The sequence below is a fragment of the Lycium barbarum genome, chromosome 2 (genome assembly GCF_019175385.1).
Source record: "Lycium barbarum isolate Lr01 chromosome 2, ASM1917538v2, whole genome shotgun sequence".
In the NCBI taxonomy this organism is placed as follows: Eukaryota; Viridiplantae; Streptophyta; class Magnoliopsida; order Solanales; family Solanaceae; genus Lycium; species Lycium barbarum.
In genome coordinates, this window is record NC_083338.1 from 124,769,703 (window position 1) to 124,824,724 (window position 55,022).

The 55,022-nt window shown below is 35.2% G+C and overlaps 4 protein-coding genes across 9 annotated transcripts in view; 1 reads left to right on the forward strand and 3 right to left on the reverse strand.

Annotated features, from left to right (window-relative positions):
- Positions 1 to 14,476: 14,476 nt before the first annotated feature.
- LOC132627069 (disease resistance protein RPV1-like) lies at positions 14,477 to 22,608 on the reverse strand. Of its 5 annotated transcripts, none has more exons than XR_009577767.1 (5): positions 19,352 to 20,272; positions 17,048 to 17,304; positions 16,039 to 16,963; positions 15,400 to 15,727; positions 14,477 to 14,736 (listed from the first exon to the last, which is right to left on the reverse strand). XR_009577767.1 is itself a non-coding variant. In XM_060342152.1 (4 exons), the coding sequence occupies exons 2-4, from the start codon at positions 17,135 to 17,137 to the stop codon at positions 15,692 to 15,694; spliced, it is 1,032 nt and encodes a 343-aa protein (XP_060198135.1). In that variant the 5' UTR covers positions 17,138 to 17,304; positions 19,352 to 20,272; the 3' UTR covers positions 14,756 to 15,691. The 5 variants fall into 5 exon arrangements, 3 of the variants coding, with proteins under 3 accessions (XP_060198135.1, XP_060198133.1, XP_060198134.1); XR_009577768.1 differs by lacking the exon at positions 14,477 to 14,736 and adding an exon at positions 21,983 to 22,608 and having other exon boundaries at positions 14,757 to 15,968; positions 16,058 to 16,963; positions 19,352 to 20,450; XM_060342152.1 differs by lacking the exon at positions 14,477 to 14,736 and having other exon boundaries at positions 14,756 to 15,727; positions 16,058 to 16,963.
- On the reverse strand, positions 19,268 to 20,161 carry LOC132628862 (TMV resistance protein N-like). The gene has a single exon (XM_060344619.1). The coding sequence runs from the start codon at positions 20,159 to 20,161 to the stop codon at positions 19,268 to 19,270; it is 894 nt and encodes a 297-aa protein (XP_060200602.1).
- Positions 22,609 to 37,408: 14,800 nt separating the features above from the next.
- On the forward strand, positions 37,409 to 41,306 carry LOC132627070 (dephospho-CoA kinase). 2 transcript variants are annotated; one of them, XM_060342153.1, is made up of 4 exons: positions 37,409 to 37,563; positions 38,135 to 38,359; positions 38,532 to 38,677; positions 40,676 to 41,306. In XM_060342153.1, the coding sequence occupies exons 2-4, from the start codon at positions 38,252 to 38,254 to the stop codon at positions 41,115 to 41,117; spliced, it is 696 nt and encodes a 231-aa protein (XP_060198136.1). In that variant the 5' UTR covers positions 37,409 to 37,563; positions 38,135 to 38,251; the 3' UTR covers positions 41,118 to 41,306. The 2 variants fall into 2 exon arrangements, with proteins under 2 accessions (XP_060198136.1, XP_060198137.1); XM_060342154.1 differs by lacking the exon at positions 37,409 to 37,563 and having other exon boundaries at positions 37,765 to 38,359.
- A 3,781-nt stretch (positions 41,307 to 45,087) lies between these two features.
- The window catches only part of LOC132627072 (auxin response factor 17), a 14,700-nt gene continuing 4,765 nt past the window's right edge, over positions 45,088 to 55,022 (reverse strand). Inside the window, exons 2-3 of the mRNA XM_060342155.1 lie at positions 46,367 to 47,127; positions 45,088 to 45,398 (exon numbers count right to left, since the gene is read on the reverse strand). Coding sequence (XP_060198138.1) covers positions 46,393 to 47,127 — 735 coding nt within the window. The 3' untranslated portion in view covers positions 45,088 to 45,398; positions 46,367 to 46,392. The remainder of the gene's footprint in view (positions 45,399 to 46,366; positions 47,128 to 55,022) is intronic.

The following is a 55,022-nucleotide window of genomic DNA, read 5'->3' on the forward strand; positions in this document are numbered from 1 at the left end:
GTAAGACGAAGCTAAATTCTTATTAATACTGTCAACAACCATTACATTTAGTTTGAAAAGGCCCTCGGTGAGGTAGCCCTTTCCTATGAACATATCATTCTTACTTATTACAATTTTCTCACTAACCAGCATGCACTTAAACCCATTTTTGACGAGTAGTCCTGCTAAAACTAAATTCTTCCTAATTGTTGGAACGTGCAGAACGTTGTTGAGAGTCAGCACCTTGCCAGAAGTCATCTTCAGAAGTATCTTCTCATATCCTTCAACCTTGGCTGTTGCAGTATTTCCCATAAACAGCTCCTCTTCGGGTCCAGCGGAAGCGTAGGTTGCAAATGCTTCTTTTACAGCGCAAACATGTCGAGTGGCACCAGAATCAAGCTACCACTACTTTGGGTTTCCAACCAAATTGCACTCCGATAGCATTGCACACAGATCATCCATGTCATCATTCTTCTCTACCATATTGGCTTGTCCCTTTTTATTGTCCTTTTTCGGGAGACGACAATCTCGGGCTTTGTGGCCAGCTTTCCCACAATTATAGCAGTTGCCCTTGAATTTTTTCTTGTTCTGCTCCTTACTCTTTCCAAAAATTTTCTTCCTTTTCTTATTCTTTGGAGCAGCTTCTTCAACGATGTTCGCTCCCACAATCGTTGAATTTCCACGCGACTTCTTTTCAGCAACTTTATTATCTTCCTCAATCTTCAAGCAAATCACAAGATCTTTCAGCGACATTTCCTTACGCTTGTGTTTCAGATAGTCGTTGAAGTCTCTCCATGAAGGAGGCAACTTCTCAATCACAACAACCACTTGAAATGCCTCGTTGATCACCATACCTTCAACAATAAGGTCATGGATAAGGACTTGGAGTTCTTGAACTTAGGTTCCAACAATTTTACTATCTGTCATCTTGTAGTCAAGAAACTTGGCAACCACGAATTTTTTCAAGCATGCATCTTCAGTTTTATACTTCTTTTCGAGTGCAAGCCATAATTATTTTGAAGTTTTGGCAGAACTGTAGACATTATATAGATCATCATCTAATGCACTAAGGATGTATCCTTTGCACAAAAAATCTGCATGCTTCCAAGCCTCAATAATCATAAAATGCTGGTTTTCAGGCATTCCTTCTTCAGTAACAGGAGGATTTTCGTTTGTGAACTTCTGCATGCCTAGAGTGGTCAGCCAGGAGAACATTCTTTGTTGCCATCCTTTGAAGTTGATACCAAAAAACTTCCCCGGTTTCTCTGCCAGTGCCATCGCGTGTGCAACATTTGGACGGCTTGACGACGCAACATTTGTCGCCCCAACAGTAGTACCAACAGTCGCAGTTCCATTAGGAGCATTAACATCACTTTCTGTTTTCATTCCTCACTGTCAATAATTGACAAACTGTTTAATAAATGGCAAATGAAACAGAACAGTAAACAGAGAAGATATATCTTTTTTCAGAATCTGTTTCACGATGAAGTTTTTATGTTCTTCAAATCGCGTCACTGTTATGAATTTTAATAATCCAACGAAGTTTTTATGTTCTTCAAGTTGGACTAGAAAAAATCCAACGGAGTAGAAAACCAGAAGGTTTTAGTCTCCAAAACGTAATACAGATTAATATAAATATATAAACAGTAATTTCCTTAATATTGTTATTAAATATGTATTGCAAAAAATACTTTGAACCAGTAAGTTAGACTAATTCCTGAAACAGAAAACAGAATCTGTCCAGTTTCTGGAAAACTGTAGAAAACAAAATTAACAAAAATTGAAAAATAATATGAACAGTATGTTAAATTATATGGAAAATCAAATCGAGCCCACTGAATTCACAATGTGTCCTTAAGGAAATTATTCCCCTCAATGTACTCGAAGCATTGGAATCTTTCCTCCCAAGATAGAACGATTTACGCACCAAAATAGCGATACAACAAATTCTGGTGACTATATGAACCACTCGAAGGTAGTATATCACACGAGAGTAAATAATAATTAATTAAATAATTAAAACTAAAAGAAAATTTGGTCCAAAAAGATTATCAATCAGATCATTTGACCGAATCCGAAGCCGAGCCGAGCGACGACGACGGCGCGAGGGGAGACCCTCTTCTTGATCCTTTGGCAACAAGAAGGAGTGCTTCTACTTTTAAGTAGGAGAACTTTTCTTTCCACCACCTATGAGGAACAAATGCTTATTTCATAAAGCAAGAGGGAACAACTAATTTTCCCTCCACTTCTTTTCCCTCCATTTCCCATTCAAACTATCAATTAAACCCAACACAACGAAGAGTACATGCAAAGAAAAAGAAAAAAAAAAAAAGCTATACATGCATAACATATAAAGCGCATGCATAAGTAGAACAAACACAAAACATTATGTAGCATAGATGGCTAAGAAACATATGGTAAAATTTCAATCACAATAAGTTTATCAATACACAGGGTGTTCTCCACTATATATATTATTGGCTTCCAGGATTCTAGGGTTTTGCTGTGTTCATGTGCAAGCAAACTGTTTCCGAATCTCTTTTGATATCTGTAATGCTTTTCTTGTTGGACCATACTTTAAAAAGTTTCATTCAATTATGGCATCCTGAGAACATTGAAGAACAATTACTGGTGTCCTTCACGCGTTCCTTTTTTTTTTTTTTGTTTTTTTCTGGGATCACTCTGGTTTAAAACTTGGATTCTTGGGTCAGAATTTTATGGATACTTATTACTGTACTAGGCTTTTGAAGATGAATGGAGTAACGTTTGCAAAAAAAAAAAATTAGCATTTGAAGTTAATTAAGTTGAAAAAGGCTATTTAGAAGTTAAAGTTGTGTTTGAACATGGATTTCACTTGAAAAAATGTTAAAAAATTTGTGAGAGATTCTTAATTTTCTTTTAACTTTTGAAATCTTTTTTTCAAGTTTGGAGTGAAATATTGACACAATGTATCACCAAAGAGGTTTTTGACGGAAAAAAAAAACTTGAAAAAAAGCAAAAACAAAATCTATGTCTAAACGATCTTACTTTACTTATGGCCTTCACATATTCCTATTTCCATTTAGAAACAATTTTTATTAGTTTCATTTTAGTTGTTACTCTCATATTTAATCTTATTCCATTGTTCCAGTATGTATATGTAAAGCAATACAATCTCTGACTCTCAACATTATTGCTTTCCCGTTAATTAACTTCTCTCAAGTATTAATTCCCTAATAATATCACTGTGCAATTGCTTTTCTAAGTTAAAAATGTTGAATAAAGAGAAGAAAATAGACGGACGTAGCTACTTTTATTTTACAAAAATTAAAGAGAGAGAGAGGTGCAAGTGTGCAACTGGCATTCTCTTTGGGAATTGTTTTTATTAATTTCTCGTTGTGCTTTTCTCAATTGAGTTTCGTTTGTCGTCTTTTCCTAAAAGAAAAGAAAGAAAAAGACTAACCATATGATGCTGGAATTATTGTCTATAGGAAATGCAAATTACAAAGAAAGACTCTTTCAAAGTTAACGGACTCGAATTTTTTTCCCCCAAGCTAATGGATGGTTATTAATATTAAAAGTAAATAGTAACGTGTCGTAAAGATTACCAACTAATCCGTCTAAAGTGTAGTAACTAAAAATATGTCTTTTCTTTCTTTTTAATCGGGGCGGCAACAAATGATAAATTGATAAAAAGTTGAATATTCTCTTCTAAAAGTATCATTAAGAAAACTTTATGAATGGTGCAAGCAATAAGATGAGTCATTGAAATGTTCCATTAAAATTTAAGATTTAAGGAACAAGAACCGTTCTAAAAAGTTTCATTAAAAATGAGTCAGTAACGAAAAGCTGGCTTCTAATCTTGCAAGTGATGACTCTAAAATTATATATCGTGCACTGATTCATTGAAATGATGAAGAAGCAAAAAACACGTTTCTCTCTAAATTGAAATTAGTAATTCCTCCGTCTCAATTTAAGTGTCTCAGTTTGACTGGACATAAATTATGAGAAACAAAGGTTATGGAGACTTTTGAATCTTGTGATCTTAAATTAAAGATGTGTGTAGTCCTTTAATGTAGTCTTAAACTTGTCATGTAAAGTGTTGGAATTGGAAAACTTACGTTACTATTTACTTTTAATAACCATGGCGCAGTTACAGCTTACCGAGGACATGACCTTAGATAGGAGGGTTTGGAGGACCCATATTAGGGTAGAAGGCTAGTAGATAGTCTCATTACCCTGCCTTATTAATAGTCGCATTATCGTAGTATAATTTCTTGTGCTCTAATTTATGCTATTATGCTATTATCTGTTATTTCCTGTGCTTTGATTATTCTATGTTATCTGTGTCGCTTGCGTTACTTCATTTCCATATCGCTTTGAATCTCTTAGCCGTATCTGACCTCTTTTTATGTTTTTATTGAGTCGAGGGTCTCTCGGAAACAGCCATCCTACCTTGGTAGGAGTAAGGTCTGCGTACACTCTACCCTCCCCAGACCCACGTTGTGGGATTTCACTGGGTTGTTGTTGTTGTTGTTGTTGTAACCATCCATAAAAAGAATGTATTATACACCTTTCATCCATAAAAAGAATGTATTATACACCTTTCATAAAAAGAATTTTTTTCCCCCAAGCTAATGGATGGTTATTAATATTAAAAGTAAATAGTAACTTTTCAATTTTCATAATGTATTATACACCTTTCATCTCAATTTGCGTTACATAAAAAGAAACACTCTTTTCGAGACAGATAAAAAAAGAAAGTAAGATACCTAAATTGAGATGAAAGGTGTATAATACATTATGAAAATTGAAAAGTTTCTTCAACATGATGATTATTGGTCTAGAAAACCAAGTTCCCCAATATAGTGGTTGGTAAAATGAAAGGTGCAGTTGATCATAAGCTCAACACAAAGTTCAAAGTTATGCTCAAGAAAATATTTGAAAAACTATCATCTAGATCTGCTAAAATATTTACTAGCATTCGTCAATTTTTTTACTTGGCACAGCTAACACGGTTAGTTAATATACTTTTTTTTTTTTTTTTTTGCTTTTAAACGTAACAGAAACTCTTTAGTAGTAATACAATATCACATGTGACATAGAAAAATAAACAGAAATGAGGTGGTAAAAAAGGAAAGCCGACAAATCTGAAAACTGAAAAGAAAAAAAAAGAATTCATTCTCTCTTTTTTTTTTTTGGCTTAAAAAAAAAAAAAAAAAACCAATCGTTCTCAATCAGATAAGCTTATTGATGTTTTTTCTTTTTTCTTTTGTAATACTAACTAGACTAGATAAACATGTTAAGTCTACGGGCAGAAGGTGATATATTTGTTTTTGCCCTTTTCTATCTAATAAAATTAATAACAGTGGCCGAAAGTAACATTTAAGAATAATTAAATAATTTTTTAAAAAAAATGCTAAGAAAGGCTCACGCTATGTGTGGAATCTAGGGACGGATCGGACCTCACTGGATCCAGAAGGACCAAACACGCACATTGGATCTATTTTACATGCTTTTACCTTACGTGTTGTTTCCATGGCTTGAAGTCGTGTATCTTTAAATCACACGATAACCACTCTTACCCCAAAACTCCCTTCAGACATGATAATTTGTACAGGACTAAAGTCAAATTACATCTGTGATTAAGTATATATCTTGAGGAATATTTTCACCCTTCTCTTTTTTCGCCGCTGCACCTCATAACTACTAGAAAATTTCAATTTCCCATCGATTTTTTCACTGAAAATGTTCAGTGACTATTTCTCACTAAATCGGTTAGAAAAACTTTCTCACTAAATGTCGGTTAGAAAAACTTACACAGTAATAATTTCACACGGAAAAATTAGAAAGTTTCCCAACGTTTCAATGGAAACTTATTTCCACCATGTGTTTTCCGACTGAGCTGGTTCGATGGGAATGAGATGGAAAAATCATATTTTGTAGTATAAATTTATCACTGAATGTCGGTGAAAAAACCTCCATTTCTACCGTGCATTTTTTACTAAATTTTCAAAGGAATTTCTCAGAAGTTTTGTCTATTTTGGAGAGAAAAGCACTGAATCAAAATACAGGAACTAGCCTTTTAAAAAAAGAAAAAAGTACAATGTTACGTTAGCCAATAAAGATACTTTTGCAGGCTCAAGTCAAACAACTCTTTTAGAAGGCATATCGTTTTCTATCCAAACTTGATGAACTGTGCTGCTTGTAAAAGGCAATTTATTGGAATTTCCTATCAATAGGGTCTTTAGATAACATAGTAGGCCTATTGATATACGTACCTTTTTAGATATGTTTTCTATTTTTCTCTAGCTATATCTTTCTTCCTTTTTACTTCAAAATGGACAAGTCCACATGACTTGATTCTTGTAGACGGTGGTTGATGATTGAAGAGGATCTTTCTTCTCTAATACTGTCGCCTTAGCCCATCCTCTATTCACACACACACATCTATGTCTACAAAGTTAGTGTGCCCTTGGATCTACCTCTAGTATTTCCTTTTTATTGTTATGTTTTACATTATCTTATGTCTTTTGGTGATATTATTGTCGGAAAAAAACAAGTTAAACAATTGCAATAAAGGTAGAAGCAGGGATAAATACCTCAACTAACCAACCCAAAAAAAAAAAAAAAAAGGCAAGGCAAAATAAACAATCGCGCAGGAGAAACCTAACTATACGTGGAAAACCTCTTTAATGTGAAGAGTAAAAATCATTGGACCTCCCGTACTTAAAGCTCCACTAAATCAATCCAAGAGTTACAAAAGTTCTCCGAAAAAATAACACATTAAGTGCCAAACAAGGAGCAAACGCCTAGAAGATTCACGCCAAATATGTGAAGAAAATGAGAGAAATCAATCAAAAACACACTGCACCGTTCCTGGATGAAAATCTGGAGCTACAAGACTATTGAGCTTAATGTTCCTGATATTCCTGGGCCTTTTTGATATTAATCATAAATGTAAAGTTTTATGTATGGACCTATATAATACCTAGTGTAACATCCCGTAATTCCAGATTAGGTGTGAAGTGTTACGGGATGTTACACTAGGTATTATATAGGTTCATACATAAAACTCGTATTGCGCTCTATCGAATCTTACCCTTAGTTTTATGTACTAATGTAATATTTTAGACATGTGAAGTATTATGGGATGAGTATGGGTGGAAATAGTTGTTTTGGAATCAAGACAAATAGTGAGGTGCTTAAGATTTGATAGAATCGGCTAAGTTTTCAATATGTCTATCTTGAGATTTGAGAAAACTTACATAAAAGTTGTAGATCTTTGAAAAAACTTTCCAACGATATATTGTGGAGCCAAAACGGAGCTTTGTGCTGGGAGTTATGACCATTTAATCGAGCACTGCGCTCCGACGCAGGCCCAACTCACAAAAATGTCCTCTCTGAATTTTGACCTGCAGGGGGTCCCGCGGTGGCCTGGCATCACTGGCCCATCGCTAATGGATCGGGTTTCGGGTCAAAAGTTTAGATTTCTGCGTTTTTCTTATATTTAAGATTGGGGTTTATTTCCCTAACACCCCAAATCACGAAAAATCATCCTAAGGCTAGAGAGAACAAGTCTCAAGCCTCAAGAACCATCCAAGAATTGCAATTGAAACGTCACTGTTGGACAGGGAACCCTAGCTTTCGAATTCAAAGGGATAGAACTTCAAAAGACTAAAGTTAAAAGGGTTGATGAACGTTGTATTGCGCTCAAGAGCAGGAAATTAAGGTATATAGGGCTTCTATCCATGTGTGGAAACATCATTGTTCTCCCCCCATGCCACATTTAAATTCATGAAACACGTTTTCTCCTTAGTTATGTCTCAATTCATGATAGAGCTTAGATATATGTCAATAATTCTATATTACCTTGCTCAATCATGTTTCCATTATTTGTATTCATGAATATCTATTCGATTACCATGAATCTGTCTGTAATCCATGGATACTTATGTTTTGAATTTCATGGGTTCTCAGTTACAAGTCATGAATCAAGATTACTCTACTCCATGCATTTTACATGTTTCTATGCTTTACACATCTATATACATGTAATATTATACTTACAAGTCATGTTTACAAGTTATGTTTACAAATCATGCTTACAAGCCATGTTATAAAAACCATGGACTCAGATGTGTAACATCCCGTAAACCTCTAGGTGTGTATGTGTAAAAACTAGTTTTAAGATGATATTTTAGCTGTATGAATCCATTCGGGATGAATTTGGGGGATAAGCGGTCATTTAATTTTGAAGTCAAACCAAATAGTGAAGTTCGTAAGAGTTCGCAAGCTGATCTAAATTTCGGTAGGTCTCACTTCTAAGCTAGTTTTGTGAAAATAGGTTGGGAATTTTGAAAACTTCCTCCATGAAACTTGTCGAACTTCGAAATACCTTTCCAACGATAGGTCGCCCAGCTCTAACGAAGCTCTGTGCTAGGAGTTATGCCCATTTTACTGAATATCGTCTGTGCAGTGATTAGGCGGGTGCGGCGACTTGGGCGGTGCCCTAGGCCAAATTTTCAGGAAATTCAAAATTTTGACATCGTCGAAATAGATACACTATGTGCGCCACCCTGGGCGACGCCCCAGGCCATTTTATGCCTGAAGCGATTTTTTCCAAACTTTATAAAAGCCTAACTTCGTTATATTCATTCCCACTTCGTTTTGGCCAACTTTTTTAGAAGAAACAACCCTAGGGTTTCCCCAAAACATATAAGGTAAGTTCTTGATCAATTCTCATCATTACTTCATCAATCTAATATCAAATTAACCTTAGTTCATCTCTCTAAACCCTAAATTCTTGAAAACTCTAGAGAGAAGAAGAAGGGGCGTGTAGAACTTCATCTAAAAGGTATGAACTTTGGTTTCCATAATTTAATTAATGACTTTTAGGCTAGTATAGATTATACTACACGATTGGAATCCGCTAATGATTCACATGAGGTTCAAGAACACTTTTATCGGCTTAGAAAAGCCCTAGTTTTTGAAACATAAAGAGAGTTCATAGAAACGAATAAAGCTTTAATATTTCTCATCTAAATCCCATTGTAGATTTGTTATTGAACCTTGGGAATTCCATTTTTCTAGCTTTTAGCGGGATTTGAAGTATGTCTCTTTTGAACATACTCTTTCGAACGGTTTTATGAACTTTTTGGTTGTGGTTTGCGTGCATGAGGGACAAGCCCACATTAAACCTTGTTTGTATTATATTATAACGTATTCATGATTGTTTGCCTCTCTAAAGGATGATTAAAAATTGAGATATAAAGCTTTGATATTCGAACTCAAATTAACCCATAAGGGATGTTTAAACTTGATAATTGAAAAGCTTGACTATCTCACGTGAATGCTCTATAATAGACCGTGTTGAACTTGAAACTTGTTTAAAGAAGTGAACCCGGTTTCAAAGATTGAATTGATTTGATGTACCCCTATAATGGGATGATGAACATAATCCTTAACGAATAATGAGGCTATTATGATATGAATTGTGATTCGGCTCCCATGCCATGATTTGAGATTTGGCTTCTATGCTATCATTGTGGTTCGACTGCTTTACTATGATTCTCTGTTGTTTGTGTTTGGCCCAGCTACTTGGGAGGAAGGGTAGTCACTATGGATCCTATTGGGGTTTTTCTAGCCATTCGGGAGAAAGAGTGACCATCGATGGTCGATAGCCCCAGTGCAGTTCATACCTAGCCATTCGGGAGGAAGAGTGGTCATCAAGGGTCTATAACCTTGATGTGGTTTAGCCTAGCTATTCAGGACGAGGGATAGCCTTCGAGAATGACAACCCCGATGTGGTGCTACTAAGCTGGTTTAGGGAACCTTAAGTGGCCACCCCTTCGTTATATTGATTTGGGCCTATATTGGCATATGTTACTTCGATTTGTTGTGAATGGCTTGATGATAATGAACTCGTTCACCTGTGAGTGGATTTTTGGTGATATTGATCTCGAGTTGAAAAGGCTCAAATGGTAATAAACGGTATACTAAATTGAAAAAGATATATACCTGTCTTGATGGTTTTCTATTGATGATTTTGAGTTGTACTATTGATTTTGTCTTTGATTTCAAATTATTCTATTGGAATTGTTCTCACTAATCATTATTGTATTATTTTGTTATATTACTTATTGTCCCCGAGACACTCACTGAGTACTCAGTACTCAGGCGTACCATTGTTGGTTTTGATGGTATGTTAGGTAACAAAGAAGAGCGGGTACAAACAGATCTCGCGAATTAGAAGTACTTACTGCTTTCCAGACTTCTGGTGAGCCCACGCCTTCATTCGTGGGACATCCTCTATTTTACTTATTTCTTTTAGTTTCCGGGCTGCGTCCCGAAGTTAGAATATTATTTATGTCTCTTATAAGCTCCATAGATAGTTGTCAAATTATGGGTAGTGTGTTGGAGTCACTATAAACCATGAGCACCCCACTTACAGCTTATTCATTCCGTTGTTATACATACAAGTGCAATTCAAATGTACTTACGTCCCTTTTGCCCGGGGCCTGAATTTCACGATGCAAGCATTGATTTACAGGACGACAAATCTGCTCGCTAGGATCCTCTCCTAACAGCTATTGGTGAGTCCCACTTCATTCGGGGTGTCATTTTTATTTCTTTTTATGTCATGCCATACAGTAAAGGTATGCTAGGGGCCTTGTCCCGATAAACAGTATAGCATTCTGATTCATGTTCAGAGGTTTCATAGACTAGTCTAGCATGTCATGTCAGATACTCAGTCATATTTAGCCTTGTCGGATACATCAGGTTTTTTTATACTTATGTTTAAAACAGTATTTTCATACTATTGATTACTTACTAATCTCATGTTATACTCAGATTTTCATGTTTAATTCATATTCCGCATCAATACATGTTGGTTCAGCAAGTCATGTGGTTCGTTCAGTCACATGCAATAAGGCACCGAGTGCCCTGTTACGCCCAAGCCACAGTTCAGGGCGTGACACCTAACCTCGTCTTTAGTAGGATATCTTGGATTTGGAGCGGCTTTTGGAGAGGAAGAACGCTTGAGAACAGTGAGGAGTTAATTGACGGATTCCATCAACTTTTAATCAATACGATAGTTTGGGTTGAGAATTTAGTTGTAATATCTTCAGGTGTTTATTCTTTATTGTGATATACTTCTCCTCATCCATGGAGTAACATTCTCCTAGGGCGTAGACATACATAGTGTATTAATTGTTAATTCCCGTTCTGATTCATGTTGAATGCTTAGAACTTTTCAATGGATGAGATTGTGGAGAGTTAAATCTTAATGTCATTTTAATCCAGAGAGAAGTGTTTTGGCGAATATCTTTGCATCTTACGGTTTGGGTTTTATTTATCAATTCTCCGAAGTGACCAAAGGAACTTAGGATAATTGATTTTAACTGAAGTTAAAATATTTGCAAAATGTTTTTCGTGAATTAATCTTACCGGCATTTTGTCGTATAAGTTCACTAAGTTCTTCATTGTTTTATGTAGTGAAAATTGTGTTCGTTAAAGAAGATTCTCAATTGTGAATTGGTCCATTATATTCAGACGTGAACCTTGAAAAAGAGCAAGACCTTTAAGATAACAATCGCACACCTATCTTGTCCATTGCCTTAGTTTATCTCATTGCTAATTACCGCCCATTCCTCTATCCTCAAATATCTCATGATTTACTTGTTTATCTATCATTGCAATACTCATGGTTTATAGTCATTTCATCTCTAAAATTATTTTCTTGAATAGTATTAAATCGAATTTAATTAGGTACATTTATACCATTCTTGTGGAACCAACAACTTTTTCATACAATCTTTAACGCATCATGAACTTTAATTTGTTACTGTATTTTGCGCTTGTCAAGGACCCCAAAACTCACTTTGTCAGATTCATAACAAAGATCGAGATGAAAGGAACACTCAATTCACATTTCAGCTCGACCGGACAATGGTCGAAGTGGGAATAGCCAAATGAAGTTGACTAGCTGCTGAAATTTCTACAGAAAAAAATTATGGACTCTACCTGTTTTCTCTCTTCGAAAACAAAGTGGCTGATGTTTCTCTCCATTTTGTGTGTTTAAAACTGAAGACCTAAAAGTAAGATCTTTCAAAGGCTTTTAAACCACAGTGAGCTTGGTCCAAAGGGTACTTATTTATCCACACATGAAGAGAAAAATACTTAAGACACCCAACAATTCACACCCTCTCGGTTATATGGAGGGAAACCATCATCCAGGCGACCAAATAACAGTCTTCAAATTTTCCTCTTGGCAAAGATTTGTCAGCATGACGGAACCATTGTCATCTGTGTAAATCTTCTCAAGCTCAATTAACTTAGATACAACACATCTATAAACCGGTGGTATCTTATTATGCTTTGACCTACTATGTAATGTAGAATTCTTACCAAGAAGAATAACGCTTTGACTGTCATACCTCTCTTGAGCAAATCCTATTCCCTTAAAAATCTCTTCATATGGAGAAACTCTTCATAAGCTTCAATAGTTGCAATAAGCTCAGGTTATACGGTAGAAATCGCAACACATCTTTGCAACCTAGATTGCCAAGACAAAATAATTATTTATAAGGTGTTGGGTACAAACTCTTAGTGGTGTGAGGCCCCTTTGAGAAAAATCGTTTAAACTTGACCCAAAGCAAACACTATCACATCAAATTACAAATCTTTGGGCTAAAAGTTTAAACATGCACGGTTCCTGAGTTTTGCTTGGTTCTCGAGATAAATTTGACGAAAATTGACATAATATAGACTAATTTTGGTTAATCGTGATGAATAGAACTTTTTGGTAGCAGATAGATAAAAACCATGCCAAAAAAATGTATTTGACGGATAATATGAAGAAAGAATCGCATTAGAGGTTCAAGCCCGGAATACGTGGATCATCCAAAAAGTAAAACACGAAGGCCTTTCACGCCTTCATATGAAATCCATCATGTTATGTGCCCATGCTTCTCCATTAGATGGTTGAAACAAAATCCCCTTCTATTTTCTTAAATCAAAAAGTAATGCTTTGACTTAACCAGCATCATTTTCTTCCCTTTGGATTTTGCATCATCTTTAAACCGAGGATGTCCACAAAATTTGGATTCTTCTAAACCTGTATACTCCTAAAAATATAACATACAATCGCTGATACAACAATGAATCCTCTTCTAGAAAAGTCCTAATTTGAAAACCAATATCTTTGCCTTATAATAAGAGTCAGTCGGATAGCCTATCTCTCGAATGGAATTAACCTCCCAGAAGCCTAATCATAAAGTCCATGTAAGCCTGAGCAGCATTCAAATCCGACTTAATGCTCATTAATCTAACTGTAATGGACAACTAATAAGAATGACTTGAGCCTTCCCAAAGTGGACAACTAGCATTCTCTAACAGATCATGAAAATGATTTGCCTCTTCACTTTGAGGCCTACCAACACTTCGATGGGAGTGAACCCAGAGATTTCAATCCAAGAGCATGCACTAGAATATTTTGAGTACTATTATCCATTAGCATACTAGTTTCATGGCCAATAAGATTTGGAAAATTTCAATCACCATCAATGGTATCAACCTCTCTATGATCAGTTCAACAGGAATACCTAAAGCTTAAACCCTGATGAAACCTAACCTTGTTGGAAACAACAACTTTCCAAATTTGCAATTGGCACAAAAATGTTAACTGTTTCTTGAGAAATTTGAGGAAGAGACCTTTCACAAGCAACACATTCTGCAATCCCTTGGACATTCTTCCCTCAAACCACAGAATTACGATAAAGCCTTCTATATATATCTATCGATGATCTCCAAACTCCATCGACATAAATAATCAAACAAGACTGTTTCATACCTACAGGAACATAATGTATATCTACACAAATTTTAAACTGAATTACTGTCTTCATCTTATCTGGAAAAACACCTCATACTACCAAATAAGATGAGAATTTCAAAGCAAAAACAATTACATACCAAAAGCAACTGAACAAAATATTAACACTAATGAAGCCCATAACCCATAGCTAACTCAATTAAAAGAAATCAAAACACAACAGCACACATCGTCACCAAAAATTCAATAACTAACTTAATTTTCACATTCAAGTCAAACCTCAATAGCACATTTAAATCACAATCTCTGACTTAAATGAATAAGATACTCAGTTGAAAATTAACCCAAAAAAGATTTACTAAAGAGACAAACAATTACTAGGATATATCCTTTCGCGTTCAATGGTTGGTATTTCACGAAGTATATCTATTACAATAAGGTCCTCGTTTTTCCTCAATGTATTTTATTACTCCAACATCTATCTCAAAAACAATGGCTTAGATACTCTTTATAGAGTGACATAAGCTTTCTTACTCAAATATTTTTTTTTTCTTATCATTTTGAACCTCTAACAACTGCAAGTTACTATAACTTTAGATCTGAGAGTAAGAGAAACATCGAGAAAATGAGAGCGGAGTGCTGCAATAGAGACAGCTGAGCATGGTGAAAATGGAGAGGAAATAGTGTATTAGAGTACTAGATTCAGCCTTCTTTTCTCAATCTCCACATTAGTCAATTCATCATATAAATAGAGTACAAAAATAAGTACTTTGAAATCTCATCTTAAGAAAATCTGTGAAGCTAAATGTGGATTTCCAGTTTTTATTGAAAGGGGAAGAAAAGTAGAGTACATTTTGCCCCACACTTCTTCGATAAAAGGACTCTCATATTAATTGGTCCCACTATTCAATCTCCACACCAATAAACATACTGAAAGGGTCCTGATAAAGAAAAAATAGCAAATAAGAAATAATAATAATAATAATACTAATACATTTTAAAAGATGAACTGTAAAATGCCACATATTCATTGAGACGAAGTATGACATTAAGTGAAGGAAAGGGTAATTTTAGGAAAAAGATGTTTTTTTAGATCTTTTTCCCCTTACTCTTTAATATTATCGTAATTTTTTTACTATCACTCTAGATCGTATATAACATAGTTGTATATTTAGATTCTCAATTCTATTCCCTAAGTTAAGTAATTCTCTTGAGTCACCCTTTTGGCCTACGGCATAGGTCCTACGCACTACAAGAAGAATTCATTCATTCTCCATGCCATTTGGCACTGCAGGGGTTTTATAGATAGGAAATGTTATAGCTCTGAGGATAACAACAATACAAGGTGGTTTTAGATAAGAAATGTTATAGTTTCAGGGGTAATAACAACTCATAGTTTAAATATTAAACTAATAAAACGTGCATAATTTAGAGGAGATTTTAGGCATTAACTCTTTATGTAATGCATAAATAATATATCTTAAAAAACTAGACATTTTAAACATTTAATTTTAAAAGAACCTATCATTCAACTGCTACCACAATATCCACCGTAAAAAACTAGAAGCTCCACATATAATCAGAATGAAGTAGGGAAGCCTTACAGAGTTCATACACACAACAATTGTTCTCTGGTTGAATTTTTGTTAAAACCCCAGCATCCCAAGAAAAGTTGGAAAAATATTGAACCTGAACCAAAAGCAAGGCCTCAACTCCATCATCTCTGTCACAATCTGCTAAAAGGAAATGACTTTCCTTTTGGGCTGGTTGCAAACAAAAGATGAACCCCAAACTTCTTTGCTAAACCTTCCTTTGATGAATGACGCTCTTTGATAGAAACCATCATTTTCTCACCGCCTTTTATTGGGCGTTTGAAATGTCGTTTTGGCATATAGCTCACCCACGCATAACTCTCATACCGTACTGAAATATCTACACCAAAAAGAGGATATTCAATCTCATTTGTCTGGTCAGTGATTATAGCAATGGGGGTTCCAACAAAATGTTCTCCTTGAGGTTCACAAATAGCCCAAACAACCATGCCAAGGAATTCTTGTTCCCCATATCGTGGAACAATCAAAGATATTGAAGATCCTACAACCTGATAGCTAAACCAACTAGGAATCTCATTTCAGTGAAGAAAAACATTTACGCCTTCAGGTGCATAATTTGCCTAAACATGGATAAGAGAAAAGGCATTACATAGAGAAATGTACAAGGGAGCAATAGTGTTTGATTTATACCAGTGACAGAGCAACCAACCTTGAAGAAGCCTTCAGCTAGAGCATTTTTTGTGAGAATACAACCTATTGCATTCATATACTTCAAGTATTTAAGTTTCTCAAGGCCCCGAATTTCAACCAATTTCCTGCAATCATGGAAATCCAACTGTTGCAATCTGTTTGCGCTTGACAAATCTGGAAGCCTTTCTAGTGACATGCAATTCCTTGTGGATAGTGCTTCTAGGTTACAAGGAAGATTTGAGAGCATAAGGAGATTCGGGCATCCATAGAGGCTAAGGGTTTTTAACTTGGATAGGTGACAAAGAGTGAAGGGTAGGCTGTGAAAGTTATTTCCACTTAAATCTAGGACTTTCAGTGAGAATAATCGGTCAAGACAATTGGGAATATCTCTTTGGTACAGATTGAAGAAAGAAACTTTTAGAACTTCCAAATACGGTAAATTTGTAATAGAAGACGGAAGAATATCACGATCTTTCGATACTAGAAAGGATGAAATGATAGAAAGACGAGATTTAGGTTGTAAAAGTTTGCAGCCATTTCCCACTTCCAAGAGTTGAAGATTCTTCAGAAGTCCACAAGACACTGGTAGTTGTGTAATAGCTGTTCTCATTGCATAAAGTGCCGTCAAGCGCTTCAGATTCCCCAAGTCAGCAGGCAATTGTTGTAGATTTGTACAATCACTCAGATATAGCTTCTCAAGCGATTTCAGCTTGCAGATGCTTTCTGGTAGTCTCCGAACATTCTTACACCCCGTGAAATCTAATTCTACAAGAACCTCCAAATATCCAATTGATGAGTCCACCTTAGTCAAACTCGAACCACCTCTAAACGATAGTTTCTTAAGCATTGGTGAACCAGTGAAGTTTGAAGTTCTCGTTAGGCTCTCACAATAGCTCAGATCCAAAATCTCCAAACACCTTAAGTGCTGAACAAATGAAGCAACGTATTAACTCTGGAATAGCATATGTAATTGTTTAAAATCAAGGAGTAAAGTTGTAGAACATCAGACCTTTGTACAAGGGGACACTTTGAGGCTGCTGTGGCTCATATCCAAACTAACAAGTTTGTCCGGGTGCAAATCCGATGGAAAGGATTCCATTTTAACACTCTAAGCTCCTTAAACATGTCCTTGAAGCTTCCTTGAAGATTAAGATGATCAATCTGGAGGAGTCTCAGGTTCTTCATTTTTGAAAATACTTTTGTACTCACACGCATGTCCTTAAACACTGGTTGTTCTAGCTTCAATGCCTCAACTTTTTCCCCTCCCTGGGTTCATGATGAGAAATAATCAGCTCCATCAAGACATACAGGATCATGTGTTCGAAATAAATTGATCTAGATTTAGAATAGAGAGCTCATATGATAATCAAACAAAAGTGAAGCACCTCATTAGCTAATGGCTCAATTCAAAGCTTAAAATTGCATTGGCTATGTTTATGGGCTTCTCACGCCCAATGATAAAATTCCTTGAGGAAAAGACTAAAAAAAGAAACAAAAAGGAAAATAGGAAGAATAATAAGCAAAAACTACTCTACAAGGATTGCGACCCGCATCTGGTATAGGGCCAATCATGAAATTTACAATGCATGCAGAGCTTCTAAAATACTATGTCAAATTAATATTTATACGTCTAAGACAAATATATTGCTTATATTACTACTATATTTAAGGGAGGATTCTCATTTTTTTAGTCCTCACGTGAATTTTTTATCCTTTTAATCCCTACTTGAAATTTTATGACTTTATAAATTGTCACACATTTTGATAAATTTCAAGAATTTTTAGATCTTTTTTATGCCACTTAAAAAGATGATGTCATGGAAAATGTTATAGTGACCCCCACAAAGCATACTCATACACATTTTGAGTTTCTTATGTGAAAATATTATTAAATTTGTTAAAATATATCATTGTTAAATACTTTTAAAATTTATCAAAAATGTAATAATAGCCTTTCGGTCTCAATCGAAAAATGAATTCTGAAGTATGGTAGTTAATTTTAATCAAATTTTACGTGCGCGCTTTTTTAACATAAAATTATCTAATAAATTACTATATTAAAAGAGGACTATAAGTCTAAAAATGTTTGATAAACATTGTATTTAAAGAAATATAATGATCGAACTACAGTAATAATACCAGACAATTGCAAGAAGTATATTTTTTTACTATTAAAATATTTTGTAAAAAACGGGATAATATATTTTATATAATTTAGGAGTAATAATTTCTTCATATTAAACTTACCAGTTTTGTCCTAAATCATATAACATATTAATAATTCAGTATTTTGCAAAATATTTTTTGGTAAAAAAATAAGATAGCCAATATGAGTTCAATTCAAAGAACTCAAATGAAATTAATTTAAAATATGAAAAGCTCAATTTGGATCATCGGGGACTTAATCTCAAAAAATTAAATTAGAAGAGATTTCAATTATTGATTTTTTCCCCTAAAAAAATATAATATATAAACTAAGAAATATGTTTTCCTTTAACATACGTTTTTATACTTTAATATTTTAGAAGTCTATCGAAAATGTCAAACTGATGTTACAAGAATAAAGAACCAAGAGCGGGAAAAATTTTAAAAATATCTACAAATTGAATTTTTAATGTCGGTTTGGGCCCGGACTTAGCACGGGCCAAGTGACACTAGAGAGAGTGTGTGTGTATATATCAATATATGTATATGTATGTTGAACCAAAGGTAATAGTGTGGTAGCACATGCTGCTCTTACAATAGATCCTTCCTTGTGTTAAAAGCAGAGAAGGGGATATGTGTAACCAAAAAAAGAAAGTTGCGGTTTATACTTTGTTTAACTAATTTTTGGCAGTGTTGCTGTTGTTCCTATTGTTGTTATTGTTTTCTAAAAAGGTTTTAGCAGAATTTTCGTGGAGGTGAAATGAAAACTGGTCACTTCAAAGGTGCAAATCTTTGAACGAAAAAGCCCATTTGATCTTTCAATACATAAGGAATGTCTCTAAAATTGAATAAAGCACATAGGATGCCTTATAATGATGAGGTTAAAATTTTCAATATTGTAGAAGGGGACTCCCATAATACACTTCTCTCTGGCTTTCAACTGTTTTTCAGATATTTGTAATCCTTAGAAGAAGTAACTTTAATATGAATAAAGACTTCTGAAGATGCAAGAGACCGAGTTATGTGTGTCACATTGACTAGCTATAAAAAGAAGCAACTTTCCATTGGTAAGCTGCTTATTAAGTTAGTGTTTGGGAATTTTAAGAAGACCTTGTTTTCTAATCTTGGGAAAGTATATTTCAGGCGTTAAAGTAGAATGAATCGTTACCTTGTGTCCAGTAAGCACATCACGAATATCTTCGGGAAGCCACAATCTGCTACGCTCAGCTGGATCTTTGCATACTCTAAGAACAATTTCTCTTCCCATGTCTCTAATCAGATTTTGCACGCTCAGTCGATTAGATTCATTTATTGTTACTAAACACTTATCGATCAATACATTAAATACTATTTCAGCGAAGAAACCGCAACTGCTAAGGACTTTAGAAGCATCTTCCTTGTCCCATCCTTCGAAGAAACATACGATATCGAGGAATGCTTCCTTGATTGTATGATCAGGGAGCCCATTATAGCTTATTATAAGTTTCTCTAGTATCGAATCATGAGGGATTTGCTTCAATTCCTCAAGGGCACTTCTCCACTCAACCATGCTTCTTTTATATAACATGGATCCCCAAACCACAAGTGCTAAAGGAAGCCCCTCTGCATACGTTACAAAGCTTTCAGAGAGCTCCACAAAGTCTTCCGGAGGGTAATGATTTTGAAAAGCATGCCTACAGAAAAGCTGTAGACTTTCACTTTTGGTCATACACTTGACCTCGTGTTTTACATCACCTGTAGAAAAATTCAGCAAGTGTTGGTCCCTAGTGGTAATGATAATTCTACTTCCAGGACCAAACCAGTGCCTCCCTCCCGCTAATGAGTATATTTGTCCAACATGATCGACGTCATCGAGGACAATGAGAACTCTTTTTGATTGAAGCCTTTGTTTAATCAATTGTATTCCATGATCGACACAGCTGACTTCAATATTTTTCCTGAGAGTACCCTTGAGAAGCTTCTTTTGCAAAGCAACCATACCGCTATCCCCATTTGAAACTTGTGATCGAACATGAAGAAAGGTGCTACCTTCAAAATTTTGATAACATTCATTGAAGATGGTTTTTGCTAAGGTAGTTTTACCAACACCTCACATGCCCCAGATTCCAACATATTGGGCATCGGTTGACACTGTCCATGACATCTTATTTATAAGTTCGCTGGCACGAGAACTAATTCCTACTGGATGCCTTGCGACATCCATATATCTGTGGTTTAATTTACCCAATACCTCCTGGATAATCATTTCGATGAACTTTGCTTCATGACTGCAGAAAAGAAAAATAGAAGTAAATAAATATGTGTCTATAATAGTAGTAGTATTTTGTAAGGGAGGACAAAAAGGTATTCTGTAGGAAATTAAACGAGATCAAGTTATAAAATTCTATAGGAATGTAAGGAAAAAATATTGTTATTCTCTTAGCTTTTCAAAAAGGAGAACATAAAAATTAATAAATAAAAGACAGGAATATTTCAGAAAAACGTCAGGAAGTATTAAACCAATGCGGATGGCCCAAATTTCCTTTACCTTTTTTGAGTTTTTCTTAGATCAACAAGCTAATTGGTTTATGTTGTCATCAAATTTCGCATAACACCTAAAGTATAATCCTACACGGAATGTCTTTGGGATATTACTTAAATATGACATACTTCTGCCTCCATCCCAATATATGTACGGCTGGAATTTCAAGAGTCAATCAAGTCTTTTTTTTTATCGAATTTCTTTATATGTCTTTTAAATATTTTAAGTTATTAATTATTATGATTTATAATATTTTTTACGTAACTTCCAAATATATGAATTTTATTTTGAAAAAACTTAAAGCTTCTACGTTTGAATTCATGGTCAAAGTTTAGAAATTTGAATCTCGAAATTCTAACTGTGCCACATAAATTGGAACAGAGGGAGTAATAGTTTAATGATTATAAGATCTGTTATTAGGTAAAATTTAATAATTTCCAAATACAGATAGATTGCATCCCTTCTAAGAAAAAAAAGAGTGTCATATAAAATGAAAAATTGAAAGAGTATTTTTTTCCCCGATGATAATGATAATATTTGTGTCAACTTGCTCACCTCGAATAATCCACCGAATACTACCTCACCAGCACATGTATTAATTACGTTTGCCTACTAAGCTTTAGGCAGGTGAGAAGAAATCACTTATTCCCCTCAATTAAAAAATAAGTTGTTCTTTAGGTAACTACAGCCAATTAATTTTTTTTCCTTCAAATTTACCCTTAGTCTAAGAAGTAAGAACAGATCTAAGAAGTCTTGAGGAGAAATAAAGGGTAATTTCAAATAACTTTTATGATCAATGTTATTAAGTAGGTTTTTTAATAGGGGTATCTGAAATCCTAATGGACAACTGTTTTGGATAAGAAGGACGTAGGGGTCTCTAATGCATTTCCTGCATGATTAGTCAGTAGGACACCTCTTCGAACAACAGATTTTCTGCTATCATTTACCGAACACTACTGAGCAACCATCGATCTATCAATAAATCATCATGGTACAACATTGACTAAAGGTTGAATAGTACCGTCATGTAAAAATAGTGAAAAGAATGACATCGATTGCAGAAATGAGCTAATTATTTTGCAGCAATGAATGAGATCTGTTCCAGAAAAGATCGAATTAATTTGGAGAACTGAATTTTTACATTAAAAAAAGAACCTAGCAAATGTGTATGCAGAACAGTAAACAGAAAATGCAAAAGAAAAGGAACTGTATGCTTCATGAAAATAGGGAATAGATATCTTTCTTAGAGAAATAAATACAGATGGCAAGAACTATTACCCGCTGAAAAAATTTGGAAGATGGAATCCGGAAAAACTTGCAACCTGAGTAAGTGCATCTCTCCACTTCCTCAACTGTTCTGGACTCGAATTTGATTCATGTTTGGCAAGGGATTCACCAATTTTCCCAGTTTGATGACGTACTTCAGCAGGATCAACATCATAAAAAATAGGTAAAATGAACTGGCCAAGTTTTTTTTTACATTCAAGAATTTTGACCAGCTCATTAAGACACCATTTAGATGAGGCATAACTCTTGGAGAAAACAACAAGAGAAATCGTCGACTCTTCAATTGCTTCCAGTAAACTCCGTGAAATGTCCTCACCTCTTGGAAGTTCATCATCATCTCTAAATACATTAATTCCAGCATCAGCTAATGCTTTATAGAGATGATCTAAAAAAGTTTTGCGTATGTCTTTGCCCCTAAAATTTAAGAAAACTTCATAACATGGTGAATACATATTAGCCATGGGTGAAGGGTTAGATCTAAAAATGTTCAGGCTACTTTTGTACCAAATGACTACTTATAGGCGTACACATTAGTCTTATAAGAACTTGCAAGGCAATTTCCTCAAGACCTTTTTGAAGAAAAGGTCCGCAAGTCAAAAGAACCTTTATTTCATTTCACGTTCTGCCAGCTCTTGAACTTCGTGTCAAAATGCAAGGTGCACTAAATTCTCGCTATACGTAAAATTCGGGAAAGAGCCGAAGCTGCACTAAATTCTCGCTATACGTAAAATTCGGGAAAGAGCCGCATCACATTGTACCAAATGACTACTTATATAGGTGTGCACATTAGTCCTATAAGAACTTGCAAGGCAATATCCTCAAGACTCTTCTGAAGACAAGGTCGGCAAGTCAAAAGAACCTTTATTTCATTTCACATTCTGCCAGCTCTTGAACTTCGTGTCAAAATGTCAGGTGCACTAACCTCTCGCTATGCGCGAAATTTGGAAAAGAGTCAGACCATAAGGGTCTATTGTATGCAGTCTTATCTTGCATTTCTGCAAGAGGCTGTTTTCACGGCTCGAACCCGTGACCTCTTGATCACATGACAGCAACTTTACTAGTTACGCCAAGACTTCCTTCAACTTCATGTCAAAATGCATTTATTTTTCGGAAAAGGTCCAAAAATACCCCTGAACTATTGAAAAAGGCTCATAAATACCATCCTTCCACCTTTTGGTCTAAAAATACCCTTAAGGTTTGTTTTTGGCTCAAATATACCCCTCAAACTAACAAAGTTAAAGTTAACTCTTTTAAAAAGCCAAATGGCATTTTGTGATTGGACACATATATTATTTAATTTAAAAATTAAAAAATATGAACAAAACTGATTTTTTTTTTACATTTTGTGAATTAATCAACGAAATATGTTTTTTTTTTGCATTTCGTGAATAAAAAAACGAAATAGGAAATTATAATTTTTTTTGCATTTCGTGTATTGAAAAATGAAATAGGATAAAAAAATTAATTTTGTTCATATAAAAACAAAATTGGAAAATATATTTTGTCCAATTTTCCAATTTCGTTTTTATATGAACGAAAATAAATTTTTTTTATCCTATTTCGTTTTTTAATACACGAAATGCAAAAAAATATTATAATTTCCTATTTCGTTTTTTTATTCACGAAATGCAAAAAACAAAACATATTTCGTTGATTAATTCACGAAATGCAAAAAAAAAAAAAAAACAGTTTCGTTCATATTTTTAAATTTTTTAGTTTTTAATTTTTAAGTTTCCACACAATTTTTTTTAAAAAAAATATGTAAATTACGGAATTTTATTATTGGCAATTTCTTTTTTAAATCTGGAATTTTAAATTACTGGAAATTTATTATTGGCAATTTTTTTTTAAAAATTTGGATTTTTTTTTTAAATTACGGAATTTTATTATTGACCAATTACAAATTGCCATTTGGCTTTTTAAAAGAGTTAATTTTAACTTGTTAGTTTGAGGGGTATATTTGAGCCAAAAACAAACCTTAAGGGTATTTTTAGACCTAAAAGGTGGATGGAAGGGTATTTTTAGACCAAAAGGTGGAAGAAGGGTATTTATGAGCCTTTTTCAATAGTTCAGGAGTATTTTTGTACCTTTTCCGTTTATTTTTTATTCCCTATCTAAACTATAACCAATACTCCTTACTTCCCATAATAAGTATCACCTTAATCAATAAAAAATTTCCCATAATAAGTGTTACTTTAAAAAATTAAGACATAAATTGATTAGTTTTTTTTAACTCCACCCTTAAACAAAAAGTGGCAAGTTTATATATTCAAGACAAAAAGCCACATAGTAACTTGAGAAGATTTGTGAAAAAGATCACTTCTAAGTTTTAATTAATTTGCACTGTGGCCACTCATTTTCTTTTTGATTTAATTTTTGTTGCTAGGGTTTAGAAAAAGCAAAATGGGATCAGTTTTACCATTTTAAAAAGATTGGGAGTTTTAACTTCTACACTTTAGTCCATCTGATTTCTTTTAAAATATATATATATATACAAAGACCCACTGTCTCTCCTCACTCCCTTTCACTTTTCTAAATTAAAAAACTCTCAAGCTTCCAAGCTACTCTTTCTCTCATCCGAACTTTGATATTATTCCATCGTCTTCCCCAAGAATTTTCTTTAATTTTGCTTCTTTATTTGAGCATTTTGAGTTCTATATTGTCTTGAAAACGTTAATTTTTTTTTCCGTTCTTGAAAAAATCCTTTTGTTCATAAAGTGTTCATAAAGCTCTTTTTTTTTTTTCATAACCTTTAAAATTTTGCCTTTTTTTTTCATTGAAATGTGTGTTATTTATACTTAGTTTGCTTGTTTTGATCTTTGATTTAGTGTTTTTGCTCTGTAAATAATGGTCTATTAATAGAATTTTGGTCGATCATTCTTATTTCAACAATGTTACAACTCTGTTAGAGTATTTTGAGCTCCATATTGCCTTGAAAGTTGTTAACTTTTTCTTACTCATGGTGTTCATAATATTCTGATTTTTATTCAAAATTTTGGAAGTTTAGCTGTTTGTTTCGATCATTCTTTTTCTATTTTTGCTTATGTATTATCTATACTTATTTTGCTTGTTTCAATCTTCCGACGTTTGTTTTTTTTTATTTTTTTTACTTTTGCAAATGCATTGTGGTCTATTACTAGATTTTTGATCAATTATTCTTGTTTTTATATCGTGGTTGATCAATGCCACTCTATTGTTTGTGTATAGATCGATGATTGTCTTATTCACTTTCATTTCTGGGAGTTTGCTGAAATTTTCAAGCAGAGGCGTGCACATATCAACGGTTCAATCAATTTATTTGTGTCGTCGGCTGAAAAGATGATAAGAGAAAAAATGAATGAGGGAAACTCCTTGTTTGTCAATAATAGATGAGTTCACCGTACTCGGCAGTGGACCAATTGTCAAAGTCAATCTACTGAACAAAACATGTTCTTGTGGGAGTATGACTTGGTGAAACTACTGCGCACTCACGCGATGGCAGCATTGAGATTGAAGTACAGTGTTGATTATGGTTCAAACATCTACGAGTATTCTTCGCCTATGTATAAAGTTCAATCTTACATTCTTGCATTTGCTGAAACTAGTTATGTAGTCCCTTCAGAGTCAGAAAAGCAAGTGCCAGAGAAGTATACAAACATTTACATTCCTAATTTTAATGTACTTTTATTGTATTAGTTCTGAAAACTGAATGCAAGTTCAATATTAATCAACTTTGTATCAGTTTATCATGGACTCTAAGTGTTGTTATAATATACCGTTCAGTTGGTCTATGACATTTCACCGTTAGGATATTAGTCTTTCTTTTGGAGTTGTATATTCCTCAATTAAAACTCTTATTATGGGGAACTGAGTAGCATAATGAGTACCTTTCTTAATTTTGCAGTTTCCACGTCTAATCAAACTGATCAAATTTAGCCATTGGGTGACGTTTCACTTAACCGATGTCACTTGTTTCATTTTATTATAAGTATTTTGCAAAGCTTTCATTGGTGAAAGTTGATGATGGAAGCTTTTGGGCTTTCATATTGCAATGAAACGAATTATATCGTTGTTGTTCATATTTCTTGTGTTGTGTTTTATTTATGCCCTTTTTTATATTTGCATTTGTTTTCTTACCGTCAAAATAAAGCTAAGTGTGGTAGCTCTATTAATAGAGTTAATTGATGATAAACGGCTATGATCTATAATATCTCATTGACATAATCTATGATGGACCTTTGAGATTGATTATAAATCACGGGAATAAAGGTGACTATTGGAACGAGAAGCCTGCTAAATTTGCACGTCCAACAGAGAGAGAAAAAAATGAACACCCTAATCCCAAATCTAAAAAAAGCCAAAAATAAATTAAATTAAATAAATAAAAAGACTTGATATTATTTAAACATTATAATAACACTTTAATATATCATATGAGAGTCTCCATCCATTAGGCACATGATCCGAAGAGTTTTAGGAAACCTAATGGTCCCTAAATCACTAATATTAGTATAAAAAGAGAAAAATAAATAAAATAAATAGAAAACTTGATATTGTTTAAACATTATAATAACACTTTAATACATCATATGAGAGTCCCCATTCATTAGACACATAATCCAAAGAATTTTAGGAGACCTAATGGTCCTTACATCACTAGTATTAGTCTAAAAAGCCAAAAAAAAATTAAAAAAAAAAATTGATACTATTTAAATATTATAATAACACTTTAATACATCATACGAGAGTTCTCATCCATGAGACACATGATCCAAAGATTTTAAGCACAAGTAATGGTAATCATATCACTGCTATCCAATTAGTCTGATAATAAGTTATTGTTCTCAAAGCACAGCATTATTCTAAGGACGACATTACTTGTGATTCTTTGGATCATGTGTTTAATGGATGGGGTGTAAGAAGCACTTATCAAATTTGAAACATAAGTACGTTGAGTTAAGGTTAAGTAAAACCACTTTAGAATATAAGCAAGCATTATTAAGTATATTTAATGAGTGAAGGATGTATATAAGGTATACCGGAAGGTTTTGATAAGGAAATGAGTGGAAGAAATGGAGTAGTACGACTTTGGAGAAAGGACGGGTAAAATTTCGTGCGAAAATTTTGGTCCAAATTGAGGGAAGAATATCTCTTAGCATATGAAGTGTTTTGAAGTGAAACAAAAGCCTAAAATGAAGTTCGTCGAGTCTAGTTTCCAACGCAACAAACTGCTCGTCTATAGGACATCGGAGTAGAGAATTATGGACGTTACAAGTTCAGCTTACAAAGTAGAAATGCGTGCTACAGTAACTATTACAGTACTGCTACAGCGACCCGACCCGAATTCAGACCTTATAAAAGGGTCAAAACCCCATTTTTTTCACCAAAAAAAAAAAATCAGATTGAGAGCAGCAACACAAAGGGCAATTATGTCATAAAAGGGTTGAGGGTTTGAAGTGATTTTGCTTAATCAAGGCTCGGATAGTGCGTAGTTGTGATCACGGTATTATTTTGCATTGGATTTGGCTTGGATTCAAGGTGGAATCTTGAAGATATTATCGTTTGGATAAGAAAAAGGTATGAATCTTTCTCTTTTGGTATTATTTAAGGCTTATTTATGAAGATAAAGTCATTAAATAATTGAATAGTAAGTTGGTTAGTTATGAAAGTTGGAAAACAGCGTGTGAGCTGTTTTATGGCACATATTGGTGTTGAAAGTTATGTTGTTAATGTTGGTATTGATGTTGTTATTGTAGGTTGCTGAATTACGATTTTGGGCTAGGCATATAAACAGAGAAGATGCTGCCGAAATTTCGGCAGATTCTAGAAAGATTTATTTGAAGGATTAATACAAGCGTATAAATGTGAGTCTAACAATAGTATAAATTTTCTTGAATGTGGATTTACGAGCCTGGGAGGACAAGCGTTGAGTAGTTAAAGTTAAGGCAACCAAAAAAGGATGTTAAGGCTAGTCTCTTTCTTCTAAAGGCATGATTCCTTTCTTATGAATCCAATATATGTTTTCTAAATGTCCCATGATCCCTTTCTGTGAATCCATAAATGTTTTCCAAGAATGTTCTTATTCTCAAAAGCTAGAGAATCATGAATCATAAAGTTCTTATGATGCTAAAGATAAGCATGTTTTATGATGACGATGATTCTATTTCTAGAAATTCCTATGTTATAATTCCCTGCATATTTTCATAACCTCCTTACTTCCACAAGTTAGAAATTCATGATTCAAAGGTATGACTCCTTTCCTGACAATCCATAAATGCTTTCCAAAATGTCCGTATTTTCCAAATCAGAGATTTATGATTCCGTAAGCTCTTATGACAACAATGATGGACGTGTTTTTACAATGACAACGATTATGTCAAAGATGAGAATATTTCTATGATGATGATGATTTCATGTTTAAAAGTCCCAAGCTTATGATTTCAATGTAAATATGTGAATGTTGAGCTATTTCTTGATTTTCTCAATTTTATTCATTGTTGATGAATCTCATGTTATTCGTTCCTCCGAGGTGAGAAATAGCGATGATGATTATTCCATAATACAATCGGAGGTTACCGACCTTACGTCACTCTGATAGAGTTATAGCTTTTGATTGGACTCTCATGTATGCTTTACATCGTGCCTAGATGGTCGGGCAGCACCGCTAAGGCAGGCGGCTTATACACCATGCCTAGATGGTCGGGCAGCACTGCTAAGGTGGGCGGCGTGAGATGGTTACCCCGGACGCGGGCTAATGATTATGCTACATATATGTATATGAGAAATGCTTTCTTTAAATTTAAGCATGCATGGTATCTACCTTAAGAGGCAATCATATGTACAAGTTATTTCCTTACCTCATGTTATGCTCTATATTTTCATTATGTTATTTTTCATGTTCGGTATTACTTACTATATTATTATTCATGCCTTACATACTCGGTACATTACTCGTACTGACGTCCCTTCTTGTGGACGCTGCGTTCATGCCCGCAGGTTCAGGTAGTCACCCGGACGAGCCAGACTATCTCCTCCCAGCCGCAGTTTGTGCGCTCCACTCGATCCGGAGTTGCAGCCTTTTGGTATACTATTTCTGGTATGCAGATATATGGGTATGGCAGGGCTTTGCCTTGTCCTTTTTGTAGTCTATATTCCTAGAGGTTTGTAGACAGTGTATATATATAGCGGGGGTCGTCATGTGCTTTCAGTTGTCCCTTAATTTTGTGAAAAATATATACGGTGACCAAGTTGGTCTGCGCTGTCATCCTCTGCTAATATGCTTACATATACATATCCATATGCATGTCTCGTGGAATCTGAGATAAGATCTATCGTGTAAATGTTATCGCGAATGGTACTAGTGGAATATCAGTCAAAGTGGGCCACCAAGTTGTTTAGTACAGAGTGGGAGTGAGTTTAGGAGTGCCCGATCAGTAGTGTTCGGGTGCTCATCCAGGCTCATCAGTTTGGGTCGTAACAAAAGTGGTATCATAGCAGTTCGTCCAAGAAATTGTCTACAGTTCGTGTCCGATAGAGTCCTGTTTATGAGTATGAAGCCATAAACATATGATATTTGTTGTTGCTCTTGTTCAGTTTAAAATAGAACGGGGTCTTTATTGCAGCTTGCTTCAACAAAACCTTTAAATACTCCTTGTTCTCGAATGTTTGGCCGCGGTAGAAACCAATTCCATCATTGAATTTGTGGTTGCTTTGTGAACCACTTGGTTTCCCATCACCCTCATTGCCTCTATCGCACTCTTCGTCATCACTATCAGGATTATCTGTATCCATTAAATGATCACCAATGCCCTTATATTGTATTGAATTTTCATCGGTTGGCGGCTATGGTGGAGGTGGGAGTGGTGCAGCTGAAGTAGAAGCTTTTTGGGAACTCTCAATAACATTTATTCTCAAATAGGCCTAGAACCATCAGGAGCACTATCGAGCATGTACAATCCCACCTGCCTATCATTCGTATGAAAGAAGGATGTATTTTTCCCCTCACGAGAAGAGCATTAATCATATAACTAATGCGCAAGTCATTGAGGTCACAATTTAGCTCCCCGCTTTCGATTACGCTAGTAACCAGGTCGTTGACGTACCATTGCGATGCACGGCAATCGAAACTATCACCTTGCTATAAGAAATCCAATTCCAAAATTTTGGGAGTCTCCTTCCATTTACCCATGTAATCACCACCTACTATAATATCTTCTGCAATCGATGCCATAATAATTCTATAATAACTATGACTATGGTCTATGACTCGTCGGTAAATGTGGTCTATGACTGGCGACGAACAACACCAGATTCAGGACGAAACAGAGTAGGGATAAAGCTCTTACCAGTTACAACAATGGCAGATTGAATACAAAAGAGAATCTGTATTCCCAACTCAGTCATTGGGGACTGATTTTTTGACGAAACGTTGGAATTTTGGCTGGAAACGGGATATGGAATAAGGAGCTTTTGGAGGGATTTTTTTTTTTGGGTAATTAAAATGTTGGGGGCCAAAGTGTAGTTTTAAAAACTTTAGGGCTAGAATTTGATACAGTAATTTTCTAACGTGCTGACGTCATAAATGGTGTCTAAAGCACCAATTTCTGAACACTTATGGCCTTTTGCCTAAATAAATTTTCAAAATGAATTTTTGGCCAAGTGCCCCTAGTAATTTGGTATTGTTGAATTCTCAATGTCAAAAGAACTACTCATGCATGCTGTAATGAAGACGAAAAAATAGTTTATGAAGACGAAAATAAGAAGCACTCCCTTGGTTTCAATTTATTTATCTGGTTTTGACTCAACACGGAGTTTAAAAAATAAAAAAGGCTTTTGAATATTGTGATCTTAAACTAATTATATGTAGAATGTATAAAAATATCCTTTAATCTTGTCGTTTTAAATATGTCATGTGAAAAATTGAAATTAAAGAATTGTCAAAAAGAGAAATAGACATTCTTTTTCAAACAAACTAAAGAAAGAAAGTAAGACAAAAAATTCGAACCGGAGGGAGTAAATCACACTTTACAACATGATTATCTTTATTACAGTCTTTTTCTTTTAAAATCTTTAATCCATTATATACAGGATTTGATGCAAGAATGAAATTGAGAAGAAATCTAGCTCAGAATTAAGTTAAGATAGAATTACACTAAAGAAAGCTAAGGAATATTTAATTCTAAAATGGTTACACCAATAGAATAATGAGTAAAAAACGCTACTATATATGACAATAAGAATTTGGGGTTAAAATGCATAAATCTCTAAACTTAAGATGTCTGAATATAATTAATGAAACTTGTGTCCTCCCTCCGAAGATCTAACTCTCCAACAATTGTGTACTGCACCAATTGCCCCAGGTACAACCATTAGATCAACTCAGCTCCAAAATTCATAGTGCATCAAGGTCTGCGTATTAGGTGTCACGATCCAACCCCGTAGGCCGTGACTAGTACCCGAACTGAGCACTCGTATACACACCCTTTAGCTATATGTTCAGTCCACAACAGACATAGTATGAAACTTATAACGACCAGAACATGGTCTCGGAACTGTCGCATAAATGTATATATATAAATGCAAGCCGACAAGGCTGCTACCACAACATGATAATATCTGCAAGCCGGCGAGGTTGCTACAACGATAGAATACTCATACTGATAATACACACACAACTAATCACGTCTGAATACGACCCACATACATGTCCACAGACTTCTAAGAGTTTCAACAGTGAAATATGACGGGACAGGGCCCCGTCGTACCCTTAGACAACATGTGCATATATTTAGATAAAAAAGAATCTATACCAAAATCTGGGCTCCGGAACAACGGAACTCTCCAAGATAGTAGAAGGGAAGTCTTAAGCTGGCGGTTCACCAAAGCGCGTATCTGTACCTGCGGGCATGAAACGCAGCCCCCCGAAGAAAGGGGGTCAGTACGGAATATGTACTGAGCATGTAAAGCGTGAAATATAATAAAAGGACCATAACTGAAATAAGGAGTACGGGATACAAGTACAATGTTCAGAATACCAAAACACTTGCCTTTGAAACATAACCATGCTTGTCAATATCATATATCATATACATATGTGTCGTACCCGGCCCTCTAGTGAGGGACTCGATGAATAAGGTCATCATATGCCCTCCTGGCCGCCATAACATGTCATCATGTCATCATATCATCATATAGTCATATCATCATATCATCATATACATATATACCGTACCCGGCCCCCTAGTGAGGGACTCGGTGAACAATGCAGTGAAACTGTGCACGATAACATACCCGGCCCGGGACTCGGTGAAAGACATATTGAGGCATGCACGAGCAGAGTAGTGAGAAACTATATGCAATTTAAAATATTTTTAAGGACTCAATGGAATAGTCAACACGAACCATCGTTTGCAAATTCAAATAATAGTCATAGCATATACCTTTCGGATGTCCCTGTGGATTATATCAAAATGGAACTTTGAAATCATATGTACATATCAAAATATATATAAAAAAAATATAAGTTATGGGAATCAAGATCATTAGCCATCCTAGTGGTTCTAGGAATAGGAATTCCTTTGGAATCGTATATACATCGTATATTCATTTCACAACGATCATGCCAAAAAGAAAGAAGGGTTAATTTCACATACCTTTAGCGCTTATTCGCCACACAATATGTATACGCTGCCCAATAATACTTCAACCTCTATTAAGACGCCAACAACTACGGTTAAGCTACAGGGAGATTCAAAACGTATTCTAGCGTTAGTAACTCCTTTCTAGATGTTTAGACGACGTTTTCCTTATATCCAAACCAACTACATACAACCAATCCAACATCAATAATTATACGTTCAATACCAACCCGGACAGCCCACACAACATTCCAAACAGTCCACATTCACAACATTCAATAGCGATTCACATACGACTACTACATTCTCAAGTTATTCCTAATAGTTTGTAGCCTTAACGTTTGCATGTAACAACTCTATAACAGCCCATCCAACATACAACACAATGCATAATCTTAATTATCATTAATCTTCCAAGCTCAATAAGAACAACAACAACGTGTCAAAACAGTCCGCATGCAGTTTCAAATCAGCCCATACCTTACAACATTCGATAATAGTTTACATGCGGTTATGACACCTCTATTTTATTCTCATTAGTCTATAGTCGTAATACTTCATGAAAGTGATTCTATAAAGCCCAATTACTATGACAACATGATGTATACTCCTATCTATAATTAGTTTTTCCAACTTAACGAAAACAACAACGCATCCAAAACAGTCCCTAACCGATCAACATAAAAGTGCCCGAAATTCTTGCAAACGTTTACGAACATACCAAGCGAACCACATACGATTCTTACACATTATTTCATGTCTTCTTTTTATATAATTTCAGTAAGTTACGACCAGCAGTCACACGACAACTACATCATCAATTCATACACAATTAAGCTACATTGTCATCACTATAATCCTTACAACAACCCACAAACAATTTTTGTTCCAACTCTAACCATTAAATACCTTCATTTCCATCATAAAATTCATGACAACAACAATCAAAATATCAAGTAAAATCAGTTCACTACCTTCCACACAAAACAGTCCACTACACAGCCTCAACTCAACAAAATAACAACATGTTCATATCAACACAACTTCACCTTTAACCTTCCAATTCTTTTCATTCTTTTTCCCATGCAATTCATGTTCACCAAGTTACAACCATACTTCAACATCAACACATGTAATTTCCTACATACAACTTATATTTACACATCTACCATACGTTTTAAACAACCCTTAATACATGCAAAAGAAAGTTAAACCTTAACTTGGCTAGAATTTGTGCCTTGAATTTAATTCTTGTTCTTGCTATCTAGGATCAATCCCACGTTGTTATACACCTTCCAAAGGGTTGAAATTCTTGAAGAAATTATTTTTTTGGTCAACACACAAAGAGCTCAAATTCAGCCCTTCTTGGCCGAGAGCTTCTCTCTCTTGGCTCTAAGTTTTCTATCTTGTTAAAGATGAGAAAATGAGCTCTCTTAGTCATCCATTTGATTAAACTATGATGCCTACAAGTTGGACACATGACCCACTCATGACATTGAGCCACTCAATTAACTTTGCACTTAAATTTATTTTCTTTCTCCTACTACTTTCGGCTACTTTGGCCAAGCCTCACCTTTCTTCTCCTTTCCATTTAATTGTTTACAATTCAATTGCATGTGTAGTGGATGAATCATTATTCAAATGCATGCCTCACACTTTTTCTCCCCCTATTTTCGGCTACTTGGCCGAGCCTCCCAAATTTTTTTCTTTCAATTTAGTTGTCCACAATATAATGAAAGTGTAGTGGATGAATCAATATCTAAATGCATATTTGTAAGTCTTCCATAAGGTTCCCATGTGAACCTTTGTCAATTGCAATCATACAAGGATGAATTGTTAATATTTAAATGTGCAATGATTCTTCCAACATGCATGCCTTCATAAAATAATGAATTGTCAATATTTAAATGAGTAGTAGCCTTATTTTAGATGACTTTGAGTCATATTTTGGGCATTTACACGTTATGTTCATCTTGGCTCATTGTTGCCACTAATTTTTAATTAACACCACAATTAAGTAGTTCCTAATCTCCAGTTACATTTTTATACTAAGTAAAATTTATAACCAATTAGTTCTAATTTAGAAATTAAGAATTAAAGGTTTCTATCTCACGTCGATTCCTTCGCGAATAACTCGACGTATAAAATACGGGGTCTAACATTAGGATTCCCGATTAACAAAAAACTTTCTGTGTATGTTCTTTTTCAGTTTCTACCAATTTGTTTGTTTTTTTCCTACTATATCTTTTTGTTCTCTGTCAATTTTTAGTTTTCATTTGCTCAATTACTTAAAAGGTTAATTTGACTAACCTATCCTTATTTATGCTTTGATCTCAATTTGATACTGCTTTTTTTTCACCACAATCTCTATTCACATTTATTGAGTTAGGGTAAAAGTGAAAACTATTAGTTCATTATATCTTGGTTTTCTAAAATAAACTATTTTGGACCATCTGTTTTTAACAAGGACGACAAGTAAAGTGGACCTCTAAGAATTTATGGGTTGGTGGATGGATGGAAATCAATCTTTATTGGATGATTGAGTTTTCTCTTTATCGGTTTTCAGTCTGTAAATATGCTAAAACAAAACCAAATCGATAAGATATTCATTATCAATTTTCAGTTTATATGTTTTTAGTCTTTAACAGTTCGGTTTTCGGTTTAAATGATAAGAAAATGCTCGTTATATGTTTTTGCTTTCTCTTGTTTTCATATGTTCATATATACACAGTCTTCATGTATAAAATCTATGCAAATTACAAGATAAAAATTATAAAATGCATTGTAGCAATCTTTCAAAAACAAAACAAGGCAAGTTCACAGTTCGTAAACAAGGCCAACCCTATTTCTTCATTTTAGAAGTGAAGGAGAGGGGAGACACAAAGAGGCATCGCAAGGTCTAGTTTCGTATGAGAATGAGACTTTGAGAGGATAATTGTGCCTGTGGTAAGCCCTAATTTCGTATGAGAATTAAGACTTTGAGAGAATAAGGTGCCTGCGGTGAGTAATTTAGAAATAGGTTTATATTTAAAAAATAAAAATCAAAGCCACTAATATATAATTAGGGATGAACAGGTAATTATAATATAAGCTTATTGGGTTATCGGTTTAACCATTAACTAAATCCTTAAAATCGGAAACGAACCGATAACCCGATTAAAAAATTACAAAACTGTTTATAAACCGTTAACCCAATAGCCCGATATCAATAAAGCAATAGCATTTTTATTGGTTCGGTTTATCAGTTAAACCGATTTTTGCACACCCCTAATAGAATATATACTAAAGAACGGTAGCTAGCTAATGAACTTAAAAGAAGCTATTACAATAAGAATTTGAGGTAAAATGCATAATTTAAGAATAACTTAAGAGGTCTAAATGTAATTAATGAAACTTGCAGAACTTCTAATTTATTATTAAAGGGTTGATGTACAAAATGTCTTCTCAATTTCTCAGTATCATTTTTTTCCAGTAAAACAGTAATGATCCAAGTTGTTGAAACCATCTAAAATGATAATAACCTCTTCTGTGTGATTTTACTGGGAAGTGCTAGTCAATAATACTCCACTCTAATCCATTTTACTTGTTTTTTTTTTTTTTTTTTTCACGCCCCTTAAAAACATTAATTAAAAGGGTAATTTGTCTAAATTATCCTTATTTATGCTTTGATCTCAATTTAATACTGCTCTTTTTTTCACCACATTAATCTCTATCCACATTTATTGAGTTAAGGTAAAAATGGAAACTATTAGTTCTTTATATCTTGGTTTTCTAAAATGAAACTATTTTGGACCATCTATTTTTAATAAGGACGACAAGTAAAGTGGACCAGAGAGAGTGTATCTCTAAGAATTTATGGGTTGGTGGATGGATGGAAATCAATCTTTATCTAACCGTGTAATTACTTGATCAAACGAACAAACCAAATTGTGTAGTTACACCCAATTATATCCAATTCCAATTACCTGGGTGGGTTTCCAAACAAGCCCTAAAGACAGCTAAGGAATATTTTTATTGATAACTCTACATTAATAGGATACTCCCTCCCATTCAAAATAAGTGTACACGGAGCTTTTAGCACGCTCCTTAAGAAAATACTACTAACTTTTAGAAAAAAAAAAGTATTTTAATTAAACTATCCTTAATTAAAATTTACATATTCCTATTAACTTAACACATTAAAATCTGATCACTTAATACTTAACGAAAGCAAATTTGAAAAATTAAAATCAATTTTTTTATTACGTAAGAACCAAAATAAAAAGATTAAATGGACGCTTATTATGAAACAGAGGAAGGATATATTGAGGAACTCTAGGTAGCTAATGGGTCTGAAAGAAGCAATTACAATATGAATTGGGGACAAACAAAGAACTAAGGCCCCGTTTCAAATCATGTTTGGACATACAATTTGAATATTTTAAGTTGTATTTTCTCTTATAGACATCAAAACCCTACAAATTGTGAAAACTATCAAAACATTCTCAATTCTTATACAATCTTACCAAATGAGCAAATCATAGTTTATAACAAAATTAATACACTACTAGAAGACTTTTCTAAAAAATACAACATCAATTAATCATAGTTTACCAACTTATGAGTTTTTTTTTTTTACAAAATATTAACTTATGAGTTAAATTTTATATTTAAAAAGTTGAAACCATGGTTTCAAACCCAAACCATGGTTTCAAACCACGACTAAAAATTGATGGCCAAACGCTGGTTTGACATGGTTTCAAAATTGATGGCCAAACGCCTACTAAACTTAAGGGCCTGAATATACATAATGAAACTTTGTGTCCTCCTTGGGCAGATCAACTCTCCAACAGTTCAGTTGTGTACTACACCAATTGCCCCAGGTACAAGCATTCGAAAGCTGAACTCAGCTCCCGTAATATAGCCATTGCATCAAGGTCTGCATATTCGGCATATTAGGGGAACAAAAAACCTTGGGTAAAATCCCTTTTCAATTAACTGTTTTTTCCTACTATTTATTTTTCTTTTGCTCAATTAAATTTGTTTCTTCTAATCTAATTTATCAGCAGATGGTGGATGTACAAAATGTATCTCAATTTCTTAGCTTCAATTTTTCCAGTTGTTGAAACCATCTAATGTTTTATTATAAATGTGATTTTACGGGGAAGTGATCCCCGACACATTTAACTTTAAAGTGCCTACTTTTACCCACAAGCTTCAAAATCATTCTTTTATTTCTTAAACTTGGTATCCAGTCAAACACTTTGACATAAATTGGGACTGAATGGAGGGCGTACTCAATAATATATCTCTAAGAATCTATGGGTTGGTGGATGGATGGAAATCAATCTTTATTGGATGATTGAGTTTTCTCTTTATGTTTTGGTGCTCTTCACCAATTTAAATTTCATGTTCATATTTGTCCCTTTTATCTTGAAAATGTTACTACCCTCACTAAATGGATTTGTAATTTTATACTACTTGATAAATTTAGGGTGCAATGTGTTTTATTTTTTTGTTGGTAATGAACCTCCAACTTATTGTTCAGGTTCAAATTGACATTGAAGATTTCCTCGGATCAAGAAGTCGTGAGTGTGGTGGAGGAAGAGACTGAATTGGAGCAGCTGGCGTTGTTCCTCGTTACTTGTTTGTTCTGGAAATTAGAATGAGGATAGTTGGACTGACCGGAGGAATTGCTTCGGGGAAGAGCACCGTCTCCAACCTTTTCAAGGATCATGGTATTCCCGTTGTCGATGCTGACATTGTAGCTCGGGTAACTACTTTTTCCTCTTGCTTTTCCCATTCTATTACTAGGTCTATAGTTTATTATCAAATGTAAAGAGTCTTAAAATGTTGTGCTTGTGAGTTATCATATCTCCAGTGCCCTAAATTTTGTAAATTGTTGGATAAGCTCTTTATTTTTGGAAAAAATAAAAATTATGCAGGATGTTTTGAAGAAAGGAACTGGTGGTTGGAAAAAGGTTGTGGCTGCATTTGGTGAGGACATCTTACTGGAAAATGGAGAAGTTGATCGCGCAAAGCTAGGTCAAATTGTATTCTCTGATCCGGGAAAACGTCAGCTTCTTAATAGGTAAAAGTTTGTTATGAAAATATGAAATAGTTGCTGAGTAAATTTCTACTTTTTTTTTTTTTTTTTTTTTTTTTTTTTTTTTTTGTGATGACAAGGGAACCCGCAACCGCTACCCTTCGGGTGCGCACAGGTAAACCCCGCTCCTGTGTAATAGCCCGCAAACCACACAGAAGAGATAACCTGTGCTAGGCAAGCCCCGTGCGATAAGCTCGACCCAGAAGGCAAATCTCCTGGCTGATGTAAGCAGGGAGTTTCTAACCTGAGACCTCCATTTATGGAAGCTCCATGCTCAACCAACTGAGCCACTCTGGTTTATTGCTATTTAATTTATATGTTCAACTTTTACTCCGAATGGGATGATAAAAGTAAAATAGGCCGGCATATGATTAGTCCTGAATTTACTATTTCAATTGGATACTTATTGTCCAATCCAAAGAAACAGAAACTAGACTTCCCTCTTATTTTTCTTATTTTCGCGGTGTAACACTAAAACAAAGGATTTAGGATAGCTCCTTTAAACAATCAAAACTTGAAGAAAACTTGTGTATCTAGAAAACTTCATCGCATAGCTGATTCTAGTTTGCTTTAGCTGTGGTTATTTTGGAGCTTCCTCGCGAACTTAGTTTCTCTTTCCACACAAATGAGACATCTTGCTTCCGCGCCCGGAACTTGAGAATCCTCATCAACAATAGTATTGGAGTGACATAGATTTTTTTTAGTTTCAAAAAAAAAAAAAAAAAAATTATTGGAGTGACATTAGGGAAGAACTCAGAGACATAGAAACCACAAATAACTAGAGCTATGTAACTGTTATATTTCAAAACATTAAGAGAAAATGTTTAAATCAGCTATTACCCATGATATTTGCTTACTTTGATCAGTAAAAGCTAACCATCTCCTTGGGAGTGGCAGTCTAGTAGCTCTTTGAAAAATGAAGGATTAAGGCATAGTTGTTCTTGTTACATTTATACTAAGTCTTGTGTTTACCGTAGTCTTTTCTTTTTAGATAGAACTTTTTATGTCAGTTTAGATAGACATGTGAGATTTAGAGAAGCTCCAGTTTTATAGGCAATATTACTTTTTAGGACTAGGACTTAATGTTTTTGGTTCATTTACATTAAGTTTTGTGTTTACCGTAGTCTTTTCTATTTAGATAGAGATTTGAATGTTAGTTTAAAGAGACATGAGGATTTAGAGAAGCTCCAATTTTATAAAACTCTAGTTAAGCTTAAAGAAAGACAGGTTATTGAGTGGTGGAATGAGGTAGCCTGAATAGAGCGGAACGGATACCGAGCATGTAGCCAACCTCAAATTATTATGGGACTGAGGCTTATTTGATGATTGATTGAAAGTACAATTCCAACAGCAAATATAGAAATTTGTCAATTTTGTGGGATGTTATGCTTGAAGTTTAAATGCGGCTATATCGTTGTCTTACAGCAGTAATGATCAATACATTAAAGGGGCGCAGCTCGGTGCACTAAGCTCCCGATATGCAGTTCAGGGAAGGGCCGGACCACAAGGGTCTATTGTACATAGCCTTACCTTGCGTTTCTGCAAGAGGCTGTTTCCATGGCTTGAATCCCTGACCTCCTGGTCACATGGCAGCAACTTTACTAGTTACTCCAAGGCTTACCTTCTAATGATCAATATATTGGCCACTTAAAATTATTGATTTAACATTGGCAAACTACTGCTGCTTCTGGAGATTGGTATGCCATTTTCAGTATTTTATTGAGTACATTGTAGCCTTCGGGGTCAATCCAATGGCAATATAGCATTAGTTTTCTATTCTGCTGAAGTTGACACTCAAAAAGATCTTGGCTTCTTAAGATATAAGATAAGGAGCCGGATGTGGGAGGCTACTAACTTATTTATTGCTTTACTCTAAATTACATTTTGGCCAAGTTTTTTTCAGATTGCCTAGAGTTGAGCAGTATCACATTAAAGATTTTTGTTCCCATGTAAGGTTTTGAACTCGGAATTGTGTCTGTGTAGGTTGCTAGCACCATTTATCTCACGTGGGATTTTAATGGAAGTTTTGAAGCTGTGGATGAAGGGTTGCTCCATAATTGTTCTTGATGTTCCTCTTTTGTTTGAGGCCAAGATGGATAAGTTTACTAAACCCATTGTTGTTGTTTGGGTTGATCCTGAGACACAGCTGCAGCGGCTCATGACGAGAGATGGATCAATGGAGGAGGATGCCAAAAGCAGGATAAATGCACAGATGTCTCTGGATCTTAAGAGGTCAAAGGCAGATATTGTGATTGATAACACTAGCTCACTTGAGGCGTTAAATGAACAATTCCAGAAAGTGTTAACTCAGATTACAAGGCCTTTGACCTGGACCGAGTTTATGCTCTCAAGAAAAGGAGCTTTTCTGGTATTGTTATCAGTTGTTCTATTTGCAAAAAAAGTTTATGAAGGTAAAATAATTTGATCTGAGACTAGGTATGCATTTCTGTATGGAAGAAGAGTTACTCCTTAATCGAGCTCTACTGTGTATGTGCTATTTGTTTTTTAAGAAAAAGAAGCTGTGTATGTACTTCCAGCATGAGCTTTTGTGCTTTATTAGATACTTGAGATGTTGAAGTTGAAGTATGATAATTGATTGTACATTTTACTGATTCGGATTATGATACATTTTGGAATTGCTTTGGAGCAGCTGGATCTGAGGCTTATTGCAATAAAACCCAGATATGGTTGGTGCATGTTCATGTTCTTCAAATAACATGTTGCATCCTGAGAATTCAAATTACTGAATTTGACAATGTGACACCAACTTGATCAAAATATATATATATATATTTTTTTTTGTAGTAAATGAGTTGGTCCTTCCACCACCACCCCGGACAAAAATGATTTTCCTAATAGCGTATTGTCATGTGCTGTGCAAAATAAAGAAGGCCTCCAGTTGATGGTTTACAATGGCATCATAATTTGCTCTTCAAGTGTTGTCCCGCTTCCTGTTTCCTAATGACTCCTTAATTTTTCTAGAGGCATGTAATATCTCTTAGGTTTTGCTATAAAAAAAAAAGTTCCTCCATATTTTTCTTGCATATTAATGTTACTCTGGTTAATTTGTTAATTTAGAGAAGCCTGATGTGTTCTTCAGTAAAAACATCTTGGAGAACTGAAGATACACCTAATTGCTCAATCGGGAATTTTCTTGAATGCTCTAAAGCTAACTCATATTAATGGCTGACTTTTATCGAAGCAAAAAGGTTGGAAAGAAAAATGTTTGCTTGGGGGGTAAGGAAATCTTGCTTAAATTATTGCTGGTTGCTATACCTGTTTGTGCTATTTATTGTTTCAAAATTCCTGATTCTATTTATAAGGAGATCTGTAGTTTGCAAAATTTTCATAGGAAGAAACTAAGGAGTGTTAGTGTTCATGGTTTTTAAAAAGAAAATTTCGGGGCGGGGGTTGGGTGGGGGAAGTAGGGGTGGGAACATGTCAGCTAGAGGGTGGATGGATGACTGGATGATGGTAGTAATAGGTTATGTCTCATCAAGAAATGAAACCATTGAATGCGTTATTTTATATGCATTTGCTGTTCTAGAAGAGATATGGTCAGAAATGAAGAGATTCGGGACAAGGTAGGGGTGGCCTCCGTGGCGGAAAAGATGCGGGAGGCGAGACTGAGATGGTTTGAACATGTCCAGAGGAGAGGCACGGATGCGCCGGTGAGGAGGTGTGAGAGGCTGGCGATGGAGGGCTGGAAGAGAGGTAGAGGAAGGCCGAAGACGTATTGGGGAGAGCTGATCAGGCGGGATATGACTAGTCTTCAGCTTGCCGAGGACATGACCCTATATAGGAAGGTGTGGCGGTCTAGGATTAGGGTAGAAGGCTAGTAGTAGGACTAGTACCTTCCCTTCTTGCTGGACCAATATTATTTCCGTCATTTACTTGTATTGTTATTTTAGCATTCGCATATCTCATATTCTTAGTTTTCTATTGCTCCTTTGATCTATACTACTATCAGTTGTTTCTTGTACTTCGATTATCTTATTTATCTGTGGTAGCTACTGTTCTTTTCTTTCAAACTGCTTTATCATGGTTTTTTTTCGCTTTCATTAGTTTTATTTTCATACTGGTTTGAACAGCTTGTCCTTGTCTGGCCTTTTTTCGTCATGTTTTCTCTTGAGTCGAGGGTCTTTCGGAAATAGCCTCCCTAACTTCCAAGGTAGGGGTAAGGTTTGCGTACACTTTGTTGTTCATCTACTGAGACATTCTTCTTAAGAGGTGGCCTAACCTCCATCTTATACTCTTATATTCTTGCTGGTGTTCTAGTATAATGGATTTGGTCTTAAATCTGATTGTTCTAGTGGTAGTAATAGATCGTAGTCAACCTTGCAAAGATAAAAAAACGGAACTTAGCACAACTCCTTGAGTTATCTCTCTTTAAGTTATTGACTAATTTGGAAAGCTAAGAACTAATGTTTCTGTGCTAATTGGGTAGTTTGATTAATCCCAACATTACTGCAGCAAAAACACAGCCATAATGGAATGAGTTTTATATTGTCAATTCTGTACTATTTCTATCATTGCTGTTGTTCCTGCCTCCTTTAACAGCTTCACTAGTACTTATTCTGGCCTTAGTGATACATGTTCTAGATTTTATTTTTTATTTTTCAATGGCTTGCTTGTTTTATGGCTGAACTACTGGTTGGATTAGCTCATTTTTCTGTAGGTTATATTCACTTATGCAGCTTTCTTGATTGTCTCTACGTCAGGCAAATTTGGTCAATATGTTTAATGTGGGTATCCGTCACAAATTGTGGCAGATCATCTCTTGTTGCTAAAGCTGTTGCCATTTTTTATGTTATTTTGAGGGCTGAACATTTGAATTGATTGATATACTGAATCTCAAGCTGGAGACCTAACAGGAGGGTATTGCGGTCCTTGTTCATTCGATAAGCTTTGCTTGTGCTTTACCTATGTAGGTAGGGGTATTCACGGTTCGGTTTGGGTCAGTTTTGGATCAAAACCAAAACCAATTCAATTTAGTCGATATTTAAATTATTAAAACCATACTGCGAACACCCCATTTGTAGGGATAATACCGAGTCGGTCTTTAGCTGAACTTCCAGTCCATGCATAGCTTCAAATATATCCCGGGACATGTTATTTTATGCGGTTTCAATTATTTCAGATGGTCTCAGTTACAGAGATAAGATGACATGATCTAGTTCATCAAAGAACCAAAACATTCTTACATTTGGTATCTAAAAACGACCATAACAGATCAACGTCGTATAGTATTCAATGCTGACAAGGGCAGGCCTTTGTACAAGAACTTGTTAACAAGTTTATTTCTAATTCTAATGTGCACAAGAAGGTGGACACCCGAGCTACCAATGAAATCGTCAATGTTTTAATCAAGAAGGTCTAGTGGGCAACCGAAGAAGTTGACATGAACCTCCACATCATCTGGCATATACTAATCCCCAAAATGAGGCTCAGTGAACAGAGTAGTGGTTTCATCCATGTCCACCTCAACGTAGCACTGACCGACATAATTAGAAAAATAGAGAGATGAAAGAAGCATCTTCTAAGGTAACTGATAATCGAAAGAAAAAAAAAAAACACAGGAAGAATTCTAAATGACAAGACGCCTATCATTTGTCAAGGCTAATGCAACTTTAGATTTGTTCCGTTGTGTAAAAGATTCGAAAAGCTTATGATAGCTAAGGGCAAGCCTTGCCTTCACAAGGGCCTAATACAATTGGTATTATTACACATTTTCACAATAAATATATCCTCCGATGTACCCTCATATTTTAATTTCGTAAGGCAAGTCTTTCGCACAATACACCAAGTCGTATTTTGTTTTTAATTCCATGAGAAAAATAAGGAGTGACGAAGTTTAAGTTAAGGTTCATGACTCATGACGTATATAGATCTTGGTTCGCAAACATGGTTGTAGGAGATTCTGATACTATTGAATTATAGTGCATAACAATGATTATAATACCTTAAAATATATTTATGACAACAGGAGGTACTTTGTTTATGTGTGATAGTACCATCCTTTTGCCTAATGCATAATACAACTTTTAATAATCAACTGAAGTGTATCACATCGATAAATCAAGCAGTGGCCATCACACTATATTCCAGATGCATTCAATAAGTAACAAAGCAACATAGAACAGGAAAATGAGTGGAGAAAGATACACAAAAGGGTGAGCACACCCCGGTACTTCATGGGATAAAAGTCGCCCAATGCGTACGTTTATCTAAATCCACCCCCAATTTAGAAGTTTCAAGTGTGCCTAAGTTGGAAGAGGATTTATAAGTGCATTTCGAAAATAAAAGAGGCATGTGTCACTAGTGAAATTGGAAGTTGTAAATTGTATTTTAACCTGGAAAAACTTACCAAAGGAAGAAGGATCGGCAAATGTAGATACCATGAGAATTTTGTTAACTCAATCGAAAAAACATCTACCATACCATCCATAGCAAGTTCTAACTTGCATCTAAAAGGTTAACTGGACATTTGGTTATTTTTCAAAGACACGTATTAACAGCAACATAGAGAATACAATCTCGTGTACTAGCATCATTATCAAGCAAACACAGATTTACTTGACACCTAACATCTTAGACTAAAGCCTGCGTTAGTTCTGAATGTCAAAAAGAAAGCAAACGTCCACAATGGAGCCACTATCCACAATGGAACCACTACTGGAATCAGCTCCGCTCCTCCCTTGGATACCTGCAAAGAATTAGATGAGATAAAAAAAAATGTTACTGCATGCAGCACGCTATATGAAGAATCAGCAACATCCATCTCCATAATCATCATTCAACTATAAATTGAAAGGTATAACAGAGAATTAGGAAGAAAAGGACAAGTCCCAAGTTGCAAAATATCCAACTGAATGTTATATATCATTAGTCAAGTAGCAATTAAAACGAACTGAAGTGCTAGCCTAACACAAAATCACGACTAATTCAGAAATACACTAGTTCATGATACATAACACAGATCGAATGTCCTTTTTGTTGTAATAGAACACAAACCAAGGAACAGAAGGGAGTTTCAAACTCCACTATCTCAATTTCATGAAGTACTTGCAATCCTTTGAACAGTAACAAGAATATCCCAAACTGCTGATCATGCCTAATCTTAAAGCGTTAAAAAATGGAAGTTTTCTTTAGTTCTAATTATTAACACAAGAACTTCCACCGGCCTAGCAGGTCGTCTCAGTTATAGAAAAAGTTAACTCTCTAAGATTAGTGCTTGGAAATCTCACTTCCTCAGACTTAAAATAAAATGAACCGGAAATAACAAACATTAAATTTCTAACAGCAAACTATCTCAATTTCATGAGTTTCTACTATCCTCTTAGCAATACCGAGGATATCCCAATCGTCGGATCATGCTTACTCTCCAGAAGTGAAAAATGGGAGTTTTCTTTAGTTCTTATTATACAAGAACAATAGTATTTGTAGCAGCAACTGTTCCATTTCCACCGGCCTAGCAAGCAGGCCAAATTAGAAAACAAATTTCGAGGGACAACTCTTAATATTTGTACTTCAAAATCTCACATCTTCAGATATAATTAAAATGAACCAGAAAACCCATTTGATATATAGCAGAAAGAGAGAAGATATAAATCTGCAGGCTCTAATAGCTCCATATGTTCTGTCAAGGCATAGTCCAGTCAAGTAGTGTTTTACCTGTACAGCTTTCCAATTGATGGCAATTATGGATTATAGCTATCATATAAAGAACATGATTCGACAGCTGAGGCTCTTTGGTGTTGGACATCAAGATTGTCAAACAGCTTGATACAAGGTTTATTCGGAGATATGTTTGACTTGAATGCACCATCTATCTCTTTAAACACTTGAATGCTATCATTTTCAGAGCAACCAAAACCATCAAAACCTCCTTCAACATGTTCAACATGGATGACCTTACCAAATAACTGGAAAGAATTGACACGAACATTTGTCAGAGAGCTGGAAACCGGTTTTGTAACCAGCTCATTGTCCCAAAAATGCACACTGCTCTGACTATCCGGCGATAAGTTGTCTGGATATGAACTGCCGATATTCAGTTTGGTGGATACACTCTCAAGCTTTGGCTTGATTTCTTCATCTAAGCTATTGTTAGTGCACAACCCAAGGTTATTATTGCTTTTAACATTGGTTAAACTTGATAAACAAATTTGATTTTGCCTGGCTCCCTGCATGCCCACAGGAAAAGATGTACAATTGCCCATTGATGGGCTACAAAGTCCAATTGGAGGATTACTGAACCCTGTCATAGGGAAGAAGAGGTTTTCCTTTCCATCAGGGAGCAACCCATTAGGCAGTGTTATTTTCTTTGATGGAGGAATTCCAGAGTGAAACTGTGGGGTTGGAAGAACACACTCAACTTGCCAAGGGTTCACCCTCTTAGCATGCTGCATAACTTCTGGTTCATCCCAAGTGATCTGCAATAGAAAATCACAAGAATCTCAGATTAGCCTGAAATGAGGCTTGGAGGAAAACCACAACCAACCAAAAAGTATAGCTATATTACTTATTAAACAAGAGAAGCCAAAGGGTAATGCTTCTGGATTGGCAATTTATAAATTGTAATAGCTGGGTGATCCCAATTCAAAATTACAGTGAGGTTGCTCCAATGGCAAGAGCACTTCAACCAAAAAAGGGTTGAGAGTTCCAACTCAAGCAAGTAAAGTGGGAAAAGGCTACTGTTGATTTCTAGGCAGAATTTTGGGGCCTGAGTAGGATTTACCATCTCAAAAATGGTTCTCCTGGTTCTTAATTATTAGGGAAATCCACAAAAGGACACACAGCAAATTTATTGGGGAAAGATATTATAGAACCCTGCAGAACCAGCTAAGAAAACCATAACACCCACTCCACCATACCTCGGTGCCCTGTATATAATTTATTGGAAAAGAACTCTCAAACATGAAAATCAGAATGATTGTTAGATGTGAAACCTGATCTATCATAATAAGTAATTCAATTATAGGGAGTCAAATATAATGGAGAGACAATTACAGAAACTAGAGATCCTATCATCATATAATACTTGCACTTCTGAATATGAGATTGCAAAATGAATCTCAATAAATGTAGCGTTAAAAGGCAAAGATCAGTTTGACTGATATTGTGATAGCATAATAGGCTCTATTAAATGTGCAATTAAAGAATCTGGTAAATGTACTACTTACCCTTGACACAATTTAGAACTTACTAAAAACAATTGCAATGCACTAATATGCGAAGGCGTAAGCACCACTTGATGTGAGATTAGAACACACGGGTGTGTTTGGTATGAAGGAAAATGTTCTTGAAAATAAGTGGTTTACTTACTATTTCTTGTATTTTGTGAGCAAGCAGAAAATTTTACCCCAAAAGCATTTTTATATAATCTAGGGAAACATTATGTGGATGGAGGTGGGTGGTAGGGGTGTGGGGATGGTGCAGATGGGGCCGATGCGGGGGTGATGTGGGAGTGGGGTGTGTTGGAGGGTACAGAGGAGACAATCAGTGTAGAATGCCACTTATGGAACTTATGTTCACTACTTACACTAGGGAAGTCATTTTCCTCATTTTTAAGGAACTTGTTTTCCTAGAGAAAATGTTTTCAAAAATTTTGACCAACCAAACAAGAGAAAAATTGAAAACTCCATACCAAACACACCCACTGTCTACTGACTTTTACTTCAAATGTTCACACAAAGAGTCTCTTTAGTTTTTTTTTTTTCTTTTTCCGTTCTTTCGCATCTTTCCATTCTTGTTATTACCCAGGCTCCCAGCGGCCAGCTTCTCTTTGTTTTCTTCTCCCTCTCCTTTGACATCCTAATTCCCCCAACCACCAGCAAGCTCCCATATATACTTTATGGACTGAACATTGTACTAACTTCTCTCTTTCTATAGATTGCAAGGACACTTATATCAGTTTAGCAAGATTCATTATAATTTATAAGTTTCAAAGGCAGGAACTGAAGAAACCAATCTTGAATATCAGTTTACCATTGCCTCGGCAAGAAAGTAAGAAAAGAAAAGGCAAATAACTATGGAAGAACAACCATAGTGCTAAAAAGGACACATGGCAAGCTTGTAGTGTCATAAGAAGTTACTGCTCAATAGTGATATCCCTCATCATTATTCTATCAATAACAAATCAATTATCAATGTATTATTTTATTGAACAACAACAACAACAACATACCCAGTGAAATCCCACAAAGTGGGGTCTGGGGAAGGTAGAGTGTATGCATACCTTACTCCTACCTTGGGAGGTAGAAAGGTTGTTTCCGGTAGACCCTCGGCACAGGGACATGCAATTCAAAGCAGCATAAAAAATCATGGCAAAATACTATAAAAGCATAATAAAGTAGTCTAAAAAAAGGAGCAGTAACTACTATAAATTAATACGATAATTGAAGTACAAGAAACAACATAGCGTAACAGAAATCGAAGAACATAATACTATGACTACTAGTACGAACGGATAAGTAGGACAACGCTCAATTGCCTATTGACCTTCTACCCTAATTCGTGTCCTCCATAACCTCCTATCTAAGGTCATATCCTCGGTAAGCTAGACTGACACCATGTCCTGTCTAATCACCTCTCCCCAATACTTCTTCGACCTACATCTACCTCTCCTGAAACCGTCCATAGCCAACCTCTCACACCTCCGCACTGGGGCATCCATGCATCTCCTCTGCACATGTCTGAACCATCTCAGTCTCGCTTCCCGCATCTTATCCTCCACCGAGGTCACTCCCATCTTGTCCTAGATATCTTCATTTCTAATCCTATCTCTCCTAGTACGCCCACACATCCATCGCAACATCCTCATTTCCATAACTTTCATCATCTAAATGTGAAGTTCTTGACTGGCCACCACTCCGTCCCATACAATATAGTTGGTCTAACCACCAGTCTATAGAAATTGCCTTTTTAAGTCTTGGTGGCACCATTTCATCCACCCTACACCAATACGACGAGTAACAGCATTGTCAATCTCTCCATTTCCTTGGATAATAAACCCAAGATACTTAAAACTTCCTTTCTTTTGAATGACCTAGGTAACGAGCCTCACTTCCACGCCGGCCTCATGCGGCACATCACTGAACTTGTACTATTCTGTCTTGGTCCTACTCAACCTGAACCCTTTATTGAAATGGAAAAAATAACGGATTGATAATTGCTTTGTCATTGATAGAACAATGATGAGGGATTATCAATGTATTACCATCATTCCTTTATTTTTCTGCCAAGAAATTAATCTATCATTTGTTTGCCTTTACTTATCAAATATGGACCTTCCATATAATGCTTCTAAGCTCAAAGTCTCAACATTAGGAAATTAAAATCTATTTGGTCAAAGCAAATATATAGTCAAGATTTTCTCTATAGCTACCACTATAGTTGCAATTAGCTGAGATTCTCTTATTTAATATCATCAGGCATGTGCCACATGCATGAAAATGGATAGTTTCACTCAGATTTACAGTTTTTTTTTATCATTGCATAAATAAGTGAATCTACAGACTTAATAGATTTATTTTTGTAAACTTCTTCTCACGGTTTCCTCCATAATCATTTTTAAATTATGAGATCCACTAGAAACACTATTAGGAATTGATTAATGATCAGTACGTTAGACTATTAAGGTACAACCCTTTCAACTAAGTGAATTTATTCAACATGTAACAGAAATACCCGGTTAGTCCCATCATTTACCGGGTTGTCGACCAACTTTTTATTTGATTATAGGACATATGAAATTCAAATACCTATGCCTTATATTCTAAGGCTAGACTTAAGTACATACATTTGTACCTTTAAGACAATAGTGGAGGAATTTCAGGTGAATCACTTCTATAAATCTGACATTTTATACTGTGAATTAAATCAGGTGAAGCATGTCTATAAATCTCACCTTTTATACTTTGAATTTCTAAACAGGAACTGCTAAGGTACATATTTCAACAACAAAATCACAGCAATAATAAACCTAACCAAGTGTCTACAATAAAACAGAGGTTTTATAATGAAAGTGAAAGCAGTGAATATAGCAACAATATAGCTGGAAGATTAGCCCAGGCCCAAATACAAATGTCGACCAACTATATTTATAAACCTACTTGCTGTCTAAGCAATTTAAGAATTTATTTGGCTCAAGTTATGCCATATCTATACTACTAATTTTCCAGAATATTTAGTTATGCCATTTTTCTTTGATTTACTCAAGTCACACATACCAAAAAAAGAATTTCCCAACTCATCTCCCTCAAGTTTCAGCCTTGTTTTGTGAGGTTTACCAAATTTTGTTAAACAAACCAGCTAAATGAACAATTGTCCTTGTTTACAACTAATGGCCCTTGATTGCAAAGTAAAGAATATCAAGTGTCGGACCTCCAGGTTTTAATGGTGTTGCCCTAATACATCTGTTAGTTGTAAAATTAATTGAGAAAGATAAGAGCTTGCCCAAGATGAACTGCTGATGACTGGTGAGGAATGGGTAGCTGGATGGAGACATGAAAAATTGTGGCAGCTATAACATTTCAAAAAGTGGGACATCACGGTGGCAGGAAGCAGGACAAAAGAGAAGCAAAACAGAGAAGCTTGGGTGATAATATAAGCAACCGAAAGAAAAAGAATATTTTATCATTTGATCGAAAAACCAACAAAAGAATATTCTATCTATTGATAGAAAACCAAATGTATGTGGAGCTTGGAGGAGGAAAACGCCTCAGGAAGTAGTTTGATGGGCAAAGCATGAGGTATAAACAGATTAAGGGTGAGTGCACTTTATCCCAAATAAACGTTGGTGACAGAGAGAGTGCATTAGGCAGTGTTGCCAAACGATAAAGTGGGGAACAGATACACTGATACAGAAATTATTAACAGAAACAGGACAAAAGTCCATGGTGACTAACCCACATCAACTTATAAGTATCATTTACTTAATAATTTGGTGTTTAATTGAGGAATTTAGAGCAATAATCAATGATTTTGTCAGCATTTTCATGTTCTATACGTTTTGGAGGGAGTTTGCAGAAAAATAAGAGGTAACAGGAAGAATGTTAGTGTTGCTGCTATTGCAGGGCATGTGTCGGGCACGGCATAGAGGGAAATGGTCAAATTAGGAAAATGCAGCATTGTTGATCACATAACTCTAACTGCGATCGCAGCACAAAGAGACCTGACCTACATCAGGAATACGCTATTATTGCTCTTACAGCCTATGGCCCGGCATCTCAGCACTAAAGGATATCAGGATCGGAAGGGTCTTTTGGTAGAATTTTTAGGTTATTCCAAATCATATAAATACTCATCTTAGAGTACGGGAAGCTGTCTATAGTTGGAAATCAGAGCTTGGCAGCAAGATTTAAGTTTCCTTGACCTTGGATTGAAGATGGCAAAATGCTTAGAGTTTTTCTAATCTTTTTTTCTCTATCTTTAATCTCATCCTTGTTGTTATCGTATTTGGATAATTAATATGGATTAGAGCCGTGGAAATAGCCTCTTGCAGAAATGCAAGGTAAGGCTGCGTACAACAGACCCTTGTGGTCCGGCCCTTCCCCGGACCCCGCACATAGCGGGAGCTTAGTGCACCGGGCTGCCCTTTTTTTAGTATGGATTACAAGACGGTTGTCATATAAGCTCTACAGCTAGGGTTGTGAACAAACTTCTTTGTTTATTTAACATTTTAATTTATTTCTTACCTATTGCGTTTGGTTAAATTGTTATTCGATTAATCATGCATTGTATTGATTCTCTAAGTCCTATCAACTCTTGAAAAAGCTCATTTACTTTGGCTTGAACTCAAACGAAGAAATTTAAGATTGGGTCTAGCTTAATCAACAAGGATTTGGATTATTTAAAGGATTAACAAGACCTAACCTACTATGATTAAGACTACGGGTAGGGGCTTCACTCTGTACACATAATTGGATAAACTTAATGCTTTTTGGTTGAATTCAAGAAAGTTAACTAGAATAGTATCCTGTTTTATCAGGGATATTAATGGGTAATTAAGAATCTAGTTAATTAGTGACGTTAAAGGGGAGACTAAGAATTCATAACAAATGACATTGACTTTAAACACAATAGTGAGAGCTCAGGCAATGCATGCATTGAATTAGACTTGAGGTGAGCTTGCAACCCTAAATTCTAAATCCCTTGCTTTCTCAAATCGACTGACCACCATCGATCATTTTAGGTGCTTTCATAGATAGTTATGTTTTGCTTTGGCAGTAATTGCAATATCGTTTTACAAGTGTCTTGGCTTATCATAAGATAAATCCACTAGCGATATGGTTCTCCCCAATATTGTTCCATGTAAGATTACCCACACCGGGTGTTATAGTTGTGATGACTGCTTATTCTATACTGAGTTGGATAATGTTAACAAAACTAGGGTTGAGGAATGGTTGTAAAGAGCATAGGGCTAAGTATGTCTCTTAATGTTCAACAACGGGTAAAGATCCGACCAGACCAATGCAATAATCGTATTAGAAGCTCATCAAGAAAATACTTATACCTAATTTCATTCCTATCCTGCCAAAACGATGTCCATTACCTGTCACAAAAATAGGTTACAAGTCCACTGGAGGACTAATTGTAGTCATAATGGCATAAAGGGAGCTTTGATGAGACAACCCAAGTAAAATTATTCTTTTGGTCCTTTTTTCCTTCTTTTGTTTTTGGTATAACCATCTCATCGTTGGCCAGACTAATCCAGATTCCCCGGCTAAAATTATTGATTAGCCCTATTGTCTTTTATATTCTAACCTAAGGACCTTTAGGGATCGTTTGATTGAAGGATAAGGATAATAATGCCGGGATCCTACGTTTGGTTGAATTGTTTTATCCTGGTATAAGTAATTATGTATACCACAGACGTTGTATGCTTTTTATACAACATTCGACGTGGGATAACAATCGCGGAATAAGCTAATCCGGGGATAAAGTATCAAATGACAAAAATGCCCTTCTTGAAAGTTCTTCTCCCAATGTCATTTTTGAGAAGGTTATCCCCAAGTCATTTAGGAAAGCCAAGATTAAAATTGAAAATAAGAATTTTTCTAATGTAAACAAAACATATGTTTTGTATTATACCTCGTATATCCCATTTCTAATTTAATGAACCAAACATCTACAAAAAAAAAAAAAAAAAAAAAAAAAAAAAAAGAGGTTATATCCATTAAATAATCTCGTTATTATATAATCTTTGTATTATAATCTTCACATTATAATCTCTGAATAACTTGTTCGCAAACCAAATGACTCCTTAGGGTTTTGCAACCGTTAAAAAACATTTGGTGCACCATCCCTGCATGTATATGCTAGAATATATGAAAGGAAAGAAATGCGAGATGCTTTTAAGGGAAGAAAGTTAGTGTACAACAGCTTAATTATAAATGTTTATCGCTTTTGGCTTTTTGGTGTAATCTATCGGATGTAAAGGGTGAAGATACTATGTTAGATTCCATACGTATCCTTACAAGAATAGGACCTTTATTCCAACTATCCTTCTTTTTGTTTTTTGGTACAGAAGGATTACTATCCGAAGGGTAGCGGCTCCGGGTTTTAAAAAAAAAAAAAAGAATAGGACCTTTATTGCAGCTATCCTTCTTTTTGTTTTTTGGTACAGAAGGATTACTGACTATTGTACTGCCTTGGCACCAACTTAGTGCTAAGTTGTTGATTTTAGTACATAATCTACTTACCTTCCAAAAAGAAAAGATCAAACCCTCGATACTTCCCTTTGGTTTAACCACCATGAAAAGACACTTCAAGGTGGATTAGAGCACATTTTCTCCCTCTCCCATTCATCCTGCTATTAGCAGCCTTAAGTTAGCATGAAATCAATCTTCCCGAAAAGCACTACGCTTTCTCCCTCGAAGTCATGCAACTTTGCTCCCAATTAAGCTATACGAACCTCCTCTGACGGCTTTTTGAGTTTTAACTATTTAGAGGGAGAGTAGAAGGTCAGTGCCTTCTCTCTTTCCTAAACTCGGAGAGTCATGGAGGAGCTTCATTCTGGTGAAGACTCATCCCCATGAATTTCGCAACCTTGCTAGCAGTATAATTCCAGCCCAAGTCACTTGCAATCTCTGGGATAACGATCTTCTACTACCTTTCTGAGATACAATTCAAACATATCAGCCATACGTGTTAAAGTCCTTCAAGGAAAAAGTGGAGTGTATCTGTTCGGTACTCTTCCAACTTCTGCAATTATTCTCTGCACCTTCTGTAGCTAATCGCAGAAACTTGCAGACTCCCAGTAGTTATGTCAATGAATGGTGATTCTGTCTTTGTTCTTTTTCTTTGGTTGGGTGGGGAGTAGGGG

What these genes read in the sequence shown, in the direction of transcription:
- LOC132627069 (XM_060342150.1), bottom strand. Translation starts at nt 17,137, where the DNA reads ATGGAATCCTTTCCATCGGATTTGCACCCGGACAAACTTGTTAGTTTG. An exon ending in AAGTGTCCCCTTGTACAAAG is followed by an intron (nt 16,964 to 17,047) that starts GTCTGATGTTCT and finishes TCATTTGTTCAG; the next exon opens with CACTTAAGGTGTTTGGAGAT. An exon ending in GGTTGGTTGCTCTGTCACTG is followed by an intron (nt 15,728 to 16,038) that starts GTATAAATCAAA and finishes TTTTTGGTGTAG; the next exon opens with ATATTTCAGTACGGTATGAG.
- LOC132628862 (XM_060344619.1), bottom strand. Translation starts at nt 20,161, where the DNA reads ATGGTTGCTTTGCAAAAGAAGCTTCTCAAGGGTACTCTCAGGAAAAAT.
- LOC132627070 (XM_060342153.1), top strand. Translation starts at nt 38,252, where the DNA reads ATGAGGATAGTTGGACTGACCGGAGGAATTGCTTCGGGGAAGAGCACC. An exon ending in ATGCTGACATTGTAGCTCGG is followed by an intron (nt 38,360 to 38,531) that starts GTAACTACTTTT and finishes AAAATTATGCAG; the next exon opens with GATGTTTTGAAGAAAGGAAC. An exon ending in AAACGTCAGCTTCTTAATAG is followed by an intron (nt 38,678 to 40,675) that starts GTAAAAGTTTGT and finishes GTGTCTGTGTAG; the next exon opens with GTTGCTAGCACCATTTATCT.